Below are 67,961 nucleotides of genomic sequence, written 5' to 3' on the forward strand. Positions count from 1 at the left end.
CAGATTGGGACTTGAACCCATGTGCTGGGATTTGAACCCAGCCAAAACCCTGTTTGGGACTCTAACCCACAGCTTTCCAACTGAGATTACACACCTGGTTTCAGGACCTAATGAAGCTCAGGTTCTTGGTGTCTCATGGCAAAAAGAACTCAGTAGATCAGGATGGCGGGGCGGGGGTGCAAACGTGCACCTGTGGCTGATCCCTGTCGTGTGGCAGGGGCTACCACATTGTTGTGAAGTGATTGTCCTCCAATTAAATCAATAAACTATAAAAAAAAAAATCTCAGCGAGAGATAGTGATATATAAAAGTTAATTTATTTAGAGAGAAACTCAATCCACAGAGTGTGGGCCATCTCAGAGGGTGAGTGCAGCCTCACAAGGTGGTGTAGTTAGCTTTTATGGACTGGGTAATTTCATAGGCTAATGAGTGGGAGGATTCTTCCAACTAATTTGGGCAAGGGGCAGAGATTTCCAGGAATTGAACCACTGCACAGTTTTTGGTCTTTGATGGTTGGCCTTGAACTGTCATGGGGCCTCTCCGTGGGTCATCTAGCTCACTGATATGTTAAAATGAGTGTATACTGAGGATCAATTCTAGTCAAATTTGACTTGTCTGCCATCTTGAACCCATTTAATTCTAATCAGTGTTTATCTTGGGTCCTCAGGATATTATATCATTTTTTGAAAGATTGTGCCCCACCTCCTACCCTCCTATCTCTTGGGAAGAATATCATTGAGAATTTGGTTACAGGAAAGGGTCTTACTGAAGGTAATGGGTTTTAAGAAACTATCACCCTTCACCCTCACCTGAGAAATATCAGCTTAAGCCCAGAAAGGACAGGCTTTTCCACTTTGCCATAAATCACTCCAAAGGCGCGTCCAACTCCAGGAAGCACTTGCCAGGAGTTCAAGAAGGTAAGATTACATCAGCCCCGGCACCTTTAAGCCAAAGCTATAGCTCCTACACCAAGCAGTAGGTTGCCCCGCTCCAGCATATGAGGTGAGTTATCTTTCCACGATTACAAAGAAAACCTAGTAACATCAGATACAAAGTCAAAGGGGCCACAGTTCATTAAGTGGCTGCTGGTATAGGCTGCCCCCACCCCCACCCCAAACAGAGATAACCCAGACGACTGGCCTGCCTCAAAAACTGAGCTTCTCCCAACTCTGCTCCGAGGGAGACTAGCTGGTCCTCAGGCTGAAGCAAAACGGACTTAAAAACATTAACCTAAGACATTCTGCACAGGGCTGACAAACTTGGGGCGGGGGGGGGGGGGCGTTGTAATGTTTTTACCCTGCCACGTATGTAACACGCTTCATGTTCTGCAGGAGAAAATTGCACCTCTGTCTGGCCCCCTTACTCGCAGTCATAAAAAAAAAAAAAAAAAAAAAAAAATCATTCCTCAGGGGCAGCCAGCCCGGTTCAGCGGATGGAAGCTGCGAACACCACGGTCTGCTGGCTCAGCTCTTGGCTCAGGCCCAGGGCCTGTAGCTGGGCTCTGGGATAACCGGGGTGTCCGCTGCCCAGGGTCCGGGGGGCGGGTACTCCTGGGTCCGGAATGATAGGTGCAGCACAGCCCCCGGGCTCACCCCGGGAGGCGTGCGGTCACTTGGAGGAAGCGGTGTTATTGGCCTCGGGCCCATTGCCGCCTAACATGGGGAGACAAAATGGCGGCCTCGTGGGGGCGGGGGAGAGCGAAGCTACCTCCGGGTTCCACGCCATACTAGAACTACAACTCCCAGCATGCTCTGGGCCGAAGGCGGGCGCGATCGAGGGCTAGCGACGCTAGGCCCTGTGTCCTCCTGCTCCCCGTCGGAAACCCCCTGGAATGCGTTGCTTCCTCCGGGACGCTCCCGAGACCCTCCTCGCAACTGCCTGACGGGAATTGTAGTTCATCGACAACAGAGTTGACTCTCCTTCGGGACTCAAGAAACTACACATCCCGTGCTGATTCGGCGCCTGCGCACAAGGCCGCGGAGCGTACTACGGTTCCCGGCGGGCCTTGCGACGCGCGCGGTTGCGTGCTGACGCGTTTAGTTGGTCGTGCTGACGTGCAACGCGGCCCAGGCGGGGTGCGAGTGGCGCAGTCGGAGCCCGCTGCGGCCCCTGAGGAAGCGAGGAGGCGGCGGTGTCGGCTGAGTCGGGCGGACCGGCGAGGCAGGGCCGCTGCTCCAGGCCCCGAAGGACTCAGGAGCTCGATCTGCGGCAGCACCTCTCCCCCTCGGAGGCGGCGGGCGGAGGCGGCGGCGGGTGAGAGGGTGAGGGAGCGAGCGAGCCGGGTGGGGGAGGGGCAGCGGCCCCGGCGCCACGCCAAAGCGCGCGGAGAACGGCCCAGGCCGCCGCGCGCACGCGCGCTGGCCGCCCCTAGCTCGCGCGGACGTCCCTGCTCGCCTGCCTCCCCTCCCCCTCTCCCGCGGTTCTTGTCGCGCGCGGGCTTTTATTCCCCCTCCCCCATGGCAACGACGCGCGCCGCCGAGTGCACTTGGGCTCGCGCGCGTTCTCGGCGAGGAGTGGTAGCGCGCGACTCGGGCTTCTCGTCTCCCAGACGCGTGCGGCGACGAGGCCCTGTTGCAGCTGTCCTTGCCGACATCTTGTTTGCGGGGAGGGGGCTGCGGCGGCGGGGGCCGGCTGTCGGCTCCTTTGCCCCGCGCCTCGCCGGCGTCCGGCCCGTCCGTCCCTCCCCGGGGCTTGGGGTCTGGCCCTGAGCCTCCCAGACTACCGGGCGCCGCGCAGCCCCCTCCCCCATCGCTCAAGGCCGAAAATAGGTCTTGGCGGCTCAGCCTGTGCAAAAAAGGTCTTGAACTAGATGTCTCCTAGATTTAGGCAGTTTGGATTCGTTACTGTCTGCCATGAAGTATTAAGCGAAGCATTCAAAACGTTTTTTTTTTGTTTGTTTTTAATTAAGTACTCAGTCTAGGTATGTTAAGGCAGACCACGTGCTCTTTTCTTTTCTTGCACCTTTTCATGATCTCCAAAGTTGTGTTGAAGCTGGGAAGGCGGCTGCCAGCCCTTTCTTGAGGAGAAAGCTCAGGGTTTTGTTATAATTTGACTCAAAACTCTTCCAGACCTTGGTTTTCACGTAAACGCTTATGTAAGATATCTTTTGGGTCAAAAAATTTTAAAGTTGTGTTGTCTTTCCTTTTGAGTGTGTTGAATCTAGGCACTCTTTTACTGAGCTAGTACTTCAGCTTTCTGGGTTCCATAGTCCCTTGTCAGCTACTATGGTGCCCCAGTGCTGAACTTGATGTGCTTACGTATTAGTTTCATTTTCCTGCATTCTCGGCTCCCTTTTTCCTGCGTTTCTTTCCTTGACTGTCATAATACTGAATTTTAAGACTCCTTTTGTCTTGTTTAACATGTGATAATTCTCCAACAGAAAAAAATGCTTTTTATCTTCTTTTGCAGCTTGCTTTTCATCTGCCTTTAGCTTTGGTGACTTTTGCATGCCCGTAGTCCGTGGATCCTAGTTTAAGTGTCTCCATTTAGGTTTTGGTGATTTGTGTATATGTATTATTGATACACTCCTCCTGTCCATCTGTCCTTTGTGAGCATTGTCTTGGATGCCATGGTATTTCTGTTTTTTGTTTGTTTTCTTTGCTGGGTCATTTTCTAAAAGTAGTCTGTTGTGATTGAATACCCTTTGCTTAGCAGCTGCTGGTTATCCTTTTCCAGGGAGTGGGAGGATTATTGTGTGAGGTGGTATGGAAGTGTGGGTGAATGGTTAAACTGAAGAATTAATTGCAGGTCAGAAGCTTTCTGCCAGGGAAGCAGAAACTAGGTAGGGTATAGAGAGCCAGAGAAAATCTAGCTTAAGAGTAAGGAGAAATTTTGAGAAAGTAAACGTGAAGGTTGGAAGATTTCTTGTACTATAAAGAAATTTTTCGTTTCACACAGTTCCACTTGCCTTTCCTAGATTTAGCATCATCCTTTACACCAATATGGTTATTTTTTTGTTTTGTTTTCAGATCTCTAGAGTCTGCAACTGGGATTGGGTAGGGACCCAGCCTTAGAGTTGGGGGGGGAAGGGGTACCAAACTGTTCTAGAGTTGAGCTGTCTTCTTTTCATTCAACATCTACCTGTAAAGGGGGAGGTTAGTACATTTTCCCAGGTGTTTGTATGTTTCTTCCAGAGTATTTTAAATGGAACTTTTCTTTTTATCCAGTTCTGTGTTTTTTTTCTTCTGCCTTCACTAATATCTCCACTTTGTTCCTTGGGTTCTTTTCCTGGGGTCCTTTTCACTCACACATTTCCTTTGTGAAACTATCTTGGACAGGAGGAGTTGGAGGAAAAAATACATAGAGCAGGAGAAAGGAATAATCTGTGTAGTCAAGAAACCTAATCAGAAAAAATCTAGCATTTGAAGGTTTCTTCAGAGTCACGTGGGGCTGGATGAGAAAAACTAGGAAGTAAGGTAACGAGGGGACTGTTAAAGTCAGTAGTTTGACTTTAATGAAGGTGAGGGAGAAAGAGTGGGGTTTTTGTGACTAAGTGTAGGGAAAGGATGTAGAGAAGGTATGGGGAACAGTTGGACTAGAGGAGACCGCTTTGATACATAGAGAGTTTGAATTGGAAACGCAATCTGTTCATAGGAGCTAGGGAGACTTGGGTGAGCCACAAACCATGTGAGAAATCCTATTGGGAAGGAAATTGAAGAAATAACCTATCAGTCAGGATAGTTGATATGCCCCTTACCTGAGAGATGATGTATATGAGGATTATGTATCCAGGCTTCATGTGTTTCTGTAGTGTGTGCTGGCCTTTTAGGTTAGGCCTCCTTTTGGATATCTAGGGGTTCTTGACTTAATTTGTAGTCATAATTTCTGGCTACATTCAGGGTAGCTAGCCTGAAATGCCTAGGTGAGTTCTTGGAAGACTCTAGACTTGACTGCAGGCCATTGTGTGCCACAGATCTCTTTCTCTCTCTCTCTGTTTTTATTTTTTGTTGGTGTGTGTTGTGCCCTGTTTGGAGGCCTCAGTCAGTTGCCAAGGAATCAGAGTAGTTGGTAAAGATATCACTTGTGCATATTGGGTTCAAAGGAGAATAAAGGGATAGTGTGGAGAAATTTGGGAGAAATGGGATCTTTGGGGGTGGGTAAGGAAAAGCTAGGTATAAACAGAAGTGGCTCTTGCACACTGAGGGTAAAGACTGTAAGAGCTGGTCTTGATTTGGTAGAAAGAAAATGAGGGAAGGATGAAGGAAGGGTTTGTTTAGGAGACCAGGAGGATTATGCAGCCAAAGGAGGTTTAGTGTGGAGAGACCTGTTGAAGTAGGGTTGAAGAAGAGCAGGGATTTGGGTGGTGGTGAGTGGCTAGTTTGGGGCCAGGGGCCTGACCCGTGTCTCCCCGCTCCCCCTCAGGAGCGGTGGTGCCCCCCCGGGCACGGGGCCATGTACAACGGGATCGGGCTGCCGACGCCCCGGGGCAGCGGCACCAACGGCTACGTCCAGCGCAACCTGTCCCTGGTGCGGGGCCGCCGGGGTGAGCGGCCTGACTACAAGGGAGAGGAGGAACTGCGGCGCCTGGAGGCTGCCCTGGTGAAGCGGCCTAATCCTGACATCCTGGACCACGAGCGCAAGCGGCGCGTGGAGCTGCGATGCCTCGAGCTGGAGGAGATGATGGAGGAGCAGGGGTGAGGGAGGTCTGGGGGAGAGCCACATGCCCAGCGAGTGCAGAGCTGGGGAGTTAGGTGGGCTGTAGTGAGTGTTGGGCAAGTTGAAAGAGGCCTGGAGAGGAGTGAGTGGTAGGAGGGGAGGTGGTAAAGAAGCTAGCAAATTGAAAGGAGTTGAGGGGCAGTTCAAAGTGGAACCTGTGTCTGGAACATAAAAGGGAGCCTGAGGGAGTCTGAATTATTTAGATGAAGGCACAGGGGGAAAGAGAGGGGCCATTGAGAAAAACATGCTTTAAGGGAGAAGTGGGGAAGCAGACTAGGCAAGACACAAGAGCTTGGTAAGCTGATATGTCGTCGTCATTGGTAGAGAAAAGGAAGGTGAATGGATGTGAGGGTCGAGGCCTTGGAGAGTAGCAAAGGAAGGAAGACAGGAAATTGGAATAACACCTGGATAAAGGGGATCATGAGTTGGGTAGGGAAGTGAAATTTGTGGAAAAGGAGCATGTTCAGGCAGAAAACCTTTTAGAGCAGTGGTTTTCAAACTTCAGCAGTGGCGTCCCCCCTGTTTGTTTGTTGTTTTTTTTTTTTAACAATGCATGTTACTTCGGAATCCCATGAAATGAAAGACCTGTTCATGTTGATTGAAGTTGGGGAGGAACACTTGGAACTCTGCCTGCTTAACTTTCCTCTTTTGGCCCTGGAGTGTAGCATGTTTAAAATCCACTGTTCTAGAGGGTGTAGTTAGTGGAGGGAAGAAAGATTACAGGAAAAGAGCAGAATTTGATAGGAGGGCCCTTTGGGTGACAGTGAGTGAAACATTTAATGTGTGCATGGAAAGGGAAGGGGTCCTGCTGGGAACGAGGGAATTGTAAACCCAGGTCTGGGGAGAGTGTCTGGTCAGGCTCTAACCCTGAAGGCTTTTGTTCTTCAGGTACGAGGAACAGCAAATTCAGGAAAAAGTGGCGACCTTTCGACTCATGTTGCTGGAGAAGGATGTGAACCCTGGGGGGAAGGAGGAGAACCCAGGGCAGAGGCCAGCGTGAGTGTTTCCCTCTCCATTTTCTCTGGACTCTCTTCTGCTTTTGCTGTTTTCTCTCCTTACTGTGGACTTTCTCCCTGCTCTTGTCTGCCTTTTCTCATGGCTGTTTGGTCCACGCCTGCAATTGTGTGAATATGGCTCTGCATTTTGTTGTCTACCTTCTTTAGACCTTTGACTTTTTCTCCTCTAGGGTAACTGAGACTCACCAGTTGGCAGAATTGAATGAGAAGAAGAACGAGCGACTCCGAGCTGCCTTTGGCATCAGTGATTCCTATGTGGATGGCAGCTCTTTTGATCCCCAGCGTCGTGCTCGGGAAGCTAAACAACCAGCTCCTGAGCCTCCCAAACCTTACAGGTACATGAGATTAGTGTCAGTTTTTCTTCCTAATTCTAAGTGCTTTGCTCCGTTTTTTGTGTGTGGATTATTTCTTTCATATTCTTCAGATTTTGTTCTGAAGTTGAAATGTCTCAGAAAATTCATCTTAGCACCCATCTTTGCTTCTTTTCATTTTCACTCAGCCTTGTCCGGGAGTCTAGCAGTTCTCGTTCACCAACACCAAAGCAAAAGAAGAAGAAAAAGAAGAAAGATAGAGGACGGTAAGTTAGTTGGAAAGTTATTTTAGTAGCCAGAGGACCACACCTGTCAGGCTTTTTCTCTTTGGAAATAGAAAATTTTTATTTCTAGGAAGCAGGAGGGAGTTGTCAGGAAAGTCAGGGAAGAGGAGTTACCATTCAGGTCTCAGCTGAGAGAAAAAATATGTTTGCTGCTTCAGTGGGAAGGGTTGATTGTGTAGCTCTGCAGGACTGATGAGACTTTTGGTACTGTATTCTCTTTTGAGGTTTGTTGTTATAGGTACTTATGCTGCTTAGAGAGTAAAGTTCTGGGTGTAGATCTGGCACATAGGTGCTGTTGGAGTTGTTCTGTGCAGCCTTCTGAGGATGGATCGTAAGTAGGGTGGGCCAGGGAAGGAGGCAAGCTGATGACCCTGTTTCTGAACCCATGTTTAGCAGGTCAGAGAGCAGCTCTCCTCGACGAGAGAGGAAGAAGAGTTCTAAGAAGAAGAAGCACAGGTATGAGGTGGGAGTACATGGAGTGATGGGAGAAGCTTAGTGAGTTCAGGCATAGATAATGGTTTATGTTTTATTCATTTATCTTTTATCCACAGGTCAGAATCTGAATCCAAGAAAAGGAAGCATAGGTAAGCGCTCTTTGTGGCATAGGGAGGACAGTGGCGCATGGAGTGATGAGCCATTGCTACCTGATGGCTTTGTTTGCTTTTTTTTTTCTCCTTAAAGCTCAGTTCCTTGATTTCTTGCTGTTGATTCTCCTGAATAACAATTCTTCGCTTTCTACTTTTGGTGGTCTTTTTCTTTAAAAATGATTTTTATTTTAAATAATCTTGCCTTATTTCCCAGGTCTCCTACTCCAAAGAGCAAACGTAAATCTAAGGACAAGAAGCGGAAGCGGTGAGTAAATTAGAGGGAAATTTGCTTAATGAGTAGATGAGTGCCACTTGGGAATAGGGCAGTCCAGTAGAAGGTTGAGGGATGGATAAGGGGAACCTTGTAGACCTGTGACAGTGCCCTGAGCTGTGATCTTGGTCTTTCTTCAGATCTCGAAGTACAACTCCAGCCCACAAGAGCCGACGGGCCCACCGTTCAACTTCTGCTGATTCTGCTTCTTCTTCAGATACTTCCCGCAGTCGGTAAGGGGTGGTCCAGGAGGAAGGGAGGGAGAGGGACTTGTGGGTTAATCAATTTAATATTTATTGAGCGCCCACGGTGTGCTAGGCGCTGCACAGACCATTCGGAAGACACGGTCCCTGCCCTCTAGGAGCTGACAGGCTAAAGCAACAGGATGGACAGACATATACATTTCCCCTTCTCTTTTTTTTGTTTTTTGTTTTTGTTTATTTTATTTATTTTGTTTTTTGTTTTGTTCTGATATATATGGACTGCCAGAATAGGGGGGGTGGTGGTTTGTTCGTGGTGTCTGGGGGAGGAAGGAATCCTTACCCTGGCTTCCTTAATCGGGGAAGGCTTCCTGAAGGAGGTGGGCTCAGAGGTGAGTTGTGAATGAAGCGGGTAGGGAATGGACTGGGTGGAGGGTTCTGGGAGGTTTGGGGGAGGTAAATATGAAGGGGTAGAGGGAGAATATTTTTGGGGGATTGATGTTGAGAAGAGAAGGAGCAAAATGAACTGGACCTGAATTTCAGTATGAGTAATTTGAATCTTGTGAGTGAGAGAACGTATTTTGGAGGAGGGTTATAGTCAGGAAAGGTAGATGGGAGCTGGGGAGGGGGTTTTCTGTTCTCTCCTGAAATGATTTTCTTCCTCTCTTCCCGTCCTTAATTACCTCTCTCAGGTCTCGAAGTGCTGCAGCTAAAACCCATACAACTGCCTTGACTGGACGAAGTCCTTCACCTGCTTTGGGGCATCGAGGGGAGGGAGATGTACCTCCCAGGGAACCAGGTACTACCAGCATAGGGCAACCTAGTCCGGAGCCTTCTACAAAGCAGCCTAGCAGTCCCAGTGAAGACAAAGACAAGAAGGAGGTATGTTCCTGAATTAATGGATGTTCTTGGGGTTGCAAGGCTGTGGATTCAGGATAGCTGTTCAAAGTTAAGGAGAAAGTAAGATCAAATTTTGGTTTCTGATTTGTCTCTTGGTATTCATAAAGTTCTTTTTTGCATCTGCAAATCATTTAGAATTGTGATTTTCAAACTTCACTAGATATTAATAAATAGGTTTTACCTTACTGTTTGTAAATGTAAGATAAAACTCGGAACAAAAAATTTTCTTTACACTTACTAGCCATTTACTATTTTGTGTCTCTAGTATTTATTTCATTAAATGCTGGTTGTGGCTTACTAAAACTTCTCAGTCTGCTGAGTTGCTGCTTGCAATCTGAAAACTACTTTTGGAAATCTTTTCCATACCTTTTCTTTTATACTTGTTGCTGCTAAGTCGCTTCAGTTGTGTCCAGCTCTCGACTCTGTGCAACCCCATAGGCGGCAGCCCACCAGGCTCCGCTGTCCTTGGGATTCTCCAGGCACAAACACTGGAGTGGGTTGCCATTGCCTTCTCTGTTTATACTTGCTATTCTAATTCAGACCCTAATCATGTTTTCTTATTTCTATCATCACAATATATTTTTAATTGTTCTTTGATAAAGTTGTAGCTCTCCTGTTATTTTTCATGTTCTCCAGAGTTGATTTTCCAAACTGCAAGTTCGATCACCTCAGAAACATAATTTACTTCCTATTTCTCTTGGCTTATGTTTTAAGGTTTTTATAACTTGGTCTCTTTTTCTGTGTTTTCCTATACTTTATCCTAGTTTTTGTTATTCACGTGCCATGTTTTCAAACAGTTTTTTTTCCCTTTAATGTGGTTATTTTTTAAGGGTGAAGTCAGTCACTTTGGAAAACTGCTTTATCTTTGCATTTAAAAATACTCTTTTCTGCATTCAGCATGCTACAGTGGTGGTTGTGAACTAATAGTACATTAGATTGCATTGTTTTTTTCTAGAAGACTTGAGATCATTATAGACTTTGTTTTCATATGTTTTTAACTGTATTTTGTACTGTGTGATTATTGAATGAATGTGACTGCCTGTGGTGAGGAAAAGGTGTTTCATTGAAAGGGGTGTTGAGACCTTACAGATGATAGGAAGTTTTGGTGCTTATATTATCCCTACTCCTACCCTCTTTTCCACTCTTAGAAACCTGCAGTTCGACCTAGTCCCTCTCCGGAAAGGAGCAACACAGGGCCAGAACCACCGGCTACCACTCTGCTCCTTGCTGAGCAACATGGCGGCTCCCCACAACCCCTTGCAACAACCCCCTTAAGTCAGGAGCCAGTGAACCCCCCTTCTGAGGCTTCTCCAGTCCAGGGTCATTCACCACCTAAATCTCCTGAGAAACCTCCCCAATCTTCTTCAGAGAGCTGCCCACCATCCCCTCAACCTACCAAAGTTTCTCGGCATGCCAGCTCTTCCCCTGAAAGCCCTAAACCAGCACCAGCTCCTGGGTCCCGCCGAGAGAGTTCTTCTCCTGCATCCAAGAGTCGCTCTCATGGCCGAGCAAAACGGGCTAAGTCACATTCTCATACTCCTTCCCGTAGGGTGGGGAGGTCCCGTAGTCCTACCACCAATAAGAGGGGGCGGTCTCGGTCTCGAACCCCTACCAAGAGAGGTCATTCTCGGTCCCGGTCATCTCAGTGGCGTAGGTCACGTTCTGCACAGAGGTGGGGACGATCTAGAAGTCCCCAGCGACGTGGCCGCTCTAGGTCTCCTCAGCGACCAGGCTGGTCCAGGAGCAGAAATACACAGAGAAGAGGCAGGTCTAGATCAGCAAGACGAGGCAGGTCACACTCTAGATCCCCTGCAACTCGGGGTAGATCTCGTTCTAGAACACCTGCCCGGAGAGGCAGGTCTCGGTCTAGAACACCCGCCAGGCGGAGGTCACGATCTAGAACACCTGCCAGGCGGAGGTCACGATCAAGAACACCCGCCCGGAGAGGCAGGTCTAGGTCTAGAACACCTGCAAGGCGCAGATCTAGGACCCGATCACCTGTACGACGGAGGTCTCGTAGTAGATCACCAGCCAGGAGAAGTGGCAGGTCACGTTCCAGAACCCCAGCCAGGCGTGGGCGCTCACGCTCTAGAACACCAGCAAGACGAAGTGGGCGGTCACGCTCTAGAACACCAACTAGACGAAGTGGCCGGTCACGCTCTAGAACCCCAAACAGGAGAGGGAGATCTCAGTCTAGGACACCAGCAAGACGGGGAAGATCCCGTAGTAGAAGCCTAGTTAGACGGGGAAGATCTCACTCTAGAACACCACAAAGAAGGGGCAGGTCTGGCTCATCATCAGAGCGGAAGAACAAATCCCATACATCACAGAGAAGGAGCAGGTCCAACTCAAGTCCAGAAATGAAGAAATCGCGGCTTTCTTCTAGGCGGAGCAGGTCTCTCTCTTCAGCAAGGTCCAAAGCAAAATCCCGTTTGTCTGTGAGGCGAAGCCTTTCAGAGTCCTCTCCGTGCCCAAAACAAAAGTCTCAGACACCACCAAGGCGCAGTCGTTCCGGATCATCCCAACACAAAGCTAAATCTAGAACACCACTGAGACGAAGTCGCTCTGGTTCTTCTCCGCCTGGTAATCAGAAATCTAAAACACCATCACGGCAAAGTCATTCCAGTTCATCTCCTCAACCTAAAGCGAAGTCTGGAACACCACCAAGGCAAGGGTCCGTAACAAGTCCCCAGGTAAATGAAGAGTCTGCAACGCCACAGAGACGGAGCCGTTCTGAATCATCACCTGACCCTGAGGTGAAGTCTAGGACCCCTTCAAGACATAGCTGCTCTGGGTCTTCTCCTTCTAGGGTGAAATCTGGCACACCTCCAAGACGGAGCCGATCTGGGTCGTCATCTCCACAACCCAAAGTGAAGGCAATAACATCACCAGTCCAAAGCCATTCTGGCTTCTCTTCTCCAAGTCCTAGTAGGATGACATCTAAAACACCTCCAAGGCAAAGCAGATCAGTGTCTCCATGCTCTAAGACAGAATCTAGATTGTTGCAAAGACACAGTCGTTCTAGATCTTCCTCTCCAGATACCAAAGTGAAACCTGGGACACCACCAAGACAGAGTCACTCAGGGTCTACTTCGCCGTGCCCCAAAGCAAAGCCCCAGACTCCACCAGGGCATAATCTTGGATCAAAGTCCCCATGTTCCCAAGAGAAGTCTAAAGATTCACTAGCACAAAGTTGCTCTGAATCCTTCTCCCTCTGTCCAGGAGGCAAGTCTAGCACGCCACCCTCGTTTCTGCAACAGAAAGGACAATCTCCAACTTCACCAGACTCCAGATCTGGTACTTCAAGCCCGGAAATGAGACCAAGTCACTCTGAATCTCCATATCTGCAGAGCAAATCTCAAACACCTCCTAAGGGCAGCTGCTCTAGGCCCTCATCTCCAGTCGCTGAGCTGGCACCCAGATCTCCAACAAGAGGTGAATTGTCAGCAAGTCCTAGGCTGAAGTCTGAAATATCTCCAGAACAGAGCAAGTCCCAGTCCGACTCTTTCTCATATCCTGCCATAGACTCTAAATCTCTTCTGGGACAGAGCAGATTAGAGCCTTCTGAATCAAAAGAAAAAACTGGCTTATTCCTACAAGAGGATGTTAGTGCATCACCTCCAAGACCAAGAGACAAATTGAGTCCTCCTCCAGTGCAGATTAGGCCTGAGTCCTCACCAGTACTCGGAGATACCCCTAGAACTCCATCAAGGGAAAAAGGTGGTGTTAGGTTATCTCCAGATACAAAAGACCAAAGTTCTGCATTAGTTAAGCCAAGCCAAGATGAATTAATGGAGGTAGTAGAAAAAGCTGAAGAATCATCAAACCAAGTCCTGCCGCATTTGTCTCCAGAACTTAAAGAAACTGCTGGAAGTAATGTTGAATCATCTCCAGAAATAGAAAGGCCTGCTGTACCTTTGACTCTTGACCAAAGCCAGTTGCAGGCTTCTTCGGAAGAAGTCCCTGCAATGGCCTCAGCTTGGAGCGGGCCACACTTTTCTCCAGAACATAAAGAACTGTCAAACTCTCCCCCCAGGGAGAATAGCTTTGGATCACCTTTAGAATTTAGAAACTCAGGAGGCCCTGTTGCAGAAATGAATACTGGATTTTCTCCTGAGGGTAAAGATTTGAATGGACCTTTTCCTAATCAGCTAGAGACAGATCCATCTCTAGATGTGAAGGAACAATCAACAAGGTCCTCCAGACACAGCAGCTCTGAGTTATCCCCAGATGTGGTGGAAAAAGCAGGAATGTCTTCAAACCAGAGTGTGTCTTCACCAGTACTTGATGCTATACCCAGAACACCTTCAAGGGAAAGAAGTAGTTCTGCGTCTTCTCCTGAACTGAAAGATGGCTTACCCAGAACTCCCTCAAGGAGAAGCAGGTCTGGGTCTTCCCCAGGACTTAGAGATGGATCTGGGACTCCCTCCAGGCACAGCTTATCTGGGTCATCTCCCGGAATGAAAGATATACCTAGAACACCATCCAGGGGGAGAAGTGAATGTGATTCCTCTCCAGAACCAAAAGCTTTGCCTCAGACCCCTAGGCCAAGGAGTCGTTCTCCATCTTCCCCGGAGCTCAACAATAAGTGTCTTACCCCCCAGAGAGAGAGAAGTGGGTCAGAGTCATCAGTTGAACAGAAGACTGTGGCTAGGACACCTCTTGGGCAGAGACGTCGGTCTGGATCTTCTCAGGAACTCGATGGGAAACCCAGTGCATCCCCTCAGGAGAGAAGTGAGTCAGACTCTTCTCCAGATTCTAAAGCTAATACACGAATGCCACTCAGGCAGAGGAGTCACTCTGGATCTTCTCTGGAGGTGGACAGCAAATCCCGGCCTTCTCCTCGGCGTAGTAGGTCTGGCTCATCCCCTGAGGTTAAAGAGAAGCCAAGAGCAGCACCCAGGGCACAGAGTGGTTCTGATTCCTCTCCTGAACCCAAGGCTCCTGCCCCTCGAGTCCTTCCAAGACGAAGCAGATCAGGTTCATCAAGCAAAGGCAGAGGCCCTTCTCCTGAAGGAAGCAGCAGTTCCGAGTCCTCTCCAGAACACCCTCCCAAATCCAGAACTGCTAGAAGAAGCTCTCGGTCATCACCAGAGCCCAAGACTAAGTCTCGTACTCCGCCGCGCCGTCGCAGCTCCCGCTCATCTCCTGAGCTGACTAGGAAGGCCCGGCTCTCCCGTAGGAGCCGTTCTGCATCATCTTCACCAGAGACCCGCTCTAGAACTCCCCCAAGACGCCGAAGAAGTCCCTCAGTATCTTCCCCAGAGCCGGCTGAAAAGTCGAGATCCTCACGCCGGCGGCGTTCAGCATCCTCTCCACGCACTAAGACAACTTCAAGGAGAGGCCGTTCTCCTTCACCAAAGCCTCGTGGGCTCCAGAGGTCCCGTTCCCGCTCGAGGAGGGAGAAAACCAGGGCCACCCGACGTCGGGATAGATCTGGATCATCTCAGTCAACCTCTCGGAGAAGACAGCGGAGCCGGTCAAGGTCTCGGGTTACTCGCCGTCGGAGGGGAGGCTCTGGTTACCATTCAAGATCTCCTGCTCGGCAGGAGAGTTCCAGAACCTCCTCTCGACGTCGCAGAGGTCGCTCTCGGACACCCCCAACCAGTCGGAAGCGTTCCCGCTCACGCACGTCACCAGCACCGTGGAAACGCTCCAGGTCTCGGGCTTCTCCAGCTACCCACCGGCGATCCAGGTCCAGAACACCCCTGGTTAGCCGACGGAGGTCCAGGTCTCGAACCTCACCAGTCAGTCGGAGACGATCCAGGTCTCGGACATCAGTGACTAGACGAAGATCCCGATCAAGAGCTTCGCCTGTGAGTCGAAGGCGATCTAGGTCCAGAACACCACCAGTAACCCGCCGACGTTCAAGGTCCAGGACACCGACCCGCCGGCGTTCTCGTTCTAGAACGCCACCAGTGACTCGAAGAAGGTCCAGATCTAGGACTCCACCAGTAACCAGAAGGCGATCTCGAAGCCGAACCTCCCCTATCACTCGCAGAAGATCGAGATCCAGAACATCCCCAGTCACCCGAAGGAGATCACGATCTCGCACTTCTCCAGTAACTCGAAGGAGGTCTCGCTCTCGAACCTCTCCAGTGACACGCCGCCGATCTAGGTCCCGAACTCCTCCAGCTATTCGGCGCCGCTCCAGGTCTCGAACCCCATTGCTGCCACGCAAGCGCTCTCGAAGTCGCTCGCCACTTGCTATTCGCCGCCGTTCCCGATCCCGTACTCCGCGAACAACTCGGGGCAAACGGTCCTTAACAAGATCTCCTCCGGCCATCCGCAGACGTTCTGCCTCTGGAAGCAGTTCCGATCGATCACGTTCTGCTACTCCTCCAGCAACAAGAAACCATTCTGGTTCTCGGACACCTCCTGTAGCTCTCAATAGCTCCAGAATGGGCTGCTTCAGCCGTCCTAGCATGTCACCAACTCCTCTTGACCGCTGTAGGTCACCTGGAGTACTTGAGCCCCTCGGCAGCTCCAGAACACCCATGTCTGTCCTGCAGCAAGCTGGCGGTTCCATGATGGATGGTCCAGGTCCCCGAATTCCTGATCACCCAAGAGCATCTGTACCTGAAAACCATGCTCAGTCAAGAATTGCACTTGCTCTGACGGCCATCAGCCTTGGCACCGCTCGGCCTCCTCCGTCCATGTCTGCAGCTGGCCTTGCTGCGAGAATGTCCCAGGTCCCAGCTCCAGTGCCTCTCATGAGTCTCCGAACGGCCCCTGCGGCCAGTCTTGCCAGCAGAATCCCTGCAGCCTCTGCAGCAGCCATGAACCTGGCCAGCGCCAGGACGCCCGCCCTCCCCTCAGCAGCCAGCCTGGCCGACTCCAGAGCACCAGCTGCAGCAGCAGCCATGAGCCTGGCCAGCCCCAGAACAGCGGTGGCGCCTTCGGCTGTGAACCTCGCTGACCCTCGTACTCCCACAGCCCCAGCGGTGAACCTAGCAGGAGCCAGAACCCCCGCTGCTTTGGCAGCTCTGAGTCTCACGGGTTCTGGCACAGCTCCGACTGCTGCCAACTATCCGTCCAGCTCCAGAGCACCCCAGGCTCCAGCCCCTGCAAACCTGGTGGGTCCTAGGTCTGCACATGCCACAGCACCTGTGAATATCGCCAGCTCAAGAACCCCTCCAGCCTTGGCCCCTGCAAACCTCACTAGTGCTAGAATGGCTCCAGCCTTGTCTGGTGCAAACCTCACCAGCCCCAGGGTGCCCCTTTCTGCTTATGAGCGTGTTAGTGGGAGAACCTCACCACCACTCCTTGACCGAGCCAGGTCCAGAACCCCACCAGGGGGCCCAGGCTCCAGAACCCCACCATCAGCCCCAAGCCAGTCTAGAGTGACCTCTGAGCGGGCTCCCTCTCCTGCTTCTAGAATGGTCCAGGCTCCCTCACAGTCTGCTCTTCCTCCAGCTCAGGATCGGCCTAGGTCCCCTGTGCCATCTGCTTTCTCTGACCAATCTCGATCTTTGCTTGCCCAGACCACCCCTGTAGCAGGGTCTCAGTCCCTTTCCTCCGGGACGGTGGCAAAGACCACGTCCTCTGCTGGTGACCACAATGGCATGCTCTCTGGCCCTGTCCCCGGGGTGTCCCACTCAGAGGGCGGGGAACCACCCACCTGTGCGGGGGCCCAGCAGCCTTCCACACTGGCTGCCCTGCAGCCAGCCAAGGAGCGGCGGAGTTCCTCGTCCTCCTCGTCCTCCAGCTCCTCGTCCTCCTCGTCGTCATCCTCGTCCTCGTCCTCCTCCTCCTCTGGCTCCAGCTCTAGTGACTCGGAGGGCTCTAGCCTTCCTGCGCAACCTGAGGTAGCACTGAAGAGGTGAGGGGACTTGTAGAACTCTTGTACGGGGTAGGCTTCAGGGATGGTTGGTGGGAGTGGGGAGGGAGAATCCCTATCCAGAGGTTCTTTGCTCTTTGAGAGGAGGTATGGGACCCTGACCCTTAAGTTGGGGGTAGAAGAGAATGCTGGGGTGGGGGTTAACGGGGGGAGGGATGGGACAGGTAAAAGTCTCCGAAGGTTAATTCTCTAGAGGATAATGATAAGTTTTCCGTCTCTACAGAGGACAGAACTAGAGGAAATGGACTTAATTTTACAGCAGGAGGGATGGCAGTTAGACCTCAAGAGGAACTCCCTGGGCTGGAAGGATCTTCAGAGGTCATCCTATCCCTCTCCCTGCCTCCAGGCAGGACGGCCCCTACCCCAGCCAACCCGCACACACAGTGGCCTCCCCAAGCTGCGGCTCTCCTCTCCGTGGACGGAGACCACCCAGCTCGGCTTCCACACCTGAGCCCAGGGGCCTTATTCCTCCTTCAGGGACATTCTTGAGGTTTAACCTTGATCCCTTTTGCTGCGGGCCCCAGCCTGTTGCTTGTGTTAGCAGAGGTTGGGTCGGCTGGGGCCACGCTCTCCAGAGAATGCGCTCACAGGCTCCCAGCTCAGGCTCAGCTCTCAGCTCGGAGAGCTCCCAGGGCCTTCCTCAGCACCCCTCCCCCACTGCCGTTCCTCCAGGCCAAGGAAGGTAGGGTTGGGGCTGGGGCAGCTCGTCTCCACGTGACACTTTATTCTCCCACAGGGTCCCCAGCCCTGCCCCAGCCCCCAAGGAGGCTGTTCGAGAGGGCCGTCCTCAGGAGCCAGCCCCAGCCAAGCGGAAGAGGCGTTCTAGCAGCTCCAGTTCCAGCTCCTCCTCCTCCTCTTCATCATCCTCCTCCTCCTCTTCCTCCTCCTCCTCTTCCTCCTCCTCCTCCTCCTCCTCCTCCTCCTCCTCCTCTACTTCTTCCTCCCCCTCCCCTGCTAAGCTTGGCCCTCAGGCCTTGCCCAAACCTGCAAGCCCCAAGAAGCCACCCCCTGGTGAGCGGAGGTGAGTGCTGCCTTGCTGGACACAAGGGTGGGGTGTGACCCTGGGTGTGTCTGCTCGTACAGGAGGAGTTGGGCTCTCCTCTCCCTGCCTGCTCCTCTTGTGCCCTGTGCTGGCGGAGGGCTGCGCCATCCAAGCGGGTGCGTGAGCCAGAACTGGGGAGTCCTAGGTTCTTTCCTCTCCCTGCCCGTGACATACAGCCTGGTCCCAGGTCCGAGGGATTCTAGCTTTTAAGTCAGCCTGTTACTGTTACCAGGGCTCTGGTCTGGCCACCGTCATCTTCTCCCGACTCTGTCCACAGCCTCTTCCCTGTCTCCCTGCCTCCACGCCATTCTCTTCCACACGTAGCCAGAGGGATCTTTCTAAAACCGCACATCTGGTTACTCCCTTCACTCCACAAATCCTTCCGGGACGCCCTGTGGCCTGCAGGAAAAAGCCCCACCTCTGCGGGAATGGCGTGTGAGGCTCTTCACCAACTGGCCTTGCCTGCCCTGTGTTCTCCTCTCCTGCCCGCCCCCACACATGCCCTGTGCTCCAGCCACACTCAACAGCGCCTTGCAGTCTAAGGAGAACCCCATGCCTTTGGACATGCTGTTCCTCCTGCCTGGAATTCCCTTGTCCGCCTGGTGAACTCCTCGTTCTGCAAGACTCCGCTCAAACAGCACCTTCGAGAAGACTGCCCTGCCCCTTCCCTGCCCTGCCCTTGTCTTCCCTCCCCTGGGTCCCCAGACCCCGTGTACATCCTGTGTACAACTGTGGGGCTGCTTCCCACACATGGGGCACAGCGAGCCTCCCTTGACCATCAGACTGAGTCCCTCCAAGGGCAGGGACTGTCTTTATCTTTGCGTCCCCCGCTGCACCCCGTGCCCCGCCTGTTGGGGACTCGGTGGATGGTGTGCGGGCGGATGGGTGAGTGAGCAGATGAAGGTGGGTCTGAGGTTGGCCCTGTGTGGTATGAGGTTTGGCGGTCAGGACCTGGGGTGGGGTGGAGGTGGTCCTGAGTGTTGGCTGCTGAGTTTGGAAGAGTGTGGCACTATGGCGACCTGCTCTGATCCCCAGGTCCCGCAGCCCCAGGAAGCCAATAGACTCCCTCCGGGATTCCCGGTCCCTCAGCTACTCGCCCGCTGAGCGCCGCCGCCCCTCACCCCAGCCCTCGCCGCGGGACCAGCAGAGGTACAGTTGCCACTGTGCTCTCCTGCGATAGCCCACTCTAGCAGCTGATTTCTGCAGAATGAAGTTTTCAGGTTCCAGGGTACCAGGTGTTGGTGATGTGCTGTGTGTGGTCTCATGACGGTTCTCCATTGCAGCAGCAGCGAGCGGGGTTCCCGGAGAAGCCAGCGTGGGGACAGCCGCTCCCCGGGTCACAAGCGCAGGAAGGAGACGCCCAGCCCCCGCCCCATGCGGCACCGCTCCTCAAGGTGAGTCCTTGTCACACTCCGGGGCTGGGCCCAATGTTGAGTGCCATGGGGCTGCCTGGGCCTCTGCGTTGATGACTCTCCTCTGTTTCAGGTCTCCGTGAATCCTTTCAGGGGAATTCCATCCTGCCCCAAGTTCTGGAGCTGCGGGGCATGCCCTCCTTTTTTCCCAACAGAGCTGGGGGAAAGGGGTCCTTGTCTGCCCTCCCCCCCAACCCTGGCAGCATCCCGTTGGGGAGGGCTCCCTTATTTCCCTCCCTCCTTTTTTTCTTTGTTCTGTGAAATGTTAATCTCTGTGAGTTTTTCCTGGTTCACATGTTTTGGGGGGTTTGGGGTGGGTTGGGAATGAGAATGGGATTTGTGGGAGGGGAGGATACGGTTTGGGACTCCCAGGTTTTGACTCAGAAAGGACTTCGGAGGCACTGCCCCCCTTGAACCCCTAGTTCCTGGGGGGATGATGGTTTGGAACTAGCAGACCTGTGTGAGTTACACCCAGAAAGAAGGGGAGTTGAAATCAGTTGGCTCCTCTTGGCCTCCCAGTGAGGTTGTGGCCCCTCCCCCCAACTTTTCTTCACGTTTCTTAAAGGCATTTTGGTTTTTTAAAATCTGTACAGCAAGAGCAACTTTTTCTGTCAAATAAAAATGAGAAATGCAGGAATTGGGTCTACAAACTTTATTGGGAGTGGGAGGGCTAGGAGAGGAGCTGCCTCTGCTTTCTGGCTGTGTCCCCTGCCCCCAAAGGGGGGCTGCTACCCTGAAGAAACAAAGCGGAAGACCTTTCTGTCCCCAGGCTGAGAAGGCTGGGCTGGAAGAGGCTGAGGGTGGGCCACACACCAGGAAGGGGCATGCCTGACACAGGAGAGGGTGTGCAGAAAGAGGCAGCAACCAGGTGGACGCCCAAATCTTTTATTAAGGGGGGACAGTTTGGGGAGGCCTCTCACTGCACAGCCTGTTCGTTGGCGCTGCTTCCTGAGTCCTGTGGCTTCATCACGTCCGGCAGCTCAGGTGGGCTGGAGAAGGGCTCGATGCGCAGGGCCTCAAATGCCTCATCTAGGGGAGAGGAAAGGGGGCCTCGCTGGAGTTGGGGTGGCCTCCGCTGCCCTCCGCCAGCCTGGCCATGCGGGGGGCCCTCGTGCTTACTCTTATCTCCTTGAATAAGCCTCCGGGCTTATCTGCATCCACCTACAATCTCCTCCATTCCCTTCACACTTCTCCCTGCTTCGCATCATGACATTATATTGCTCCTCATGTTTCCTATGCTCCCCATGTTCCCACATCAAACTTTTTCTTGCCTTGCCCTCTGCCACTTAGAATGGCTGCTGCCTCCAGGGCATTCAGATACCACCTCTTCTCTCTTCAGAGAAACCTTCCCCAGGCACCCTATACAGTCCTTCTATGTTCCCAGCGCCCAGGACACACAACCACCAATTGGGAATGCCCTGTTTCTCATGACCACTGCTCTGCTAGGAACAGCGGGTCTCAGGAAGCTTTCCCTGTCTTGTTCTTGCTGTGACCTCAGCACAGCAAATGAACTGCACTTTTTCTTCTGCATGAAAAACCTCTCCACCTGGCTCAGGATCTCAACCAATTAGGCTCCCTACTCGGCTGAAACTGGCCTCTAGTGGAGAGAGAACCTACCAGGAGCTGGAGATGCTAAACATGCTGCGGTGCAGAAGACAACCTCCCCCAGAATCATCCAGCCCCAACGTCAGCAGTGCTAAAAGACACCTGGCCCAGCCTAATAACCAATTCATCTTCCAAGACACAAATCTGAGTCTCTTACCACCTCTCCCCATTCTTTGGAAATGGTCTGAAAGGTGCCATTTAACACCTGACATTTATCACACCTCCCTACCTAAGCAGCCACTTTGGTGGGGTGGGGAGACCACTCTCTACACAAGGAAACACCACCGCCCCCCGCCAGCCCAGAAGTGCACTTTTGTGAGTAGAAGCAGCCTGTCTTCAGTCCACAGCACAGCCCTCATCAAAATGGCTATTCCATACTTGAGGTGCTGCCACCCAAGGTGCAGTCACCACAACGTATGTCACAACTGGGGGTCATGGGGAAAACCAATCACCTCACTGCTCTGACAGTGTTCACCTGCAAGATGGCTGAGGTGCTGCCAGTCCGCAGAGTGCCTTTGTTCAAATCAGAGGAACAGATACTTTCTCTTGGATACATGCAGATACTTGCAGCCTGGCAGAACATATGTACTTTCAGCCCTCCCCTACCTGCCTCAGAGAACACCTTTAGAGAGCACCGCATCTGCCTGCCCATCACTGAGACTCAAGGGAACCCACATAAAGGCCCCTAGAACTGCCTTTTCCTGAGCACTTGTGGGGCCTGGGTGCACGAGGGCTCACCCCCTCACTGTGAGGCTGGTCCCGGCATCATACTCCTTTTTGGAGACCACACCAGTCTGGGAGGCACGGGGCATGATGTAGCTGTCCAAGGACACAGCTGCTGAGGCTTCTTCACTTGCTTTGTCCTCAGAACAGGATATTTGTGAGGCTAAAGTTAACTGAGGCTTTATGCTCCCTCCTGAGCCCTAGCTAAGATTTCTTACAAGCTACAAAAATAAACTTGTAACTTCATCCAAATTCACCAGCCCCCGAGTCTACAGCTGTGAAAAGACCCTATAACCTCTGTTCAAATTTTCAGAGACAAAGGATAAAATTTAAATCTTTTTCTTGAGAAAAAGAGATACACTGGAGCAACATAAACCACCCCCACCACTCAGGTATCTAAGCCTTGGTCAGGGTGGCACGTGGTTGAGGAGAGTAAAGGGCAGAATCCATTCTAACCTCTGCAGGCTCAGCTCACTCATCCTTAAAATGATCCTAATAAAAGTCTGCCCAGTAGAGAGATGCACCATGGAGACAGCAGGCGGCATGGCACCCAGCTCAAACAAGGTCCCGGCAGCCTGCATCTGGACTGGGGGGGTCCCCACGTGACTCCCAGCAAGACTGGACATCCAAAGCTCACAAACGGGAATAGCAGTGCTTGCCCCTCAGGGCTAGCCAGAGGACTGGACTGGACAATGGAAATAAGATGCAGACTGCAGGGCCAGGCCCTTAGTCCTCTGTAAATGTAAGCCAGTACTGTGACTAAGGATCTTTGAATCTTCCAAAAAATGGGCTTCAGTTTCCACAAGCATCTTACATCCTTCACATTGCTTCACACTATCCATTGCTTGCTTGGATGGTGTACGGGGAGACAGGGTTTAAGAGGCTTGGAGGAACAACTGCAGGCTCCCTGAACACCCCTTTCACTGGCCATTTCCACCCTGTCACTGCCCTCTCACCTGCCCTGAAGGCTAGCCCCACAGTGGCGGGGGCCTGAGGCCGTGCTGTCTGGCTGGTGAAGCCACACTCGCCCAATGTCTTGCCGTCGTCCAGAAGCTGGTCGTCCTGAGGATAGAGGATGGCAGGGTCTCAGGAGAGGCCCCAGGAGAGGCAAGTCACAAAGACTTCTCTGGTGAAGACCTACATTGAAAGTCAGAAGAGGGAAGAGACACAGCCCCAAGTAGGGCCCAGAACCACCCCAGAGTATGTAAGTTTCCAGGGCTACAGCCAAGACTTTCCATATCAGAATCTTCCAGGATAGGGCTCTGGAATCTCCCCTGCTCCCCACCCCACCCATTAACTCTAGGTGAATGCGATTCCAAGTGCCAGTTAACCAATCTGGCCACAGGTAGCTCTGGTTGCACCCCAGCTCTACCACCTTGGACAAACAGTTTCTTCTTTTTGATGCGAAGTTTTCTTATCTGTAAAATAGAAGTTATTGGAATTCCTAACTCATAGGGCAGCCAAGAGGCTTCAATGAGCAAAGGCTACACAGTGGAAGGAACTCAGGCAGCAGGAAGGGTCCTTATCACAGAAATCCCAGTAGATAAGGGAAAAAAGCCTTCACAGACAAAGGGAGTGGAGCGAAAGATCAGTTTCCAGGCAGAAGCAGATCAATGCACTTAGGTGAGCGACCTCTTGCTGCCAGACTTCAAAGAGGGGACGACACTCTGGATTGCCCCCAAAACGCCAAACCGAATAACTGCGATTGGTTTGTAAGGGGAAAGGGGGTAGGGCGCGGGGCTTTTAGAACATCACCATTAAGCTGGGGAGTAATAAACAGTTGTTGAGGGAAGAAGTGGTGGGACCTGACTCATCTCAAAACCCTCCGTTTCTTTACATTAAGGAGTGTCTGGGCCGAGGGGCGAGTGATAGGCTTTCAGAGGATTAAGAGCATCACGGCTGGAATCCTAACTCTGCCAACGACCTTGGGTTGGTCAAGTGGCCACCTCCGAGCCTCAGTTTTCTTCATGGCCGAGCTAGGAAGTCAAGAGCCGGAACGGCGCAGGGGGACCGCTGTAGGAATGAGATGAGACGCCGGCCCTCAGCGCTCAGCATAGGGTCTGGCGCGAGCCGCTCACGCCCTCCTGATGGAGAACCCCGGTGCAGCGAGCGCTATCGGGGCTTCACCTCCCCGAGTTCGAGCAACGGCCCTACGCGGGGGAGTTCCGGCCCGCGGCGGCTGGTCGCCGATGTTTACATCAACGACGCTGCCGCCGTGCGCCCACGGGCGCCTGCAGCCCCCGAGCGCCTGGAACCTACGGGACCGCACCTTGTACAGCCGCTGCTCATCCGGCGGCCGCTTGAGGATACCCTCGACGATGCGCTTCAGCTCGAACACGGTGCTCGACTCCTTGGCGTCCGTGAAGATGGTGGTCTTGTGGCGCCGGATCATAAGGAACACGTCCTGGGGGCGGCGGGCCAGCGTGAGCGCGGAGCCGGGGCCCCCCCGCGCGGCCCCGCACCCCCGCCGCCCCCGGCCCCGGCCCCGGCCCCGGCCCCGGCCCGGCGCCCCTCCCCCCGCACCCGCTCACCATCGCGGCGGCTGCCTCTCCCCCTCGACGCGCCGGCGCGGCCGCGCTCCGCCCCGTTCCCGGCAGCCCGCGCGCCGGCCCCAGCGTGCCCCGCGCCCGACGGCCCCGCCCCGTGCCGCCATTTTAAGTAATCCGCCAAGGGGGCGCTCCGACCGAGCGTCTGGCCGCCATCTTGGCGCCGTGGTGCGGGCGGGGCCGGTTGGCGGAGTGATGGAGGCGGTGGGAGTCGGGCGGAGAGCGAGCGCGGGAGGGACTGTGGGGGGTGGAGCCATCTTGGTTGTGGCAAAGGCGAGGTCCCTGTGTTGATGCAGTCACGCGGAGGCCTGGGCGCAGGTCCATCCTTCTTGCAGGGAATACGGGGCTGAAGTTCGCAAGGGTAGGGTGCCTCACGCCCCAAGGAGAATGTATGAATGATATGTCTTGGTCATCGCGGCGTCAAGACAATCACATCACAGAGAGACCTGGGCTGCCATAGACCTGTATTCATCACAGTCAGACCTGGTAGTCTGACTCATGATTATGGGACTCCCTGGTGGCCATTTTGAGGAGGTGTTAAATTCTGGATCTTTCGGCCACCTTATCAGAAAACTGTACTGTTTCCCCACCCTAGCCTAGGTTGTGAGGATTATTTAAACCAGTTTTGCGGGGCTTTGGGATTATTTAAACCAGTTTAGCGGGTCCAATAAGGACCCTTGGAAGCTGTTGTTGGTATGAGGCAGTGTGAAAGCAGCTCTTTACAGGAAACTGCCCTCAGCAGGAAGCTCTTTTCTTGTCTCTTTAGCAAAACTAAATTGTAAACAAGTTTTGAACCAGCACACACATCCCCTCCTTGAAACCATACTTTACCCATCTCTGGGCTAAGCACACCTTTCAAATTTTTAATCGCACAATATCTTGCCATATTAGTTATTTCTGCAGATCAAGAAAGGAGAAATGAAAAATTCAGCAGATGACTGATTGCTTCCCTAGCCTCTAATTCAGTAATCTGAACAAACTATGAACAAGGTAGCCTCTAGAGGAAGAGCACAAGAAGTTAACTGCATGGGTGAAACAGGAGGGAAGCAGGCAGGGCACAACCTTTGAAAGAATGACATAACCAGGGGGCATAACATAATTGATTAGAATCAAATGGGTCCAAGATGGCAGACAAGTCAAGTTGACTAGACCTTGCTTCTCAGTATAAACTAATTGTAACACAGCAGCAAGCTAATGTGAGCCACCATGACAGCTTGACCCTCAAAGACCAAAAAGTGGGCAGTGGCTCAACCCCTGGCAATCTCCAACTCCTCCCCACCAAATAGTTGGAATAATCCTCCCACTCATTAGCCTGTCCCTGGAGTAGGAAATGGCAACCCACTCCAGTATTCTTGCTGGAGAATCCCATGGACAGACTAGCCTGGCAGGCTACAGTCCATGGAGTCGCAAAGAGACACGAGTAACACATTAGCACATGAAATTACCCAACCCATAAAAGGTAACTACGTTGTGTTTCAAGACCACAACACTCACCCTCTGCGATGGCCTGCTCGCTATGGAGTGTTGTTTCTTTCTGAATAAATACATTTCTTAGCTATCACTTTGTGTCTCACTGAAGTCTTTCTGATATGAGGTTTGTTAGGTCCTGAAACCAGGTCTGTGATCTCAGTTGGAAGACTATTGGTTTTGGCTGGGTTCAAGTCCCAATCTTGTCAGTTCAAGTCCCAAGCAACGTTTTGGCTGAGTTGGAACCCCAGCACATGGGTTCAAGTTCCAATCCGAGGTAAACAGTTTCATGACAATTCTGACACCTGATCTCAAGGACTAACTGAGATTTCTTCCCTTTAAAAGTTTTTTGGGGAGGTTGAGTCCACCATCTCCCCAGATTGCCAGCATTCTGATTAAAAGTACTTTTCTTTTGCCACCAACATTTGTGAGTATGTAATTGATTTTGTGAGTGGCAAGCAGTAGGACTTCCATTCGATAACTAACTAGGCCATTGAACAGCCTAACTTGTTAGAAGCACCATGCATGGCCAAAGTTGGTGTTCAGTCTTCCCAGGCAGAAGGTGCCCTGGGCACCTATCTACTCTTCTGCCCAGGTCCACTCTGGCTCCAGAAGGGCATGTGGACTTGGTTTCCCTGTCTGGCCACCCCTCATCCCTACTAACAGCCTAGGGGTTCCTCCTTGGACACTCTCCTGTGTCGCCCCCAAAGGAGGCTTTTCTCACAACCTCTCTCAGGGAGAAGGAGAATCTCATCTGGGTCATTGCTGGCGTGTGCCAGAGAGGCATGCTGTGGCACCCAATGAGAAATGAGCCATTGATGATCCTGGATGCTGAACAGCTCAGCAGTTACTGAGGCCACAAATGGATAATTCTTTAGAGTGGGTGGAATCTGAAGATGATGCTGCTTTGGCCCTGAATCAGGTTGGTGGCTAGCCATGCAGGCTCTGGGCTCAGACCCGCTGAAATTCAAATCCTTGCTCTGGCACTGAGTGTGCAGCCTTGGGCAGTTAACCTCACCAAAGCCCAGTGTCCACCTCTCTGAAGTGGCAGAATAGCTGTTTGTAAAGTTTGTGGAGCCTTACTGTAAGGAGATGGGGGGCGGGGTGTCCCTGAAAAAAGAGAACCTGGTGTGGTTTTATCAGCAGAAGAGAAGCCATTTCTGGCCTGGGCCATTTTGTGATCTGCGCCTGGCCTCAATGCAACCCCCTTCCTGAATGTGCACGTACCCTTAGCTTAAAACTCCCCCAATGCTGCTGTCCAGGGAGACACTGCTTTGGAAGAGATACCCAAAGTGCTTGCCTCACTTGCTGCAAATAATATAAATCCTCACTTCTTGGTTGTATCTTTTTGCTCAATACCCACCAAGAAGCAAACCCAGCTTTTGGGTAATATTACCAAGAGTTAGCACTCAATAAATATAGATGTTTCCTAAGCTATAGCCATAGTTATAATTTTTGACTTCTGACCTCTGGCTCCTCAGGAGTCCTCTGAAGCCCCTTTCCTTCCTGGGTCTCCTCCCTCCCTAGGCCTCAAGGCAGCCCTTCCCCTCACATGGGATCTCTGTGCACCCTATGGTGCTGTGGTGGGTGGTTGGTTGCAGGAGGTAACTTCCATCCTCAGGTCAATGAGTACAATGACACCTCCTGCAGGGAGAATGGGGTCAGGAGAGGCTTGAAAGAGGTGTAGAGGCTCAGCCCCCAGCTCCTAGCTCTGTAGCTGGGTGCAGACCCTCCTCCAGATGGCAGGTGAGGCAGCTGGCCAGCTGCTCTTGCTTCCCTGCACAGGAAGTCCTCCCGGGTCCTTTCTGCCTTGTTGCTTCAGCCACTCAAAGCTCACCATGGAGACACTCCCTGGCTTCTAAACTAAGCGTGTAGGGTCTCAGCTGGTGGACCTTCTCCTTTGCTCTATTTACATTTCTTAAAATGTTATTAATAAATAGCAATTGTCAGGGACTTCCTGGTGGTCCAGTGCCTAAGACTGTGTGCTCCCCATGCAGGGAGCTGGGGGCTCGCAGGTGGCTCAGTGGTAAAGAACCACCTGCCAATGCAGGGGATATAAGAGATTAATACCTGGGTCAGGAAGATGCCCTGGAGGAGGGAATGGCAACCCACTCCAGTATTCTTGCCTGGAGAATCCCAAGGACAGAGGAGCCTGGCGGACTACAGTCCATGGGTTCACAAAGAGTTGGACATGACTGAAGTGACTCAGCACGCACGCACTGGGTTTGATTCCCTGGTTAGGGAACTAGATCCCACACGCCGCAACTAAGACCCAGCACAGCGAAACAAACAAAACACATATTAAAAATAAATAGTAATTGTCAATCACTGCTAGTTACTAGTGTGTCTTTCATTTGCAGCATTTTACAACTATTTTCTATAAGGGAAGTGACACAACTCACTGTGGAATTTGAATTGATGGCCCAGATTCAAATCTGGCTTCACCTCTTGCCTGCTGTGGGTCGTGGGGCACATAACCTAGCCTCTCGGGGCCTGTTTCCCCATTCATGAAACGGGAACACCTCCCGAGTATTCAGAGATCAGTTGAGAGCCCACCGATGCCTGGCACAACCCGCATGCTTGCTGGGCAGAACTGAGTCATTTTGACTCTCCCAACAGCCATAATGGGGCAGATGTTACCAGGTCAGATCACAGATGGGGAAACAGGTGCATCAGTACTTCTGGGAGAGGCTGGGCCATCTGGCTGCAGTGCTACCAACTGGAGCAGGTGAACGGCTAAAAAATACTTGCATGGACAGGAGCCCAGTGTCCTGTCCTCGGCAAGAGTGGTTCTCAGGACTACTCTGAAAGCCCCTCTTGGCAGGTCAGGCTGGCTTTCTGAGGCCTGCGGGGACGGGATGCAGTGTGAGACTGATGCTGGGCCCAGTCCACCTGTCACACACCCACTCTGGCCTCACTGACCTTGCTGATAGGCGGGATGCAGTGACGCAGGGTGCTGTGCCACTGACCCTGCGGGGCACAGAGGAGCAGTGTAACGTGCAGTACAACTCCTGAGCCCTTGTGCTCTAGATCGCGAGAGCCACAGCTGTGCCCTAGAGCCCTTGCTCTGCAGCAAGAGAAGCCACCACAAGGGGAAGCTCAAGTACTGCAACCAGGGAAAGACTGTACAGCAATGAACGCCCACCACAGCCACAATTTAAATAAATAAATAAATAATATAAATTATATAGTAATAAGTTATATAGTAATAAATTATATATATATATATATACACACACACACACACAAAATAAACACTGAGCTCTGAATGGGGACCCATTACTTTGATCATGGCAGGCCCAAGACTGAGGTACCCTGGCTCTCAGTCCCTGGCTTGTTCTGGTCTCAATGCCTTGGGAGGCGTCTTGAGGATGTTCTCTTGGCGGGCCCCATGCTGAGGGCGGGATGGGAGGACAGCCAGCATTGCCCAGCCGGGGCTACTAGGGCCCCACTGCGATGTGCTCACAGCCTTTCACCTGGCCCGCTACAGCCAACCTCTGCCCCGATGGATGGTGCTCAGCCTAGCGGGGAGGCGGCAGCCTGGAGGTCCCTCGTTGTTCACAGACCCACCCTCTCTCCCAGTCGGGTCTGGCCGAGCAGTGACCACCTGCTGCAGTCACTTTTTCCCCTGGGAGAAAACGAAATAAAAAGGAGGGGGAGTTCCCTGGCGGTGCAGTGGTGGGGACTCAGTACTTTCACCACAGAGGGCATGGGTTCAATCCCTGGTTGGGGAACTAAGATCCCATAAGACACACGGAGTGGCAGAAAAAGGAAAGAAAAGGGAGGGAGCCATGTCTCAGGCCTGCATGGGGGCAGCTGCACTTGGCCCCATCCAGCCAGGCTACCCCTTCAGGGATAGCCTTCCTTGCCCCCCTGCCCCCCTTGCCCCTGTCAGTTCCAAAGGTTGGAGTTTCTAGGTTTTGTTCAGGTTCTTGTTCTTTCTGCTGCTCTAGAAACTGAGCTCTGTCTATACAGACGGATGACCCTTGGCCTGGGGGTGAGATGGCAGAGAGGGGCAAGGACGCCAGGTGCCAGCACGTGAGCGTGGTCAGGGAGCTGAAAGGGCCTAGTCCGGTCTCCAGGTGCAGGCGGGGAAGGGAGGTCCTGGGCCGGGAAGCCCCAGACCCAGCCAGGGCATGGAATGGGGGAGTGGCAGAAAAAGCTAAGGACAGCAGAAGGGCCCCTCTTGGGAGAGGGCATGATGCCAAGTGCCCCAGACTCCTGAATGTATGGGAAGGCCAGGTCTGGTGGCCGCCACCTGCCTCCTGGGGCACCTTCACTACAGTGGGGCAAAATATGAGTTTTCTACTGCTACAGCAGATGACTACAGACACAGCAGCTTAAACACTAATTTATTAAATCACAACTCTGTGGGTGGGCTCAGCGGGGTTCCTGTTCAGGGTCTCACCAGGCTGAAACCAAGGGCATAGACTTTCAGGGCTCTGGTCTGCAGGCTGGGGGAGGAGTTGTTGGCTTCCAAGCCTGTTCAGGTTATTGGCCAGATCTGGTCCCTTGCAGTTGTCGTCACGCCGAGGCGCTCCTTTCCCTACTGGCTGTTGGCCAGGGGCCACCCTCAGCTCCTCACCACGTGGCCCCTCCATCTTCAAAGCTAGCAATGGACAATCACCTCTTTGGGGTTGGGTACTGGTCCCATTTGTATTTCTCTGACTCCTTCCGGAAAAGAGGGGCACGCAGACCAGACTCAGCACTGACTCACTTGCCTGTCTTTGGGTGCCCTGGCTGGAGTTCAGGAGGGTAAATATGAGCAGGAAGGGAACAGAGGGAATGTGAGACCCATAGACACACGGGAGGCTCCTGGAGGAGGGTTGGCAACTCGCATTTGGTGAGCTCCACGGAGGATGCCAGGGACAGACAGACAAATGGATGGATGGGTGGGTCCTTGGCTTTATCAGGCCTCTGAGCCTTCAGTCAGAGGGTGAGGGATGTGTCAGTCCCCAGACAGACCGGGCAGCCAAGGGACCCCAGAGTCTGGCTTCGGGTCAGTCACTGCATCAGATGTTGAGGTGAGCCTGAATCCAGGGGCTGTAAGTGGCCACACTGGTATAGACCCCTGGACGGTTGGGCAAGGCACAGCCCTTGCCCCAGCTCACCACACCCACCAGGACCCAGCGCCCAGACTTCATGCAGACCAGGGGTCCTCCAGAGTCACCCTGCAGGAGAAAGGAGAGCTTAGGTCCCAGCCCCCCAGGGACTCTGGGTCCCAGGCTGCCATCCCTCAGTGGTGCCTCTGGGTCGGGGTTCAGCACACTGAGCCTGGAGGTGGTACATCCTGGGTCCCAGGTTCTAAGGAGGTAGGGTGCTGGCCACAGGGGTGTGGGCTCCAGACGTTCCAGGCAGCTTCTCGAACCTGGCAGGCATCCTTCTGGCCCCTGACATAGCCGGCGCACAGGCTCCCCGGCAGCACTATGTGTTCGACCCGGGGCACATTGGTGCCCAGGTGGTAGAGGTGGTCACAGGTGCGAGCATCCAGCAGTGGCACTCTCACTCCCTGCAAGGGTCGCCACTCCGGGAGTGGCACTGGAGGAGAAGGGGGAGGTCTAAGAGGTGGCAGAGACTTCTCAGGTGGCACTAGTGGTAAAGAACCCGCCTGCCAATGTAGGAGACTTAAGAGATGTGAGTTTGATCCCCGGGTTGGGAAGATCTTCTGGAGGAGGGCATGGCAACCCATTCCAGTATTTTTGCCTGGAGTATCCCATGGAACGAGGAGTCTGGTGGGCTACAGTCCATGGGGTTGCAAGAGTCAGACACCCAGGAAGAGCCCGCAGACGATGAGGTGGAAAGGAGGTATTGGTGGGAAAATCCTCACCTGCCAGCCCAGGGCTCCCTGGCCGTACAGAGAGGATGTCTGGGTCCCTGGAGGTCAGAGTGAGCTGGGGAGAGAGCCTCTGGCCCGCCCCCAGTGCCCCCTTGCCCTGCCCTCTGCCTCACCTCCTGGGCGGAGGCTGCCCCAGCCAGTGACCCAGCAGGGTGTGCCAGGCGGCGGGCGGGCCCCAGGCTCCGGCAGGCAGACGGGCTGGACGCGGGTGCTCAAGGGTGTTGGGCGGCGCAGCAGCAGCAGCGCCAGGTCCCCGTGGGCCCCGTCCTCCGAGTAGTCCGGGGGCAGTAGCACCCTCCGCACCGGCGCCAGGAGAGCAGGGGGCGAGCTGGGACCCAGGTGCAGCGCCCCGAGGCGCACGCGGTACTCAGCGGGCACCGCCTTCCTGCGTGACGGGGGCGCTAGGTCTAATTAAGGCAGCTTCCCCTCCAGCCCTGGAGCGGTCGTCCCCGTCGCCCTCTCTCTCAGAGCCCGGGGTGAGACCTGTGCGAAGTCTGGGCGCGGGGTCCCGGTGGGTGTGGGACGCTGGAGCAAGGGCTGTGCCCTGCCCAACCGCCCGGGGGTCTGTACCAACGTGGCCACTTACAGCCCCCGAATCCAAGACCTTCCCTGGGTCTTGATCCACCCGCCCCGGCCTGGCAAATCTCGACGCGGAGCCCTAGGGGGCGGGGCCCGGCTGCCTGCTGACCTGGGAAAGCAGTGTGCCGCCGTCAGCACCCACTGCGGGGCGATGAGCGAGCCCCCGCACACGTGCGCCCCGCGGTGCTGGATGCTCGCCTGCCACGGCCACTCTCCGGCCCTGGCGTCCCGGCCGCCCACGATACGACTGGACACCCGAGGCTGCCCACACGCTGGGAGGACAAGGGGACTGGGGGTGGGCAGAGCAGTAGGGGCCGCGGAGGCGGGTGGGGGCGGGGTTAGGGAGGGGTGGGGCCAGGGAGGCGGGTGGGGGCGGGGCTAGGGAGAGGTGGGGCCGGGGAGGCGGGTGGGGCCGGGGAGGCGGGTGGGGCCGGGGAGGCGGGTGGGGCCGGGGAGGCGGGTGGGGCCGGGGAGGCGGGTGGGGCCGGGGAGGCGGGTGGGGCCGGGGAGGCGGGTGGGGCCGGGGAGGCGGGTGGGGCCGGGGAGGCGGGTGGGGCCGGGGTTATGGTAGGCACAGGGGGTTTCCGCGGCTTTCTTACCTTTAGTTGCCAGGGTCCCGGCTGCTCCTGGAGGTGGAAGCAGGGAAGGGACTGGATTACGGGTCTGGTGTCAGGTAACGGGGTGACGGGGAGGGCGGTCACAGATTAGGAAGGAGGGTAGAATGAATATGTCGCACTGACTTGATGCCAGATTTTTGTGCAATCGGCTACCAGGATTAAACCCTCCCCAGAGCCCTGTGAGGTGGGGACTTACACCGATTACACAGATGAGCACAACCAGATTTGGAGAGCCCAAGGTCAGTGACAGAGAGAACTTGAACTCTTGGAGCCAGTAGTGCGGGTGTGCTAGGTCACTTCAGTCGTGTCTGACTCTATTCAACCCCAGGGACTGTAGCCCGCTAGTCTCTGTCCATGGGATTCTCCAGGCAAGAATGCTGGAGTGGGTTGCCATTTCCTTCTCCAGGGGATCTTCCTCACCCAGGGACCGAACCTGCGTCTCCTGTGGCTCCTGCATTGAGGCAGACTCTACCGCTGAATCACTGGGGAAGCTCTGGAGCCAAGAATAGGATGCCTGAACTTCCCTGGTGGTCCAGTGGTTAAGAATCCGCCTCCCAGTGTGGATTGGGAGACAGGTTCAATCCCTGGTCGGGGAAGATCCTACATGCAACGAGAGAAGACACAGCAGTGAAAAGCCCACTTGTGGCAGCTAGAGAAAGTCTGGAAGGAGCAAGGAAGACCCAGTGCAGCCAAAAATAGAAAAAAAGAGTAGGATGCCTTAGAGTGCTCTAGAGGAAGCAGGAAGGCTGGGCAGATGGAAGCCAAAGCTCCTGTGGTCAGCACCCCCAGCCCCGCCCCCACTCACCCAGCAGCAGTAGGAGCAGGACCTGGAGGGAGGAAGCCCACTTCATTCTGTCTTCAGGGCTGGGCCCGGTAAGGGTGGTGCTGCCCAGGACTAGCCTGGCTGGAGCCTGCCGAGAGAAGAGGAGGATCTAGCCCCTCCACCCACCCTGAGCTCCTTTTGTCTTCCTTCAGACCCTGGTTGGTCCCAGACCTAGCCCTGTGGCCCAGGCTCTATGCCCTATGCCCAGGCCCCAGGGACCACCCCTGCCCCCTCAAGTGCTGCACGATTTGGGCACCTTAGGTCTCCATGCAAGCCCTGGAGCCCAGCCCCTCCCCCATCTTGTATTTCCCTGATAGGTGCCCCCAACCCTGTTCTCCACAGACCCTGCATTCTTTTCTCACCCTTGCAGCTGGTGTCTCCCTGCTAACTGGGCTGGGGGAGGATCTGGGGGCTTAAAGAGCCAGGAGAGGGGTGGGGGGCAGGAGGTAATTAAGGAGGTCAGGGCGGGGCTGCGGCTTCTTCAGTCCAGCCTTGAACAAAGATGCTTTGAGCAGTGCTTTTGCTGCAGCAGGAAAGGGACACTGGAGTTTCTCGAAGGAAGCCTGGCTTGGGCCAGGGTGCACGGAACTGGGGCTGGGAGCCTGAGTCCAGCCAGGCAAGGGTGGAGTGTGGGGGTGGGGTACACGGGATGGGGTGGGGTGGGGGCCTGGACTGCTCCCACCTCCTGGAAAGGCTTCAGAACCTCCTTTTACCAAGTCAGTGACCCCTCCAGCTGCCATCCACTTGGTTCCCCCTCCTGGGGGCCGTCCTGTCCAGCACACCCCTTCCTTGGCCGTGTCCCAGAAGGAGGTGATGTGTGACAGGGGAGATCTGATTCGTACCTGTTTGTCTCCCCTCTGTGAGGCAGGGTCTGGGTCTTTGTCCCTGTTTTAGCTCAGGCTGCCAGGACAGAACACTGCAGTGTCCGTCGCTCAGTCGTGTCCAACTCTCTGCGACCCCATGGTCTGTCCACGGAATGCTCCAGGCAAGAATACTGGAGTGGTTTGCCACTGCCTTCTCCAGGGGATCTTCCCAATCCAGGGATCGAACCCGGGTCTCCTGCATGGGAGGTAGATTCTTTACCGTCTGAGCCCACAGACTAGGGGCTTAAGTTCCATTCTGGAGGCTGGACGTCCAAGAATAAGGAACTGGCCAGATGGGAGCCTCTTCTCTTGGCTTGTAGAGGGCTGCCCTGCCATCTCACTGAATGATCACATAGCCTTCTCTTTGTGTCTGCTGGGCATGAGGGGTAGTGGGGGAAGGTGCTGCTGTCTTTTTTTCTTTTCTGGTTGTGCTCTGTGGCGTGCAGGATCTTAGTCCCCTGACCAAGGATTGAACCCAGGCCCCCAGCAGTGGAAGCATGGAGTCCTAACCACTGTACTGCCAGGGAAGTCCCCTGGTGTCTCTCTCTCTCTCTCTCTCTTTTTTTTTTAAATTATTTATTTATTTATTGGCTGTACCGGGTCTTAGTTGTGGCATGTGGGATCTAGTTCCCTGACCAGGGTTCGAATCTGGGCCCCCTGCATTGGGAGCTCAGAGTCCCAGCCACTGGACCATTTCTGCTGCTGCTGCTGCTGCTAAGTCGCTTCAGTCGTGTCCAACTCTGTGTGACCCCATAGACGGCAGCCCACCAGGCTCCCCCGTCCCTGGGATTCTCTAGGCAAGAACACTGGAGTCGGTTGCCATTTCCTTCTCCAATGCATGGAAGTGAAAAGTGAAAGTGAAGTCGCTCAGTCGTGTCAGACTCTTAGCAACTCCCATGGACTGCAGCCCACCAGGCTCCTCCATCCATGGGATTTTCCAGGCAAGAGTACTGGAGTGGGGTGCCATTGCCTTTTCCGTATCTCTTTCTATAAGGACACTAATAAGTCTAGCCTATGACTTCATTTAATTACTTCTGGAGTCATTGGGGTTAAAGATTCAAAGTATAAATTTTGGAAAGTTCACAGATGTTCTTCCTAGGTGGCTCAGTGGTAAAGAACCCACCTGTCATGAAGGAGACGCAGGAGACACAGGTTCCATCCCTGGGTCAGGAAGATCCCCTGGAGGAGGAAACGGTAACCCACTCCAGTATTTTTGCCTGGAGAATCCCAGGGACAGAGGATCCTGGTGGGTTACAGTCCACGGGATCTCGAAGAGTCAGACACGACTGAGAGGCTGAGCACATGCCCAAATATCCAGTCCCCACTGGCAAGAGCGGTGCCAGCACAGAGTGGGCACTGAGTGCTTGGGAGTAAGTGGAAGGGGCCAGTAGGTGTAGGGGGTGGCGAGGGTGAAGGGGACGAACGAGGGGACCTAGGGGTGAACCAGCCCCAGCCCTTCCACACAAAGCAAGGGAGGGCGGCCTCGGGCCTGACTTCCACTGTCCATGTTCCGGGACCAGGCTGAAGCCCACGCTCCAGCCTCCGGAGCTGGTTTGTGGAACGTCGTCCCTCCCACCCTCGAAACCTTGGGAGAGTTTCCTCTTCTGTAAAACCCGCCCCCCGGGTGGTTGCAACAGTTAACCATGTTAGCCCTCGCAGAGCCTGGAACCATGCCCGGCTGATGGAAATGCTCTGGAAGGGCCAGGAGAATAAAAGCAGCACCCTCCCTGAGGTGCTGACCTTGGTTGCCCTGGATCCAGCCGCCACTGGAGGCCTTGGCTGCAGTGGAGCCAACTGGGCAGAGCTAGGGTAGCTGGAGAGGCTGGTGGGACGGAGGGTGACCCAGGACCCTGGGGACACACAGCTGTCTCCGGGGACTTGGGCCATACCTTGAGAGGGGGTTCACTGGAAGGCTGAATGCCCAGTCCAGTGAGGGAGCTGCGGGGGCCTCTACCTGTTGCAATTTGGAGGCCTGGAGGACATTTGAGGGCAAGGACCTTGAAACAAATTCCCACCGAGGAACTGGCTTATGGTGGGAGGATCTGGAACTGGTTGACTAACGGGCGATCAAACCTGAGGGGAGTAGGAAGAGAACCCCTTCCCTGGGGTTCACCCCAACCCAGCCCCCTGTCTCAGATTGAGAAACTGAGGCACAGGCCCCTGCTGGCCCACATGCCCTCAGGCCCACCCCAGAGTCACCCTGCACAAACAGCCCCCGGACAAATGTCATCTACTTGCCCGTCTCACCACCCTCCTGGGGCCACAGCTGAGTCAGCCCCAGCTTTCTCTGCTGCCGGACCTGCCCCAACTCTCAGGTATGGGCAAATGACCCAGACGGGGCCAGCATCCCACCATGGCCCCCAGGTAACAGTGATGGGTCAAGAGGCGACATGTGACCCCAGACCAGCCAATCAGAATCCTTCCCTGAGATTTTCACCCTGCAGGATGACCACTGGGACCCGGGCAGGGGACGCCACGACTGCAGCCACAGGCAAGGACTCTCCGCCGGCCTGAGAGCCTGGAATCTTCTGGACTGAGGAAGAGTGCCCTGTAGAGTTGGAGCTCCTCATTCCAGCCATCCTTGTGCTCGGAGGGCTGCCCTGTATCCTTCTAAACCAACTCTCCTTCACTCATGCTGGTTCTAAGGGATCCTGCTGCTTACCACCAAAGTCTTTAAGTGCCAAAGATGAAAACAAAGTTACATTCAACAAAGGTGGAGGGGAGGTGCCCCCGAGCCGGCTGCCCTGCCAGTGTGTTTCAGGATGGCGGCACCCAGCCTGCCGCCTGCAGCACGGGACTCGTCTCTGATGAGTACCCAACCCTGCTCTTGGCCAGACCCCCAGGCACCCTGCAGACCTGGCAGCAAATGAGGTGGTGGGGGGTGGCCTTCCTGGGACCCAGGTGTTTTCCCACTGATATCCCAGCACAACCCGGGCCCTCTGGGAGGGCTGCAGCCTGAGCCCACCTGATGCCGACCCCAACAACCAGAGTCATGCAAGGAGGAAGAATGGTGTGGGGCGAGCCGGGCCACAGGGAGGGGTGTGCTGTGGCACCAGGCCGGGCTGAGTGGCCCTGAACAGGACGCTATGGGGAACGTGCGCCTGGCCGGGCTTGACGGTATTTCTGTAGACAAGACTGTCACGCAGGCACTAGGCCAGCAGAGGTTACTCGGCCTACTGCTGGAGGAGCAGCCGTAACACCCCGCCAGGCAGGCCTCCGGGGCAGTGTGGCAAGGGTGGCTGGTCTGGGGCCAAGCGCTTCACAGGCATTGAATCATGCGGTCCTCCAGTAACACACGGGACACCAGGCAGTGAGCGTTCTGTGTGGGGTCAGCCCGGAGGGCCTTTGGGGGAGATGAGCAAGGATGCCCTCAGGTTTTGACTGCTCTGAAGGGCAGATGGCAGAGGGTGGAAATCTCAAAGCAGGTGAGTCCCACCTGGGAGACGTGGAAGACACCAGGCACCAGGCACCTGCTGGCCGCTCTGAGTCATGCACGCCACACGGCCTGAGGTCGACACGGGCCATTGTGAGCTAGGTGACTTGAAGGATTCTGTCACCTCTCTGGGTCTCAGTTTCGTCATTTTTTAAAAAATTGTTTAGTTTTGACTGTGCCGGGTCTTCGCTGCCGCGTGGGCTTTCCCTAGCCGTGGTGAGCGGGGGCTGGCTGCTCTCTGGCCGTGCTGCTTGGCCTTCTCTCGTCACGGAGCATGGGCTCAGTGGTCGCGGTGCATGGGCCTAGTGGCTCTGCAGCAGGTGGGATCTTTCCAGGACAGGGATCGTACCCATGTCTGCTGTATTGGCAGCCGAGTTCTGTTCCATCAGGCCACCAAGCAAGCCCCTCATCATTTTTAAAAATTATTTATTTTATTAAAAATGTTTATTTATTTGGCTGAGTCAGGTCTTCACTGCAGCCTGTGGGCTCAGTAGTTGGGGAAGGGGAAGCTCCAGCTCTGGGGGCTGTGCTAAGGGGCATGAAAGTGGTGTCACAGCCAGTGTGGCTTTTGGGCAGGCAGGGGTGACGAGGACACCCCTCCCAGACTCCTCCGCCTGCCTCTCCACAGTGACCAGCCCTAGCCGGACCAGAGCTTCTAGCACCTTCTGTGCTCACAGCACCTGTGGGTCCCATGAAAACGCACATCTGCCCGAGGAGTTCCCAGGGGCCCCAGACAACCCTGCTGACCTGTCTGTTGGCCACAATGAGGCTGCGTTCTGGGAGCCTAGTGGGGGTGGGGCAGACATGCTTGATGCTGCCCCCTCCACCCAGCCCACGTGATGGAGCTTGGAGCCTCCATGCCCCCAGGACAACCCTCAACCACAGGGAATCGGGAGAAAAGTGGCCACACTGGGTCTTTGTCCCCCAGGCGATGCTGAGGTGTGTCTCTGTGAACTCTCGGGGCAGGCCCTAGCCAGACTCTGCCTCAGCTGCCCCAAGGGTCAAATGTCGTTGGCTCTCGCCCCTTCTGCCTCAGTTTCTCTGCTCTTCACTGGGGCTTCTTGGCATTGCCTCCCAGATGAACTATCCACACCCTTGTCCCGGTCCCAAGTCAGCCTTTGGGGACCGTGGTAAGACCAGAGTGTCTGCATCTGTGTGGTGGGGGACGCAGTATGAGCACTGGGGAGTCTGGGGGCATTTCTGCCACAGCACCCCCACTCCAGCCCTCCAAGCCCCCAGCCACCCTGCTGCTCCTAACATCCTCTCAGACTAAGCTACCTGAGAGGGTTCTGTTGTTTGCAATCCAGACTGGGCGGATGATGATTAAGGAGTTAAGCAGTGGTTTTGGGGTGGACAGGACGCGGGTGACCATGAGGGTGTCCAGGAAGCCACCCGGAGCCACAGAATGTGCTGCAGGGCGTCAACTCGAATATACACACTTTATTAGCAAAGGGGACAGAAGGGGACGAGGCCTGATCCAGCAGGCCGTCCTGCCACCAGGGTGTCCCCAGCCCTTGGTGAATGTGCCCAGAGCTGCGGCAACCACAGCATCCTTATGGACTCAAGCGTGCCCAGGCCATCTGCAGGAGTAAGAAAGTCCAGAGCAGAGCGAGGGGGAGCAGCAACAGAGAGGGGTCTGGCCTGGGTGTGCTGTGGGCTGTCAGCAACTGGATCCAGCTGAAGTAACGACCGACATTGGTGTAGACACCAGGCCGGTTGTGCCTACCACAGCCCACTCCCCAGCTCACGATTCCAATCTGAATCCATCGCCCATTCTTTTCACAGACCAAGGGTCCGCCTGAGTCACCCTGGAAAGCAGTGTGGGTGAGCAAGGCCGAGGGCGGCACAGGAGGGGCCCGAGGAGAGACTGGGAGCGCAGAGTCTGTCCTCTGGATTTCACATAAGGATCCAAGAAGGTACAATGAATGTGAAACGGGAAGCTTGTTTTACAGGCTGAGTAGGTGAGGTCTACAGTGATCTCATGAATACACTCTGAGGATGGACTGGTAGGGAGTCGAGAGGGCTGCCCTCAGAACCAAGACTTGGAGGAGCGGTGCGGCCCTCACTGGGGCAGGCCTGCTCACTTTGCAGCTGTCGGCGTCGCCATCCTCAGAGCCAGCACAAATCATGTCATGACTGACATTTCTGCGGTAATAAGGCTGCTGGAACAGGTAGGTACACCTGAATTTGTTTATGATGGAGACCTGCACTTCCTGGAGATTATAGGGAGGCAGCAGCTCTGCCAGGGGTTGAGGGTGGGAGAGAGAAAGAAACAACCTTAGCCTCTCCTCTGCCGTCTGGGGAAACGGGGTAAGAAGCAGAGCAGTGGACTTCCTGGGACACCCACAGTCCCCAGGACATGGCTCCTCTGCTCCAGCCCAGCACCCAGCACACGGTGGACCACAGAAGGACCCAATGGATGGGGAGGCTGTTACAGCTCCTCCCCCAGATTTAGTTTCCCTCTCTGTGGCATGCAGATGACAGGCCCTGCCTGGACCAGTGGGGATCTTGGCTGAAGCTACACAGTGGGGAGGGGCTGATGCTGCTGAGTTTGTTTGTAATCAGTATACTACAGCTGCATGATTCAGGCTGAAGAGTTCCCAAATTTGATGAAAGATGTGACTCAGTGATAAAGAATCTGTCTGCCAGTGCAGAAAATGTGGGTTCAATCCTTGGGCTGGGAAGATCCCTTGGAGTAGAAAATGGCAACCCACTCCAGTACTCTTGCCTGGAAAATTCCACGGACAAAGGAGCCTGGTGGGCTACAGTCCATGGAATCACAAAGAGTAGGACAGAAATGAGCACACACACACATGAGTCTACGCATTCAAGAAGATGAACAAACGCCAAGGAGGATAAACATAAGGAGAGCCACATCGAGATACATCTTCATCAAAATATCAAAAGGCAAAGGGAGAATCTTATTAAAAAAACGTGGAGAGAGAAGACACACATCAAGTAGAAGGGATCTTTGGCAAGACTGACAGCTAAATTCCTTCCAGACACCCTGGAGCCCAAGAGGCAGTGAGATGACATATGAAAAGTGCTAAGAGAAGAAAACAGTCAACCAAGCATTCAACATCAGGCAAAACTACCTTTCAAAGATATGAAGGCAAGATTAAGACAACCCCAGACACACAAATGCTGAGACTGTTCATCATAGTAGGCCTGCCCTTCAAGAAATGGAAAAGGGATCCTTTCAGGCTGAAATGATAGGACAGTAGACAGAAACTTAACCCCATAGGAAGAAATAGAGAACAACGGTGAAGGTTGTTGTTACACAGGTGAATAGAAAAGCCAGTATTATTATGATTTTGGTTGATAACTTTTTTCCCTATACAATTTAAAAGACAAATGCGTAAGGATAATTATAAACCTCTGTTAATGACTACACAATATATAAAGATGGAAACTGTGACAATAACAACTTAAAGGAGAAGAATAGCGTTGTATAGGAACAGAATTTTTGTATGCTATTGAACCTAAGTTGGTATTAATTCAAAATAGATTGTTATAAGTTTAAGTTGTTAACTTATCTCCAGAGCAACTGCTAAGAAAATAACTAAAAAATACACAGAACAGGAAATGAGAAGAAAATCAATACAGTATACTAATAAAAATCAATTAAACAAGAAAAGAAATAAGAAATAAGATATAAGGCATAGGGATAGATATAAGATATAGATACAAAATATCTATATCTTCTAGAGCTGACAAAATATAGAAAACCAACAGAATCAAGGAAGCAGTAAATTCTTCCTATCAAATTAATTTTAATGTAAGTGGATTAAACACCAATTAAAAGGCAGAGATTGGCAGAATGGATTAAAAACAAGGATCCAACTATATCCTGTCTCTGAGGTGAGAAGTTATTCCGTTGTGTCTGACTCTTTGTGACCTCGGGACTGTAGGCTGCCGTGTTCTCTGTCCATGGGATTTTCCAGGCAAGAATACTGGATTGGGATGCCATATCCCATCTACGAGACAATAATTTTAGATCCAAGTGCAAATATAGGTTGAAGGTGAAAGGTCGGAAAAAGAGATTCCATGCAGACTAACCAAAAAGAGCTGAGGTTGCTGAACTAATATTAGACAAAATAGATTTTGAGTCAAAACATGTCATAAGAGTCAAAAAAGGACATTACATATTGATAAATGTGTCAAGTCTTCAAGATAAAATAATTATAAATATCTACATATCTAATAACAGCCCCAAACTACATGACGCAAAATTGATGTAACTGCTGGGAGAAACAGACAGTTCTAGAATAACAGCAGAGACTTCAAAGTCCCACTTTTATTAATGGAAAGAACAATCAAAGAGAAGACCACTAAGAAAATAGAGGTCTTGAATAGTCAGTAGACCAGAACAACCCCCCCAAAGAAGAGCAGAACACATTTTTTTTTAAGTGGATACAAAACATTCTCCAAGATAGATGTCAGACCACAAAATGAGTTAGAATAAAGTAGAAAAGACTGACCACATAGAAAACAGCTGATTGAGGCTAGAATTCTGTTCCTTCAGGAACAGAAGGAAAACTGAAAAATTCACCATATGGAAATTCAACAACATACTCCTAACCAAAGAAGAAATCATGAGGAAAATTAGAAAGCACTGTGAGATGAATGGAAATAAGATCACAACACATCAAAAAGTAATTCAGTTCAGTTCAGTTCAGTTGCTCAGTCATGTCCGACTCTGCGACCCCATGAACCGCAGCACGCCAGGCCTCCCTGTCTATCACCAATTCCCAGAGTCCACCCAAACCCATGTCCGTTGTGTAGGTGATGCCATCCAACCATCTCATCCTCTGTTGTCCCCTTCTCCTCCTGCCCTCAATTTTTCCCAGCATCAGGGTCTTTTCAAATGAGTCAGCTCTCCGCATCAGGTGGCTAAAGTATTGGAGTTTCAGCTTCAACATCAGTCCTTCCAATGAACACTCAGGACTGATCTGCTTTAGGATGGACTGGCTGGATCTCCTTGCAGTCCATGGGAGTCTCAAGAGTCTTCTCCAACACCACAGTTCAAAAGCATCAATTCTTCTGCACTCAGCTTTCTTTATAGTCCAACTCTCATATCCATACATGACCACTGGAAAAACCATAGCCTTGACTAGACAGACCTTTGTTGACAAACTAATATCTCTGCTTTTTAATATGCTGTCTAGGTTGGTCATAACTTTCCTTCTAAGGAGCAAGCATCTTTTAATTTCATGGCTGTGATCACCATCTGCAGTGATTTTGGAGCCCCCCCAAAATAAAGTCAGCCACTGTTTCCACTGTTTTCCCATCTATTTCCCATGAAGTGATGGGACCAGATGCCATGATCTTAGTTTTCTGAATGTTGAGCTTTAAGCCAACTTTTTTACTCTCCTCTTTTACTTTTATCAAGAGGCTCTTTAGTTCTTCTTCACCTTCTGCCATAAGGGTGGTGTCATCTGCATATCTGAGGTTATTGATAATTCTCCTAGCAATCTTGATTCCAGCTTGTGCTTCTTCCAGCCCAGCATTTCTCCTGATGTACACTGCATATAAGTCAAATAAGCAGGGTGACAATATACAGCCTTGACGTACTCCTTTTCCTATTTGGAACCAGTGTGTTGTTCCACGTCCAGTTCTAACTGTTGCTTCCTGACCTGCATACAGATTTCTAAAGAGGCAGGTCAGGTGGTCTGGTATTCCCATCTCTCTCAGAATTTTCCACAGTTTATTGTGATCCACACAGTCAAAGGCTTTGGCATAGTCAATAAAGCAGAAATAGATGTTTTTCTGGAAGTCTCTTGCTTTTTTCCATGATCCAGTGGATGTTGGCAATTTGATCTCTGGTTCCTCTGCCTTTTCTAAAACCAGCTTGAACATCTGGAAGTCCACAGTTCATGTATTGCTGAAGCCTGGCTTGGAGAATTTTGAGCATTACTTTACTAGCGTGTGAGATGAGTGCAGTTGTGTGGTAGTTTGAGCATTCTTTGGCATTACCTTTCTTTGGGATTGGAATGAAAATGGACCTTTTCAGTCCTGTGGCCACTGCTGGGTTTTCCAAATTTGCTGACATATTGAGTGCAGCACTGGTTCTTTGAAAGATCAACAAATCTGACAATGAAATTGGAACACTATCACTGACCTTAAAGAAAATTTAAGGACTGTGAGTATTATGAACAATTGTATGCCAACAAATTAGATAACCTCAAAGAAGTGAGCAAATTTCTAGAAACACACAAAATACCCAAACAAATTCAAGAAGAAATAGAAAATCTAGGTAAAGAAATTTAGTCGGTAGTCAGAAATCTCCCAATGAGGAAAAGTCCTGGGCCAGATGACTTAAAAAGGTGACATCTGTCAAACACAGGAAGAGGGTTTTCCCAGGTGGTCCAGTGGTTAAGAATCTGCCTTGTATTGCAAAGGATGAGGGTTCGAACTAAGATCCCACATGCTGCAACTAAGACCGCACAGAGCCAAGCAAGTAAATATATATTTTTATTTTTTATTTTTATTTTTTATTTTTATTTTTTTCATCTCAAAGCATTTATTATCAAAACAAAAAACTTCAGTTATACATAAAGTAATAAACTTTTACAAGAACTGTTAAGGAAAGGTGGCTGTGTAAGTCTGCACACAATTACTGAGGGCAAAGAGCAAAGGAGAACTCCAGTAGGAATGTAGGTTATGTTCATACAGCTTGCTCCTGACTTAAACACTCATGACACACTGGATGAAATCATCATATGGGAAATTCACTACACCTTGCTGAGCAGTATACCGTCTTCGAAAGCTGTCTGTTAGAGCTCGCAGCTTGACGCAACAGGCGATGTAATCATCAAAGGTGATCTTTCCATTGGTACTGTATCGTTTTGCAATTGAATTCACAGCCTGGGGACTCAACCTAAATCCCATTGTCGTCAGGGCCTTCTGCAGTTCTTGGGGATCCACTGTCCCACTCCTATCACTGTCAAAGCTGATAAAGTGCTGTCTCCAGCCGTTCAGTACAGCCCAGAGTTCTTTAAATTCATTGAAACCCATTGTGCCTGACATGTCTCTATCCAGCATTGAAACCATAAGCCGGCAAGTCTCCAGGTTAAAAGGTTTGTATCCTCCAGCAATGCCCGACTGTGTCAGGCATCTTTGCAGTTCATCAGCATCTATTTGTCCATCCTGTCCAGCTACAGCAGCAAAGTAACCATACAGCGGATCCTGAGTTTGTCCGGGAAACGCAGGCCCTCCGGGAGCCCCTCCATACCCGCCTGCGTAGTAGCCGGCGCCGGCGCCAGGATGCCCGGGATACGCCATGCTGCACTCCTATATATTTTTAAATACAGAAAGAAATTAACATCAGACCTCTTTGAAGAACACTTCCTAACTCATTCTGTGACAACAAAGCCCAGATAAGCTATCTCACAAAATAAACTACAGATCAACATATATGCAACAATCCTCAACAAAATATGAGCAAACTGAGTCCAGTGGGATTGTTGTTTGGTTGCTCAGTTATGTCCAACTCTTTGCAACCCCCTGGACCACAGCATGCCAGGCTTCCCTGTCTTTCATATTAAAGGAATTCTAACACCATGAGCAAGTGAGATTTACCTGAAGAGTGCAAGGGGGGGTCCAGAATACAAAAATCAATCAATATACTGCATACTATAGTAACAGAATAAAGGAAAAAATCGACATGGTTATCCTGATTGATGCAGGAAAATCCAACACTTTCATTATAAAGACAATCAGTAAACTAAGCATAGACAGAACTTTCTTAACCTGAGAATGATCATATGTGAAGCATCCACAGCTAATATCATACAGAATTGAAAGACTGAAAGCTTTCCCCCTAAGACAAAGATGCCAGTTTTTTTTGCCACTTCTACTTAACATTTTATTGGAAGTTCTTGTCAGAGAAATTAGGTAAGAAAAAGAAATAAAAACATATTCAAGTTGGAAAGGAAGAAGTGAAACTCTCTTTATTCACAGATGATATGATCTTGTATACAGAAAATCATAAAGAATACACAAGAAAGGACTAGAATTAATAAACTTGGCAAATCTGCAGATATGAAATCGACATAAAAATCAGTTATATTTCTATACACTGCCAATGAACAATTCCAAAACAATATTAGAAAAGAAAATTCATTTCTATAATAGCATCAATAAGAATAAAATAGTTAGAAATAGATTTAATTGAGGAGATGAAAGATCTGTACACAAGAGGCACTACACAAGATTGCTGGAAGATATTAAGTGAAAGTGAAGTCACTCAATCATGTCCAACTCTTTGTGACCCCATGGACTGTAGCCCACCAGGCTCCTCCGTCCATGGGATTCTCCAGGCAAGAATACTGGAGTGGGTTGCCATTTCCTTCAAGAAGATCTAAATAAATGGAAACATATCTCATGTTAATGGACTGGAGACTTAATATTATTTCAATGACAATACTCTCCTAAAGCAATTTACAGACTCAATGCAACCTCTATCCAAATTTCAAAGGTCTTTTGAGTGGAAATTGACAAGCTGATTCTAAAATTTATGTAAAATATCAAGAGACCCCCAAATAACAAAACCAATATTTGAAAAAGTAGAACAAAGTTGGAGAACACACACTTGTCAATTTCAAAACATAATTGGAATGCATTAGACAACGGGGTCCTGGCAAATGGATAGAAGAAATACAGACCAGTGGAATATAATTTTGAGTGTAGAAAAAAAAACCAAACCCTTTCTTCTTTGGCCAGCTGATTTTTGGCCAGGGTGCCAAGACACTTCAGTAAAGTAGAGAACAGTCTCTTCACCAAATCGTGCTGAGACAACTAGATATCCAAATGCAAAAAATGAAGCCAGACCCCTTATCCCACACCATAAACAAAGATCAGCTCAAAATGAATCAAAGACATACATATCAATATAACAGCTAAAACTACAATAAAACTTAAAACTCTTCAAGAAAACATGAGAGTACACTCTCATGACCTTGAACTTGAAAATGATTTCTTAGACATGACATCAAAAGTTAAAGCAGCAAAAGAAAAAAGCAACAGGAACTTCGTCAAAATTAAAAATGTTGTGCATCAGCAGACACTATCATGAACTTCCCTGGTGATTCAGTGGTTAAGAATACACCTGTCAATGCAGGGGACACAAGTTCGATCCCTGGTCCTCAAAGATCCCACATGCCACAACTACTGAGCCCGTGAGCCACAATTACTGAGGTCACAGGCTGCAACTACTGAAGCTGCCTGCCCTGGAACCCATGCTCCACAGTAAGAGAAGCCACTGCCGTGAAAGAAAGCCCATGAGCAGCAACAAAGACCCAGTGCAGCCAAAGATAAATAATTAAATATATTTTTTAAAATTGACACTATCATGAAAGTGAAGAGATGTGGTCAGTGAGTCTTGGCTCAGCCCTGCATCTGAAGTGCTATTCCCGCATCAACACCAGGGACTGACAACATGGAGCAACCTGGGAGGAAGGAAGTTATGATCCCTATTTCGAGGAATTTGAAGAGTTATGTAAGAGGATTCAAAACACAGCTTTCACACACTAAAGCCTACCTGTTAGACAGAACTTGGGCGAGGTCTTCATTTCAACTTTCAAATCTTTAGCTCTTTATCCATTTCCTGGAGATTATCATAACCCTCCTTCCTGGCATCACTTGGCCCTCTGCTCATCATAAACCCCAACAAGCCAGCTGGTCTCACCCCTAGCTACATATTACAACCACCTGGGAAGCTTTAAAATACCCCAGTGTCCATGCCGCATCCCAGACCAGTTAAATCTATGGAGTGAGACTCAGGAACCAGTTTAAAAAAAAGAAAAAGGGGCAAAAAGAAACCCACAAAATGGGAACAAATATTTGCAGATCACATCTCTACAAAGAGTCTAATATCCAGAATATATAAAGGACTATATAACTCAACTGCATAGGCAACTCAACTTAAAAATGGGTTGGGTGTCTTCCCTGGTGATCCAGTGGCCAAGACTCCCTGCTTCAATGCAGGAGGCCCAGGTTCTATCCCTTCTCAGGGAACTAGCTCCCACATGCAGCAACTAAAAAAAAAATCCCTCATGCTGCAACAAAGATCGACGATCCCTTGTGCAGTAACTAAGACCAGGATCAGCCAAATAAATAAATTCAATATTTTTTTTAAAATGAGTTGGGAATTCCCTGGTGGTCCAGTGGTTACAACTCCATGCTTTCATTGTTGAAGATCCAGGCTGAATCCCTAAGATACCACAAGTCATGTAGTGTGGTCAAAAAAACCCCCCAAAACACACCAGGGTAAGGTACGTAAATAGGCATTACTCCAAGGAAGACATACAAATGGCCAACTAGCACATGAAAAGAAGCTCAACATCACTGGTCATTAGAGAAATGCAAATCAACACCACAGTGAGAGGGGGCTTCCCTGGCGGCTCCGTGGTGTGAATCCTCCTGCCAAAGCAGATGTAGGTTTCATCCCTAGCCTGGGAAGATCCCACATGCTGTGGAGCAACTAAGCTGGTGGGCCACAACTACTGAGCCTGTGCTCTAGAGCCCAGGAGCCGCCAACTACTGACGCCCCTGCACCCTAGAGCCCAAGCTCTGCGACTGAAGAAGCCACTGCAATGAGAAGTCTGCACACCACAAGTGGAGGAAAAAACCCTGCGCCCCAACAAAGACACAGCGCGGCCAAAAATAAATACTGTTAGTTTTAAAAAACCACAGTGAGACACCACTTCACACTCACTAGGACGCCCTCCCCCCAGACAGCAACAACCTGGAAAATAATAGTGTGGAGGAGAATGGAGAGAAATTATAACTCTCCTTGTTGATGGGACTATAAAATGGAGCAGCTGCTATGGAACACTGTCAGCTCCTCAAGAAGTTACAATAGAATTATCATGTGATCCAGGATTACACTGCTAAATGCATTCACAAAACAACCAAAAAGAGGTATTGAAGCACAAACTTGTATACTAATATCGACACAATATTGGTGGAGAAGGCAATGGCAACCCACTCCAGTACTCTTGCCTGGAAAATCCCATGGATGGAGGAGTCTGGTAGGCTGCAGTCCATGGAGTCGCTGAGTTGGACACAACTGAGCGACTTCACTTCACTATTGACACAAATACCCAAAAGATTGAACAACATAGTCATCAGTGAATGAGTGAATAAACAAATTGTGGTGCATCCATACAATGGAATATTATTCAGCTGTAAAAAAGAATGAAGTTTTGATACATACTATAACATGGATGAATCTTGAAAACTTTATACTAAGTGAAAGAAGCCAAACATGAAAGGTGACGTAGTGGATGATTCTATTTACTTGAAATACCCAGAACACATAAATCCATAGAGACAAAAGGCTGGTAGTGGTTGCTAAGGGCTGGACGGAGGGGTGTAATGGGGAGTGATTGCTTAATGGTTATGGGATTTCCTTTAGGCGTGATGAAAATGTTTTTGAACTTGATAGAGTCAATGGTTACATACTGTGCATGTTTGAAATGCCAGTGCATTTATTTTTGATGTGGACCATTTAAAAAATCTTTATTGAATTTGTTACAACATCACTTCTGTTTTATGTTTTGTTTTGTTTTTTTTTGCCTCAAGGCATGTGGCATTCTGTATGCTGCAGTCCATGGGGGTCGCAAAGTTGGACTCGACTTAAGAAACTGAACAACAACATGTAAGAAGTTAGTCCTGACCAGGGATGGAACCCACACCCCCTGCACTGAAAGATGAAATCTTAACCCCTGGACCACCAGGGAAGTCTCAAATTATATATTCTAAAATGGTTAATATGAGAAATAACTCAAAAAGAAGGAATGAAGTACTGACATGCCAAAACAAAAATGAACATTGAAAATGTTATGCTGAGTGAGAGAAGCTAGGCCCCAAAGACCATATGTTGTAGATCGTGTTCATATGAAGTGACCAGAGTAGGTAAATCCACAGAGACAGAAAGCAGATTAGTGGTTGCCAGGGACTACGGCCAAGGACAACGAGGAATAAGGAGTAATGGCTAATAAGCCTGGGATTTCATTTTGAGATGATGAAAATGTTCCATAATTAGATAGTGGTGATACCTGCACCACTCTGAGTAACAACAACAAAAAAAACCCTCTGCATTTTACATTCTTTTTTTTTGTCATACCACATAGTATGTGGGATTTTAGTTCCCCAGCCAGGGATTGAACCCATGCCCCCCTGCAGTGGAAGGGCAGAGTCTTAACCACCGGACCACCAGGGAAGTCCCTGAATTGTACACTTTAAAAGATGTTTTTTATGCTTTGTGAACTGTATCTCCAAAAAAAAAAGCCCAGTGCTTTTCTGATAAGTGCACCCCAAAGCCTCGCACACCCCTGCAGGCTGGGGCTGCAGGTCTGGGCAGGTGGGCCTCAGTGCCTGGCTCCAGGCTCGAAGCCTCCGGAAGGGAGGAGGAGCTGACTGTGGGTGCAGAAAGCGGTGTTCCTCGGTGGGGGTGGGGAGGGGGTGAGGGCCGACTGCTGAGGGGACACAGCGAGGGCAGCGTGGGCACAGACCAAGGCGGGGCCCCTGCAGCTGCTGTGCCGGCCGGCACAGGGCCTGGCGGACAGCGCTCCCCTCCCCCGCCCGTCTGTCCCCAGCCTCACTCTGTCTCTCACAGATGTCCCCCCAGCCAGTCACCCAGCAGTCATTCCGGTTCTTGAACTCCAAAGAGGAGGACGTGACGCAGACGGGCTGGACGTGCTTATTGAAGGTAACCGGGGAGGAGAGCTTGACCAGGGCGATGTCATGCTGAAAATTCTTCCCGAAGTGGGGGAATGTGATAATATCCTGGACTCCATATCGACGCAGGAAGGCCCTCAGGCTCCAAATGGATGGTGCGGCAGACAGCTCCCCAAACTGGACTGACCATTCGGAGGGGTGACTGTTCCTGGCAAGGGAGGAGAGAGCCCTCAAGGGTCTTCAGAGGGAGGGTGGGCCACCCCAGCACACCTGGGGCCACTGCCCGGCTCATCCCGGACACAGGTCCTCCTTCCACAAAGAGGCCAGGGTAGAAATGGGGAGAGCCCCGAGCCCCAACCAAAGTCCCACATCTGAGGACTTGGGGCAGGAGGGTGCCTCCCCTGCCAGCTCACCTGGCCAAGTCACTCAACCACCTGTCGCCTCCAGGGCCCTCCTCTTAAGGGGACCAGCAGGTTCAGGGGGTCACACAGGCTGGGCTCCACACAGCTTCCGGGACCACTGACCCCACCAGCCGGGCTCCTGTCCAGCACTTACCTCAGCTCATTCCTCCCCCAGGGGGCACACCTCCGCTGGGAGGTGAGGTGAGGAAGGTGGAGGCTGGAGGTGCCATTTGGGGACAAACGAAGCAAGAAAGAGAACAAGACACACAAATGTTCCGGAAGAAACCGCATAGGGTTTCCTCCGGGAGCGCCCTGGGGGCCTCTCGCCGGTGTGGAACGGGCTGCAGCCCAGCCTGGGGCTCAGGAGCACACGAGGGCCGCGCCCACGTGGGACATGGGCGCGCTTCCTGGCACAGACCCGGGACGCGGGGTTAGCGGGCCCCCTTCCCCCAGACTCACTTTTCAAAGCAGTGCGCAGCCGAGAGCGCCCAGCGGCGGTTGAGCAGGCTCGCTCCGCAGAAGTGGGAGCCCCACAGACGCAGGCTGCCCTGCCACGGCCACTGCCCAATCTCTGCATCCTTTCCACCCACTATGCGTGTCGGGATGACCCGTTGGCCACAAGGCCCTGGGATGGACAGACGGACACCAAGCTGAGCTGCGGGAGCCAGGCTCATCCTGTCCACCCTCACCCACTGGGAAGGAAAGGGGCTCCCCGGGGAACCGCGCGTCCTGGGGTCGTGCCACCCAGGAAGCGTCGAACGCTGGGGACCCGCCCCACGTGGCCCGAGGGCGCCCGCCCCGTCCTGCCCGTCCCCGGCCCCCCGGGGCCCATCAGTTACATGCGAGCATCGACGAGTTCTGAAAACCTGGAGCGGGGAGAGGGAGAGCTGAGGCGCCCTTCGCGCTCGGGCCCACGAGCCCTCCGCGGGGAAGCGCCTCCTGCACGCCTTACCTGGAAGCAGCAGGTCCTTGTCCCGAAAGGCTGGGGGCAGGAGACGAGGTGAGCTCCCCCCTGCCTCCTCGCACCCCAGCCGCCCCCTCACCCCGGCTCGCGCCCGCAGCCCTCGCCGCAGCCCTCGCCCGAGCTCACCCTGCTCGGCGATTTCGATCCGCACCAGCAGCTGCGCCAGCAGCAGCGCCGCCCCCTGCGGGCGCATGGCCTCGCCCCCGGCCGCCTGCCGCCCTCTCCGCTCCCGCCCGCTCCAGGGCCCCGCTGAGCGCCCCCTGGGGGAGAGGGAGCCGCGGGAACCCTGGCCGCCCTCGCCAGCCCGACGACCTCGCTGGTCCAAGGTTTGTTTGGGTACCTGGGACGTCACAGTGCCCGGCTTTGAGCTTGTTACTGGGACTGGTCCCCAACGACGTACCTTGCTACGGCCCGGGAACCGGTGCGAGCAGCCGACCCCTCTCTCGTTCGCCACGCTGGGGGCCTGGCCGCCCTCCTTCCTCTAGAAAGGACCGAGGACCTGGCCCACCGTCAGGACTCTCATGAAAGCACAGTCCCAAGTCCTCACTGAGTACCGATTGGGGCCGGGCACTGTTGGGCTGAGCCGGGAGGAGAAGACCCCTCACAAGCTCTCCTGGGGGACTGGTGGTCTTGGGTCTCGTCCCTCTCTCTGCGGGCCTCTCTGTGTGGCCCAAGCTGCCCCCTAGTGGCAGGTTCCAGCCCTTTTGGTCACCCTCTGGGTGAATTTCAAGTTGAAATCGCCTTTTACAAACGTTCTTACCTGGGTCCTACGGGGAAGGAAATGGCCACAAAAAAAAAAAAAAAGGAAGAGGGAAACATCTCTGGTTATTTATTCCGGTGTCCCTGTGACACTACAGACAGAAACCTGGGAGGAACCTGTGCCTACTTGGTGCCCCTCCGTGTGCACCAAGTGATGAGTCCCCAGGCATTGGCTTTTGGGCAGGGGTCCCTCCAGGCAGGAGAGGCAGTCTGGAGTCTGGACTTGCAGGAATATCCCAAGCAGGTGGGCACCTTCGGGGATACTGGGCCCTGGTACCCTCAGCAGGGCCCAGGTGGTGACTCTAAGGGAAGCAGCCGCTGCGGGCCAGAGCAGGCAGAGCAGGGTGTTCTTGAACTCAGGGCGCATTGGGGAGACATGGGGGACGTGCCTGGTGCTTGGGGAGCGTGGAAGCTTCTCCAGAGGTTGAAGCTGGGCTGGCAGCACCCCTCCTGGACTTCACACACTGCAGAAGGGGCAGTGGACGTGGGCTCTGGCTGGTGGGCTCAGGGGCACACTGTGTGCAAAAAGGGGTAAGGTTTCCCCTAAGAAGGTCCCCTCTGTGGTCTTTGTTACCCAGCGCTTGTGACTGGCCAGTCCCCATGAGCTTCCTGGGTCAAGGCTGAGCGCAGCCCCTTGCAAGAGATGAGGCACAGTGCCAGCACCTGCCTCCCCCACACCCAAGGGACCGCTTACACAGGTCCTGCCCTGGTCCTTGACAATGGTCCCAGAGCTCTCTCCTCCTCCTGACCACCTATCTGCCTGTCCCCTGCCCCAACTGTCCTTTCCTGGTGAACACCAAGCTTGCTCCAGCCTCGGGCCGGCGTCTCTCTGTGGACTTCTCTCCCAGATGGTCACAGGGCAAGCTTCTTCTGAGCCTTCAAGTCAAGCCCATATGCCCCCAATGACTGTCCTTCTCACTGACCTGTTGTATTTCCTTCCTGAAAGCGAAAGTGTGTCCGGAGCCGCGTTAGGCATTACTGACAAAATGGAGGCACGGCCCCAACTCCCTCTCCTTGTCCCGCAGGCACAGACCCGGGATAAAGGAGTCAGGCTTTGTGATTCTGACTTGTTTTTTCCTCTCCTTGGCTGAGTTGACTGAAAAGAATATTAAGGTGCTTATTGTTCTTGAGAGGAGCATGAGAAGGCACAAAGCCTTCTGCAGCTGTGCTCAGAGAATAATTCATAAAGTGAATCATTGACATTCATTCAAGGACCTTTACAGAAGAGTGTTCCAGGATGAGCACGTAGGCCACAGCTTGAGGCCATGGGAGGGATTGCCATCTGAAACCTATTTGTGAGGAAAATGTTTATGGCAAAGGAGTTTGCTGAATTTAGGGCTTAGGAATAATTAAAATAGTTAGAAGCTAAAGATTTAAGGAATGCTGTAATGTTAGCATATTTTACTATAGCTTACAGAGATTAGGAATTTTGGAGATATTAGTGGTTAGAAACCTTTTTAGAGAAAGTGAGCTCAGGATACTAGGGGCAAACAGGATTTAGAAAGATAAGAAATAAACTGAGGAATGGTATGCAGCCCAGACATTAGCATGAGTTACTATGTATTCACAAGGACACATGAGACGAAGTAGATAAGAGAATTGCTGAGGCAGGAACTCCTTTTGAGGGGCAACAATGATTTATGGAGACAACAAATCTGGGTCAGGGGAACTGAAAATGTCAAATCTCTGACCTAATGCTTTTGTAAAAGTATAAAAGAGAATCTGAAGTTTGAAATAAATATGCAGTCCAAGAAAACTGAGAGGCTGCATTGTCACTTGCCGACACCACCCATCCCTTCAGGTTGATTCCCTGGCTGCTGGAGCTGGACTCCGGCAAAAGTGAAGTTGCTCAGTCGTGTCCAACTCTTTGTGATCCCATAGACTATAGCCTACCAGGCTCCTCTATCCATGGGATTATGCAGGCAAGAGTACTGGAGTGGGTTGCCATTTCCTTCTCCAGGGGATCTTCCCGACCCAGGGATCGAACCTGGGTCTCCTGCATTGCAGGCAGAGGCTTTATAATCTGAGCCATCAGGGAAGTCCATTTCCTTCCTAGAACTTAGCAATATCCAAAATGATCTTGTTCTGTCATTTGCATGTGTAGCTGTCAACTGCCTCTAGGGACTGTATGTGACACAGCCGGTGAATGTTCAAGAAATTGAAAGACTGATGGAGGTCCCAAAGGATGCCCACTCCTGCCTCCTCTCCCTGCACGGTGGCCAGCACCCCTGCCCCTGCCTGAGGTCCTTCCCTGTACTCCCTACACCAGTGGCTGGCTTACATTTCTCCAGCCAGTTCTCAGGCTTCCCTGGAAAGATAGGGGCTGGAGAAAGAGGAAAAGAGATACAGAGCAAGCCCAGGGGATACCCTGCTGGTCCAGTGGTTAAGAATCCACCTTCCAATGCAGGAACCCTGATTCCCTGATCAGGGAACTAAGATACTGTGCAGTGCCGCCAAAAGATTAAAAACAAACAACAAAAAAGTACCTATCTTGGATTGCCCCTCACATCAGCCTAGCCTTCAGGCAGCTCCCCCTCCAAGGGGCTCCTTGGGTCTCTGAGAAGCCCCAGATACTTGCGTGTGTGCTCATTCTCAGTCATATCTGACTCTGTGACCCCATGGACTGTGCCCCACCAGGCCCCTCCGTCTGTGGGATTCTCCAGGCAAGAATACTAGAGTGGGTTACCATTTCATTCTCCACCCAAATGCTTGATTTAGGCCAAAATCATGCTCAGTACTGCATTATTGCTTTTTCATTTACCTGATCTCTTGATTTCTGAGAGGAAAAAAAATGTGAATTTATTAGTTCCTTTAATATTTAGAACATTTTTGTCTTATTTTTATGTATAACATCTTTTCTTTTATTTTTATTATTTCAAAATAAAAATTGTTATTGGGGTATAAAAGCTCATGCCTCTTATCTTTTCAGGCACTTGTAACTCTTACCAACGTAAAATACCCCTGTGGCTCATAGCTCATTCTCAAGACTTTGAGCCTTGGGTTCTATTTTATCTGCAAGTATCTGGTACGTGATCATCCACAGCCACTTTTATCTTGCTTGTGACTTTCCCCCCAATATATATCCTTAGTCAAAACAAAATAAAAAGAAGATGTTTAGAAAGAAATTGAAAGAAAGAATGTGAAAGTGAAGTCGTTCAGTCATGTCCAACTCTTTGCGATGCCATGGACTGTAGCCTACCAGGTTCCTCCATCCATGGGATTTTCCAGGCAAGAATACTGGAGTGGGTTGCCATTTCTTTCTCCAGGGGATCTTTCCAACACAGGGATCAAATCCGGGTCTCCTGCATTGTAGGCAGATGCTTTACCATCTGAACCACCAGGGAAGTCCTAGAAAGAAATTACAAGAAGTTAAATTTCTTAACCTACTTATGTATGCATGCCGTGTCTGACTCTTTTTGACCCTTTGGCGTGTAGCCCACCAGGCTTCTCTGTCCATGAGGTCTGCCAGCCAAATACTGCTGTGGGCTGCCATTCCCTTCTCCAGGGAATCTTCCTGAGTCTCCTATGTCGCCTGCGTTGGCAGGCAGGCTCTTCACCACTTGTGCCACCTGGAAAGCCCAGCCTACTTATGCTTGGCCCTTATTGGAGTAGACTTGCTGGAATCCTTGTAAAATAGTAAAGTACCTCCACTAACAGTATTAACAGATTTTTGTTATTGGAAAAAAACAAACAAACAGAAGTTTCATGATTTACTGACACCTTATGGGGATAAAGAAAGACACATCCTGCCTGTTTGTGATTTTTTGTTTCTTTGGTCCCAGAAATTATTTTGAGAATGTCTAGAGTATCAGAATTATGTAAGAGCCAGTGCATTTAACAGTAAATCTGATGTAAAGACATCCTTGTAATCAGCTATACCCCAGTACAAAATAAAAAGTTTTGTTAAAGAAAAGAAAAAAAGAATGAGATAATATCATTTGTAGCAACATGGATGGACCCAGACATTATCATACTAAGTGAAGTAAGTCAAAGAAAGACAAACATCACATGATATCACTTATATGTGGAATCTAAAAAGAGAATGATACAAATGAACTTATTTATGAAACAGAAATAGGCTCACAGACATAGAAAATAAATTTATGGTTACAAAAGGGGGGAGGGATAAACTTGGAGTTTGGGATTAAAATATACATACTGCTATATATATAAAATAGACAAGCAACAAAGACCTACTGTATAGCACAGGGAACTTTAGTTAATATCTTGTAATAGCCTATAATGGAGGCAAATCTGAAAAATTGTGTGTGTGTACATGTGTATAAAACTGGGACTTTCCCGGTGGTCCAGTGATGAAGACTCAGCTTCCCCTGCCAGGAGGTACAGGTTGGATGCCCGGTCTGGGAACTAAGATCCCACATGCCACATGGCACGGCCGAAAGAGCAAACAAAAAACTGAGTCACTTTGGTTGCACGCCTGAAACTAATACAACATTGTAAATCAACTGTATTTCAATTGAAAAAACTTTAATAAAAAATAAGAATGAAGACATCCTGACACTCCTGATCATCAAACGTCCCTTAGAACTCACAGCCATTCAACAAGTCTTTTGTTGCTTTGTTGCTGTTGCTATTTTTATGTATTTATTTTTGGTTGTGCTGGGTCTTCCTTGCTGTGTGGGTTTTTCTCTAGTTGTGCCGAGCAGGGTCTACTCTCCAGGTGTGGTGCTTGGGCTTCTCTTTGCATTGGCTTCTCTTGTTGCAGATCAGGGGCTTTAGGGTCCTCGGACTTCAGTAGTTGTGGCTCCCAGGTTCTGAAGCACAGGCTCAGCAGTTGTGGTGCACAGGCTTAGCTGCTCTGCAGCCTGTGGGATCCTCTCGGATCAGGGATCGAACCTATGTCTCCTGCACTGGCATGCGGATTCGTCACCCCTGAGCCACCGGGGAAGCTCTCAATTACTCTTTTTGTGTTCACAAGTGTCTGGTCACCTATTCAGAATGATATTGAGGAGGTAAAAATAGATATGGGAGCAGTACCATGTACAGACCTGCTTTTTTTTCTCCCTTTGGCTGCGGTACTCCTCGTTGCTCCTGGTGGGCTTTCTCTAGTTGCAGCCAGTGGAGGCTACTCTTTGTTGAGTTGCACTGACTTCTTGCAGTGACTCCTCTTGTTGAAGAGCATGGGCTCCAGGCGCACAGGCCTCAGTAGTTGAGGTACATGGTCTTAGTTGCCCTGCAGCATATGGGATCTTCCTGGATCAGGAATTGAACTCGTGTCACTTGCATTGGCAGGAGGATTTTTACTCACTGGACCACCAGGGAAGCCCCCAACCTGCCTTTCTAATGGTTTGCTAATGGGGATTCTAGAGGCAGGCCTGATCTTCACCTTTTCTCAACCCCCTATTTTATTTCACTTAAAGTGCTGTTTATTGTGGAGAAACAGATAGACAAGAACCACTCTTTATTATTATTTATTTGGCTGGAGCGGGTGTTAGTTGTGTCACACGGGGGGTCTTCCTTTGCTGTGCACGGACTCTCTAGTTGTGTCTGTCAGACTCCAGAGTGAGTGTCAGAGCTCTCAGACTTCAGTAGTTGTGGTGACATGTGGGATCTTAGTTCTCCAACCAGGGATCAAACCCTCATCCCCTGCATTGCAGTGCAGATTCTTAACGACTGGGAAGTCCCAACAAGAACCAGTCTTGACCGTCATTCCACACCTCTACATTTATCTCCCATGTAATTTGCCCCCTTTAAACTTTGGCTCTGAGTTCTCCATGTTTCACTACTCTGTCTTCAAGTTTGCCAATTCATTTTTTAGCTATGTCCATTTTTTTATGGCACCCCACTCCAGTGTTCTTGCCTGGAAAATCCCATGGGCTGAGGAGCCTGGTAGGCTGCAGTCCATGGGGTCGCTAGGAGTCAGACACGACTGAGCGACTTCACTTCCACTTTTCACTTTCATGCATTGGAGAAGGAAATGGCAACCCACTCCAGTGTTCTTGCCTGGAGAATCCCAGGGATGGGAGAGCCTGGTGGGCTGCTGTCTATGGGTCGCACAGAGTCGGACACGACTGAAGTGAATTAGCAGCATTTTCTTATTCAGGTGTTTGGCTAAACTGCTTTACTTCAGAAATATTTTAAATTTCCAGACACTCTTTCTTGTTGTCTGATTGCTTGGTTTTCGGTAGTATAATTCTTATTTAATGCTGATAAACACCTCTTCAGGCTTTCTGAGGAAACCAGTTAGAATTTTTCAAGCTGTCTGCTGTTCCATGTAATATCTCAGTTTCCTCTGGAGTCAGTTCAGTTTATTTGAATAGATCCTTCCACTGCATGTACAAATTTTCTGTGAACATTTCTTCATTCTTGGTTGCTGTGCAAGTAAAAGGTTAACTAAACAGGTCTAGGATGGTTAAACCCTGCATAGTCCAAAGAAATGGCTGGCCTTTTAACAGCTCTTAGGAAATAACATCCACCCCTTGGAGAGTCCTGCCTGAAAAGACTGTCTGTAGATCTGGGGTCCTGGGGCCTCTCCAGATAGTTGCTAATGATGTAATTTATGGTGGGGCCTTGGGTCAGACTGGATCAGCTGGACCTCTGAAGGGGCTGCAGTCAGAACTAAGGTCAGCCACGTGGGCACTCCATACGTTTGCGATGAAATCCCAATAGAAACTCCAGACACCAAAGCTTAGGTGAGTGCCCCTGGTTGACAGCACTTCATGAGTGGGAAAATTAAGCGGTGCCCACCCGACCTCTGTCCTCTGGAAGAAGACAGCTGGAAGCCTGTACCCGGTCTCTCCCAGACTCTCCTCTGCACCTTTGGCATGTGCTGATGTTATCTGTATCCATTCACTGTAAGCTACCACAATCAGGAGAGGAACAGCTTTTCTGAGTTCTGTGAATCCTCCTAAAAAATTATTGACTTTGTGCCCACAAAGTGACTTTGGTGCCTGCAACACTGTCCACAAGGAGGGGAAGCAACCTGTAGGCTCTGTAGAGATAGATGAAGCTCCTTGCCCAGCAACAAGCAGACAGGGAGGTTAAGAGCCCCCTAGATGGTCAAATCAGGCCAGCGTTTATTCTGTGGGTCCAGTGAAGGTCATCACTTTTAACAGCAGATAATACAGTGCCTGGCCCCAATCAGCACTCAGTGAGGACTTCGGGCTGTGCTTTCATGAGAGTACTGACGGTGGGCCAGGTCCTTGGTCCCTTCTAGAGGAAGGAGGGGCTAGTACAGAGGGCAGCAGCGGGCGGCCAGGCCCCCAGCGTGGCAAACGAGAGAGGGGTCAGCTGCTCGCACCGGTTCCCGGGCCGTAGCAAGGTACGTCGTTGGGGACCAGTCCCAGTAACAAGCTCAAAGCCGGGCACTGTGACGTCCCAGGTACCCAAACAAACCTTGGACCAGCGAGGTCGTCGGGCTGGCGAGGGCGGCCAGGGTTCCCGCGGCTCCCTCTCCCCCAGGGGGCGCTCAGCGGGGCCCTGGAGCGGGCGGGAGCGGAGAGGGCGGCAGGCGGCCGGGGGCGAGGCCATGCGCCCGCAGGGGGCGGCGCTGCTGCTGGCGCAGCTGCTGGTGCGGATCGAAATCGCCGAGCAGGGTGAGCTCGGGCGAGGGCTGCGGCGAGGGCTGCGGGCGCGAGCCGGGGTGAGGGGGCGGCTGGGGCGCGAGGAGGCAGGGGGGAGCTCACCTCGTCTCCTGCCCCCAGCCTTTCGGGACAAGGACCTGCTGCTTCCAGGTAAGGCGTGCAGGAGGCGCTTCCCCGCGGAGGGCTCGTGGGCCCGAGCGCGAAGGGCGCCTCAGCTCTCCCTCTCCCCGCTCCAGGTTTCCAGAACTCGTCGATGCTCGCATGTAACTGATGGGCCCCGGGGGGCCGGGGACGGGCAGGACGGGGCGGGCGCCCTCGGGCCACGTGGGGCGGGTCCCCAGCGTTCGACGCTTCCTGGGTGGCACGACCCCAGGACGCGCGGTTCCCCGGGGAGCCCCTTTCCTTCCCAGTGGGTGAGGGTGGACAGGATGAGCCTGGCTCCCGCAGCTCAGCTTGGTGTCCGTCTGTCCATCCCAGGGCCTTGTGGCCAACGGGTCATCCCGACACGCATAGTGGGTGGAAAGGATGCAGAGATTGGGCAGTGGCCGTGGCAGGGCAGCCTGCGTCTGTGGGGCTCCCACTTCTGCGGAGCGAGCCTGCTCAACCGCCGCTGGGCGCTCTCGGCTGCGCACTGCTTTGAAAAGTGAGTCTGGGGGAAGGGGGCCCGCTAACCCCGCGTCCCGGGTCTGTGCCAGGAAGCGCGCCCATGTCCCACGTGGGCGCGGCCCTCGTGTGCTCCTGAGCCCCAGGCTGGGCTGCAGCCCGTTCCACACTGGCGAGAGGCCCCCAGGGCGCTCCCGGAGGAAACCCTATGCGGTTTCTTCCGGAACATTTGTGTGTCTTGTTCTCTTTCTTGCTTCGTTTGTCCCCAAATGGCACCTCCAGCCTCCACCTTCCTCACCTCACCTCCCAGCGGAGGTGTGCCCCCTGGGGGAGGAATGAGCTGAGGTAAGTGCTGGACAGGAGCCCGGCTGGTGGGGTCAGTGGTCCCGGAAGCTGTGTGGAGCCCAGCCTGTGTGACCCCCTGAACCTGCTGGTCCCCTTAAGAGGAGGGCCCTGGAGGCGACAGGTGGTTGCGTGACTGGCCAGGTGAGCTGGCAGGGGAGGCACCCTCCTGCCCCAAGTCCCCAGATGTGGGACTTTGGTTGGGGCTCGGGGCTCTCCCCATTTCTACCCTGGCCTCTTTGTGGAAGGAGGACCTGTGTCCGGGATGAGTTGGGCAGTGGCCCGGTGGCCTCAGGGAGCGGCCCCAGGTGTGCTGGGGTGGCCCACCCTCCCTTTGAAGACCCCTGAAGGCTCTCTCCTCCCTTGATAGCAACCGAAATCCCTTTCACTGGTCAGTCCAGTTTGGGGAGCTGTCAGCCGCACCATCCATTTGGAACTTGCAAGCCTACTACAACCGTTACTATGTGGACCAGATTTTCCTGAGCCCCTTCTATCTGGGCGCTCCGGTGTATGACATCGCCCTGGTGAAGCTGTCCTCCTCAGTCACCTACACTAAGTACATCCAGCCCATCTGTGTCATGGCCTCCATCTCCGAGTTTGAGAACAGCAGTGACTGTTGGGTGACCGGCTGGGGAGACATTGAAGAAGAGCTGAGTGAGTGTGGGGACAGATGGGTCTGGGCCAGGCGAGGGTGGCAGTGTCATCGCCTGCTGGTTCTAGCTGCGCCAGCCTTCCCCGGGCACCCTGCTCAGTGTTCTCCCCACGCTGGCTCTCCACTCTTGCCCCTCGCCCGTAGGGCAGGGCTGTCTGTACCCTAAGCTCCCCTTCTCTTCTGGAGATTGTGAGCCAGAAACCAGAAAGGAAGACCCAGACTAGCACCCCCAGCCTGCTGGGTGTCTGTTGGGTGCTGTGGGGGGAGGGTGTGTGTGTGTTTCAGGAAACCCTTCTTTCTACCCCAGCAGGGTGCTCCCCCCACCCCCTCCATCCAGCCTCCCACTCCAGCTCCCCCACCCCTTCTGCACCGACAGGGGCGGTGGGAGGGGTGAGCCCTCCCATCCTGGAGTGCCAGCTCATTCATTCTCTCTCCTTGAAACTTCGAGCCTTGCTCCAGCCTTGCTCCCATCCAGTCTGTGCGGGGCTGCATGTGCTGGCATTAGTGAAATGTGAAAGTGAAGTCGCTCAGTCGTGTCCGACTCCTAGCGACCCCATGGACTGCAGCCCACCAGGCTCCTCCGCCAATGGAGTTTTCCAGGCAAGAGCACTGGAGTGGGGTGCCATTAGCTGCCACCCATTTCTCTCTTACCACGAGTCCCTTGAATCCACTGGGCCCAGGCCCCCCAGAGGGGCTCACAGATTAGACCGCCGGTCACGCTGCCCCCGGGCCTAGCGCGGCCCTGCCTCGCCCTCAACCACAGCAGCCGTGACAGACCAAGCTCCCCTGGTGTACTGTGTGTCCCAGCACGGTTCTGGGCTCCAAGGACTCTCTTCTTTCTGAAGTCTACCTGCCAAAGAGGCTGGGAGCATCTTTATGCCTGCCTTACAGATGAGGAAGCCCAGAGAGGCATGGGGAGTTTCCCAGGCCCTGGGGATCCATGGAGAAGCCAGGGCTCCTTGGCCCAGAGAGGATAGCCAGCCACACACCTGGCATTGCCAGCAAGGAGAGGGGAGTCGACTGGAGACCTGCCCTGTCCTTTCCTTGCACCCCAGGGGGCTGGAGAAAGTGCCTCAGTGTAGACTTCTTGGGCCCAAAGGGCTGGATGGCCTTGAGCTGAGGGGCCCCGCCAGGCTGACACTGCCCCACCGCCAGCTGACAGGCAATTACACCCAGTGCCAGCTGAACCCTCAGTCCGACAGGTAGAAGGTGACTTCTTGACCCCATCCCCAGAGCTGATATACTCTGTACTAGTGGGGAAACCTTGGGCAAAGCACTTCATCTCACTCTGCCTCACCTTACTCATCTGTAAAGTGAGGTAATAATAATTCCTATCAGAGAGGGTAGTTCTGAGCCTTAAAAGCATTCCTACATGAGGGCTTAGCAGAGCGACTGGCAGCCAAGAAACGATTGCCTCACCAGCTTCCAGTGTTAATGGGGTCACCATCCTCTGCAGGACAAGGAGGTGATTCAGGTCTAGACTTTGGACAGGCCTGGGCTCATATCAGGGCTTCCCAGGGGGTGCTAGTGGTAAAGAATCCGCTGACCCATGCAGGAGACATAAGAGACCTGAGTTCGATCCCTGGGTCGGGAAGACCCCCTGAAGGAGGTCATGGCAACCCACTCCACTGCTCTTGCCTAGAGAATCCCATGGACAGTGGAGCCTGGTGGGTCATGGTCCGTGGGGTTGCAAAGAATTGGACACGATTGAAATAACTTAGCATGCATGGGTTCATATTAGGCTCTGGCGGCTCCTGGTGCTTTGCCGGGGTTGAGGGAGGGTGACCTTCCTCCCGAATCTTTTCTTACCCGAGATGGAGGCTGATTGCACTGCATCCTAGGGGTGCTGCAGGAGCACCTGGTAGAGCTCTGGGCTCGGGCTGGGCAGGCGCGTTGCAGGGGGAGAGAGAGCGCGCCAGGCTGCCCCATGCCTGCAGGCACTGGGCACTGGACTGTGCAGATCCTAAACCGTCCCAGCCGCACCAGCCCCACCCCGGAGTGCTAAGGTCTCTCCCCAGGGGCTGGAACAGGGCCTGTTGTCTGCAGGCTGCAGAGAGGGAAGCTGTAACAGCCTGTCCCTTCTCTAGGCCCTTCTGTGGTGTGTTCATCACCCACCACGTGCTGGGTGCTGGGCTATAGCAGAGGAGTCAAGGGAAATGTCCCAGGTACCATGGGTGCCCCAGGGTCCCCCCACCGCATACCTTCGTAGCCTGTGCCATTCTGATGGCAGAGGAGAGGCTCAGGATGCCATCTTTCTCTGTTCCCTCAACTCCGTGGAAGGTCTGCCATATCCCTACACCCTCCAGGAAGTGCAGGTCGGGATCATAAACACGACCATGTGTAATCACCTGTTCTCAATGCCCGATTTCCGCGTTGACATCTGGGGAGACATGATTTGCGCTGGCGACCCTCAAGGTGGCAAGGATTCCTGCTTTGTGAGTGTCCCTCCCGTCCCCAGCTCACATATCACCCCAGTCGCCCACCTCCCTGCCCCGGCCAGAAAGCACCCTGCGTCCCTGCCCTCCATTCGGGCCTCGTGTCCACCCTGGGGGGCGGGGGGAGGGACAACTGTTCCACTTTGCAGATGCAGAAACTGAGGCTTGCTCACTTCGGTGGAGGGGAGGGGTGGGATTTGCACCCCCTCTGCCTGGCTCCACAGCCCCTCCTGCTCTCCTGGCCTCTCTGCTCACCCCTCCCGTGCCGCCCCAGGCTGGACTCACCCATGCTGGTCCCCAGGGTGACTCAGGTGGGCCCTTGGTCTGTGAAAAGAAAGGGCTGTGGTATCAAGTTGGAGTCGTGAGCTGGGGAGTGGGCTGCGGTAGGCCCAACCGGCCGGGTGTCTACACCAATGTCAGTGCACACTACATGTGGATCCGAGAGGTTCTGGCCCAAAACGACACTTGCAGGCTGGACCCCTGCCCGATGCTGCTGCTCCTTCCTCTGCTCTGGGCTCTGCCATTCCTACAGCTGCCCTGAGCCCAGCCAATGGCCCCCGAGAGCTGGGGCCATCTGCTGAGTCAGGCCCAGTCCCCTTCTGTCCCCTTTACTAATAAAAGTGTATATGTTCAAGTTGACACCTTGCTGCACTTTCGGTGGCCCTGGGTGGCTTCCTGGACACCCTCATGGACACTTGCATCCCATCCACTCCAAGACCACTCCTTAACTCCTAAATCATCGTCCACCCATCTGTGCTATGTGGGTTTTGGTTGCAAACAACAAAACCCTTTCAAGGTTAGTTCGATCAGAAAGATCATTTATGAAAGGACTCTCAAGCGTCTCCTCTAGCACCACAATTTGAAAGCATCAATTCTTTGGTGCTCAGCCTTCTTTACGGTCCAGCTCTCACATCCATACATGACTACTGGAAAAACCATAGCTTTGGCTGGTGAGGCTCATGTCAGACCCAGTGTTGTCCTGGGAAGACAAGACCAGGGAGCTCCCTCTGGGGCCAGAGTTAGTCCCCTGATGGTGCAGAGGGCAGGACAGAGGAGGAATGTCCTGGGAGGCGGGCAGTAGGGCCCAGATATGTCGCCAGCCCTGTTTGCCCAGGCCTGGCCCTTGAGACACAGTGTCCCTCACTGATCCCTTCCAGGGACCCATACAGGGACCTGGGCCTGGCCTGGCCAGGAGTCTGTAGAGCCAGCAGGGGTGGAGCCCAGGAGCTTCTGAGCTGATACCAGGAAGATGGGCAGGCCTGCCCTGCAGCCACGTGTAGTGAGGGGACCTGGGAAAGGGGAGGGCGTGGGTGTGGGGGTGTGATCTCTGCTTTCAGAGCTGGTGGCCCACAAGTGACCCAGACAAACCTTCTCATGGCTGGGAGGGAGGGGCATCTAGTCGACAAATAAGTGAACAAAACCAAGAAATATTCACATCTCCCCTCTTTTTTTAGGATGGCCTCTGAGGGCCTCACACCCCCGTCCTGGGAGAGGAGGTCTCCCACACACAGTGCCTGCTGGGCTCTGGCCCGCCCAGGCTGCTCTGCAGTTCACGGGCGGCACTCCCTCCCGGCCCCGAGAGGAAGTTCCCACATTAACCCTGAGAGGTACTGGGGGCAGAGCCAGAGGTGGTGCCCAGAGCCCAGCCCCCAGCCCCCAGCCCAGCTTCAGGTGGGGTCCCCTGGGCTGGGTGACGGTGCCCTTCCTTCAGAAGGAAAACAGGCTGCAGCCAGCCACCACGCCATCCTCACCGCGCTCAGTATCAACCTCTGAAAATCTCACCTGAGACTGATGGGCCTCTCAAGAAGCCTCTTATCTGAAGAAATAGCCCCCTCAGGCCATCGGGAGGCCCCGTGGGTGGCCCTGAAGGTGTTATTTTGATTTGAACATGTCACAAATTGTACAGCGGCCTGGGAGACACACCCAACTGTCTTCTAAACTGGATGTACCAATAGTATGTTCCCACCAGCTATGAGTTCAGCTTCATTATTTATATCTAACAATTTGTATCTTTCCTACAGATGGTTAGAATAAAATGCGTTAATTTATTAACGGCTTAGGACAATATCTGGTATAGAAGAAGCAAGTTTCCCTGGTGGCTCAGTGGTAAAGAATTCGCCTGCAATGCAGGAGATGCTGGTTCGATCCTTGGGTTGGGAAGATCCCTTGGAGGAGGAAATGAGAACTCACTCCAGTATTCTTGCCTGGGAAATCCCGTGAACAGAGGAGCCTTACAAGCTACAGTCCATGGGGTCGCAGAAGGATCAGATACAAATGAGTGACTGAACAACAGACCCAGAATAAGTACTGCGCCTGGGCTCTCATCACCACTGACACCCCGATCACCACCATCGCCAACATCACCATTGCCACCCTGTGACCCAGCCAGTAGTTTTGAAAGGAAGAGAACACCCAGCTCCCGAGGCCCCAGTGTGAGCACCAGAATGACCACCTTACTTCTCTTTCTCTAGATCAATTCTGGAACAGCCCAGCCCTCCTCAGCCATGGCTCTATTTTAGTAGTGGTTCCCAGCTATGTGTTCCATGGAATGTTATTTCCCAGGGCTGTGAATAGACTTCATTTGTAAAAGGATCCTATGATCAGACTTTGGGGAAAGTGAAATCTTTGAAAAACATTTTTTATTGACCTAGAACCTATTATACAGAGTGAAGTGACTCAGAAAGAAAAAGATAAATATCATATTCTAACGCATATATACAGAATCTAGAAAAATGGTTCTGAAGAATTATTTACAGGGCAGCAGTGGAGAAACAGACATGGAGAATAGACTAATGGACATGGGGAGAGGGGAGGAGAGGGTGAGATGTATGTTGTGAGTAACATGGAAACTGACATTACCTTATGTAAAATAAACAGCCAATGGGAATTTGCTGCATGGCTCCAGAAACTCAAACAGGGGCTCTGTATCAACATAGGGGTGGGATGGAGTGGGAAATGGGAGGGAGGTTCAAAAGGGAGGGGATATACCTATGGCTGATTCATATCGAGGTTTGACAGAAAACAACAAAGTTCTGTAAAGCAATTATCCTTCAATAAAAAGATAAATTAAAAATATAAAGAAAAAATTAGTTTTTCAGAATAAAAGTTGTAATAATAAAAAATTTTTTTGTTGCAGAACTTTTCAATGACTTTTACTTGCTAAAATGCATCAGGAATCTGAAAGAGAAGATATAGTGGGTTGCATTTCCCAAACTTCTTGACCATAGAACCGTCACTTGTGAGGGATTTCTTAAGGGATGTGTGGATGCTGCCCCACCGTCTCTAGGGCCAGGCTGAATCTTCCCAGTTCCCTTGGAGTCTCTCTCTCTCTGTCTCTCTCATAGGACCTGCCCCCCAGCTGAGAGCTTCTCCCTTCTCAGGTGGATTTTTCTCCAGTACAATTTCATTTCCTTTCCGCACCTGTCCCTCCCAGGGACCCCATCTGACACGAGGGGGCGTTGGTGAGCTGAGATCCGGCTGCTCAAGCTGGCCTGGTGTTTATCTAGAAGTGAGGAAATGGCTCAACATTGACATTTTCTCCTTTTGCTAAATACAGCCGGTAGATGAA

The 67,961-nt window shown here is 52.3% G+C and overlaps 5 protein-coding genes and 1 pseudogene across 18 annotated transcripts; 2 read left to right on the forward strand and 4 right to left on the reverse strand.

Annotated features, from left to right (window-relative positions):
* The first annotated feature begins 2,086 nt into the window (after positions 1–2,086).
* On the forward strand, positions 2,087–19,806 carry SRRM2 (serine/arginine repetitive matrix 2). Of its 14 annotated transcripts, none has more exons than XM_068967987.1 (15): positions 2,087–2,252; positions 5,361–5,632; positions 6,543–6,650; positions 6,841–7,005; positions 7,170–7,247; positions 7,659–7,721; positions 7,817–7,849; positions 8,067–8,117; positions 8,264–8,356; positions 9,016–9,205; positions 10,372–17,045; positions 17,800–18,084; positions 19,141–19,254; positions 19,389–19,499; positions 19,591–19,806. In XM_068967987.1, exons 2-15 carry the CDS (start codon positions 5,391–5,393, stop codon positions 19,598–19,600), a joined length of 8,217 nt encoding a protein of 2,738 aa, XP_068824088.1. In that variant the 5' UTR covers positions 2,087–2,252; positions 5,361–5,390; the 3' UTR covers positions 19,601–19,806. The 14 variants fall into 14 exon arrangements, with proteins under 14 accessions (XP_068824088.1, XP_068824089.1, XP_068824090.1 ...); XM_068967988.1 differs by having other exon boundaries at positions 19,392–19,499; XM_068967989.1 differs by lacking the exon at positions 19,141–19,254.
* Positions 19,807–20,173: 367 nt separating this feature from the next.
* Positions 20,174–24,416, reverse strand: ELOB (elongin B). Its single transcript, XM_068968939.1, has 4 exons — positions 24,377–24,416; positions 24,115–24,249; positions 22,802–22,907; positions 20,174–20,546 (listed from the first exon to the last, which is right to left on the reverse strand). Exons 1-4 carry the CDS (start codon positions 24,377–24,379, stop codon positions 20,434–20,436), a joined length of 357 nt encoding a protein of 118 aa, XP_068825040.1. The 5' UTR covers positions 24,380–24,416; the 3' UTR covers positions 20,174–20,433.
* Positions 24,417–30,870: 6,454 nt separating this feature from the next.
* Positions 30,871–33,741, reverse strand: PRSS33 (serine protease 33). Its single transcript, XM_068968411.1, has 6 exons — positions 33,696–33,741; positions 32,849–32,899; positions 32,383–32,545; positions 31,808–32,079; positions 31,227–31,396; positions 30,871–31,029 (listed from the first exon to the last, which is right to left on the reverse strand). The coding sequence occupies exons 1-6, from the start codon at positions 33,739–33,741 to the stop codon at positions 30,871–30,873; spliced, it is 861 nt and encodes a 286-aa protein (XP_068824512.1).
* A 5,269-nt stretch (positions 33,742–39,010) lies between these two features.
* LOC138076197 (testisin-like) lies at positions 39,011–52,251 on the reverse strand. The gene is made up of 7 exons (XM_068968412.1): positions 52,047–52,251; positions 51,934–51,960; positions 51,554–51,719; positions 50,618–50,901; positions 40,094–40,248; positions 39,581–39,817; positions 39,011–39,160 (listed from the first exon to the last, which is right to left on the reverse strand). Exons 1-7 carry the CDS (start codon positions 52,249–52,251, stop codon positions 39,011–39,013), a joined length of 1,224 nt encoding a protein of 407 aa, XP_068824513.1.
* Positions 44,604–50,669, reverse strand: LOC138075906 (sorcin pseudogene; annotated as a pseudogene).
* An 8,055-nt stretch (positions 52,252–60,306) lies between the features above and the next one.
* On the forward strand, positions 60,307–64,934 carry LOC138076198 (testisin-like). The gene is made up of 6 exons (XM_068968413.1): positions 60,307–60,511; positions 60,598–60,624; positions 60,839–61,004; positions 61,677–61,960; positions 64,239–64,393; positions 64,695–64,934. The coding sequence occupies exons 1-6, from the start codon at positions 60,307–60,309 to the stop codon at positions 64,932–64,934; spliced, it is 1,077 nt and encodes a 358-aa protein (XP_068824514.1).
* Positions 64,935–67,961: the final 3,027 nt, after the last annotated feature.

The sequence above is a fragment of the Capricornis sumatraensis genome, chromosome 3 (assembly GCF_032405125.1).
Source record: "Capricornis sumatraensis isolate serow.1 chromosome 3, serow.2, whole genome shotgun sequence".
In the NCBI taxonomy this organism is placed as follows: domain Eukaryota; kingdom Metazoa; phylum Chordata; class Mammalia; order Artiodactyla; family Bovidae; genus Capricornis; species Capricornis sumatraensis.

Bases quoted from the DNA above. Each gene is read 5' to 3' on its own strand.
- SRRM2 (XM_068967983.1), top strand. From the start codon at position 5,391: ATGTACAACGGGATCGGGCTGCCGACGCCCCGGGGCAGCGGCACCAAC. The intron at 7,006-7,169 runs GTACATGAGATT...ATTTTCACTCAG, and splicing joins GAGCCTCCCAAACCTTACAG to CCTTGTCCGGGAGTCTAGCA. The intron at 8,357-9,015 runs GTAAGGGGTGGT...TACCTCTCTCAG, and splicing joins TCAGATACTTCCCGCAGTCG to GTCTCGAAGTGCTGCAGCTA.
- LOC138076198 (XM_068968413.1), top strand. From the start codon at position 60,307: ATGCGCCCGCAGGGGGCGGCGCTGCTGCTGGCGCAGCTGCTGGTGCGG. The intron at 60,512-60,597 runs GTAAGGCGTGCA...TCCCCGCTCCAG, and splicing joins CAAGGACCTGCTGCTTCCAG to GTTTCCAGAACTCGTCGATG. The intron at 64,394-64,694 runs GTGAGTGTCCCT...GCTGGTCCCCAG, and splicing joins GTGGCAAGGATTCCTGCTTT to GGTGACTCAGGTGGGCCCTT.
- PRSS33 (XM_068968411.1), bottom strand. From the start codon at position 33,741: ATGAAGTGGGCTTCCTCCCTCCAGGTCCTGCTCCTACTGCTGCTGG. The intron at 32,900-33,695 runs GTGAGTGGGGGC...TTCCACCTCCAG, and splicing joins CCTGCTCCTACTGCTGCTGG to GAGCAGCCGGGACCCTGGCA. The intron at 32,080-32,382 runs GTCAGCAGGCAG...CCCGTCACGCAG, and splicing joins GCGGCACACTGCTTTCCCAG to GAAGGCGGTGCCCGCTGAGT.
- ELOB (XM_068968939.1), bottom strand. The intron at 22,908-24,114 runs GTGCGGTCCCGT...CTCTATCCTCAG, and splicing joins ATGAGCAGCGGCTGTACAAG to GACGACCAGCTTCTGGACGA. The intron at 20,547-22,801 runs GTGAGAGGGCAG...CCTCTCCCCTAG, and splicing joins GGGGCTAGCCTTCAGGGCAG to ATGAGGCATTTGAGGCCCTG.
- LOC138076197 (XM_068968412.1), bottom strand. From the start codon at position 52,251: ATGCGCCCGCAGGGGGCGGCGCTGCTGCTGGCGCAGCTGCTGGTGCGG. The intron at 50,902-51,553 runs GTGAGTCTGGGG...CTCCCTTGCCAG, and splicing joins GCTGCGCACTGCTTTGAAAA to GAACAGTCACCCCTCCGAAT. The intron at 39,818-40,093 runs GTGAGCAGGCCT...ACTGCTTTCCAG, and splicing joins GCGACGCCGACAGCTGCAAA to GGTGACTCAGGCGGACCCTT.